The sequence below is a fragment of the Budorcas taxicolor genome, chromosome 21 (assembly GCF_023091745.1).
Source record: "Budorcas taxicolor isolate Tak-1 chromosome 21, Takin1.1, whole genome shotgun sequence".
Classification (NCBI taxonomy): Eukaryota; Metazoa; Chordata; class Mammalia; order Artiodactyla; family Bovidae; genus Budorcas; species Budorcas taxicolor.
The window spans coordinates 71,413,360-71,474,263 of record NC_068930.1 but is presented as its reverse complement, the minus strand read 5'-3'; the positions used below and the strand labels follow the sequence as shown (position 1 = coordinate 71,474,263).

The 60,904-nt window shown below is 58.2% G+C and overlaps 2 protein-coding genes across 2 annotated transcripts; both read right to left on the bottom strand.

The window, feature by feature from the left end:
• Positions 1-15,402: 15,402 nt before the first annotated feature.
• LOC128066514 (tumor necrosis factor alpha-induced protein 2-like) lies at positions 15,403-27,652 on the bottom strand. Its single transcript, XM_052659547.1, has 12 exons — positions 27,477-27,652; positions 24,886-25,268; positions 23,980-24,613; positions 21,277-21,391; positions 21,026-21,148; positions 20,766-20,866; positions 20,064-20,162; positions 19,247-19,370; positions 18,263-18,385; positions 17,950-18,105; positions 17,645-17,766; positions 15,403-16,020 (listed from the first exon to the last, which is right to left on the bottom strand). The coding sequence occupies exons 1-12, from the start codon at positions 27,650-27,652 to the stop codon at positions 15,612-15,614; spliced, it is 2,565 nt and encodes an 854-aa protein (XP_052515507.1). The 3' UTR covers positions 15,403-15,611.
• A 2,740-nt stretch (positions 27,653-30,392) lies between these two features.
• On the bottom strand, positions 30,393-39,239 carry EXOC3L4 (exocyst complex component 3 like 4). The gene is made up of 11 exons (XM_052660148.1): positions 38,834-39,239; positions 37,310-37,961; positions 36,255-36,366; positions 35,894-36,016; positions 35,442-35,542; positions 35,160-35,240; positions 33,525-33,639; positions 32,607-32,726; positions 32,379-32,531; positions 31,623-31,744; positions 30,393-30,585 (listed from the first exon to the last, which is right to left on the bottom strand). The coding sequence occupies exons 1-11, from the start codon at positions 39,237-39,239 to the stop codon at positions 30,393-30,395; spliced, it is 2,178 nt and encodes a 725-aa protein (XP_052516108.1).
• Between the last annotated feature and the right edge of the window lie 21,665 nt (positions 39,240-60,904).

Genomic DNA, 60,904 nt, shown 5'->3' with positions numbered 1-60,904 from the left:
GGTCATGCCCTGCTGAACCTGCTGACCTTCAACACCCCCTGAAGGCGTTCAGGGTGCAGAGTGGAAATGTGCGCCCTCTGCTGGGGTGGGGGGAACTGCCAGGACAGGTCTTCACATAGATACTTTCCGGAGCCGATTTTACGAGCCCAGTTCTTGTATCTCCCCGTATCCAGAAAAGCACTAAAGTCCCCCATGGTGACCCCTGTTCCATGTGACACACAAGGCTTCACGAGACCAGTGGAGACTTTCAGGAAAATACGTGCTCCCTGGCGTGTATCCCCTTCACCAGAATCACATGGATCCTGACCGTCCCCCTTTCTCTTTGGAGCAGTCCCTCAGAGCTCTCTGAGGGGCTGGCTCCCAGGCTGAAGCCCTCATTTTGCCCCAGATAAAACTTCACTGGCAACTTTCAAGCTGTGTGTTTCTTAGTGACAAGCCCTAAGGGCTGCTACTGCTCTGGTCACGATGGGCCCAGGGCAAGTGTATGTCCGGCACCGGGGAAATGGCCCGTCAGCCTCTCAGGAGCGGGTGCAGGCCCGTGCTCCAGAGCCCCCTGGAGCTGGCATTGTGGTGGCATTTCCTCCAGAACTGAGCAGCAGGACAAGCTCTGGACGCCCCGTCCTCAAAGTCAGGACCTGCCCCCTCCCCCAGCCCTTAGGAGGACTGCTCACCGTATACGCTGGGCAGGGAGCCCCAGGTGCCCTTGCTCAAAGGCCGCGGATATGCGTCTACCTGCCACCTTTGGACCTGAGAACTGTCCTACATCCGGAGCTTGCGAGGGACCATGATTTTTCCACAGACAAGCCAGTTAGCATCAGCCTTCTGCTTGCCGGCTCCGGAAGTTGTTACTGTCCAAAATGCCACCTCATCGCACACACGACCCTCTCCTGGCCATCACTCCGGGCCCCACCGCGCCCTGACTGCTGCCGCGGCCGGCTCTTCATCTCAGCAATCATGTCCATCCTGGCTCCGACGGTGAACCCGGGGCAGCCTCTCCTGCCAAGCGCGGTCTGCAGACGACAGCCGTCCCCAGGCTCTAACAGGTGCCGAAGCCCGTCAAGTTCACTGCCTGACACAGAGCCTTCTCCAGGACACCGGGGCTGGTGGAAGCTCTCCAGCCTCACCTTGCAGCCCATGCCACAGGGCCTTCAGCTCCCCTCCCTCAGTCCTCTGCCAAGGAGGCCCCGGCGTCTCCACCTCCTTACTGAAGGCCGCTGTCACAGGCTTCAAGCCGCCGTCCCAGCGGTGAATGTTGCCTGCGTCCTTGCCAGGCACTGAACTGGAGTCCCGGTTCAGTGACTCCGTGTGAGTCACTCATTTCTATCCATCTGTAAATGTCCCCTGCCCCACCCCTGACAGTCTCATTACCCTCAAGCTCCGTTCCCAGAGTCCTCTTCCTGCAGTTCGGGTGCCTCGGCCCCTTTGGTCAGGAAGCAATTTGCTCCCAGAGACGACGTTTCCCTGCTGGGCTGCTTTCAGAGCTGACCCTGTTTATCTGGGCTTCCCTGGTGGCTCAGACGGTAAAGAACCTGCCTCCAGTGCAGGAGACACAGGTTCGATCCCTGGGTCAGGAAGATCCCCTGGAGAAGGGCATGGTGACCTGCTCCAGTGTTCTTGCCTGGAGGATTCTGTGGGCAGAGGAGCCTGGCGGGCTACAGCACATGGGGTCGCACAGAGTGGGACACGACTGCACGTGGGTGCACACATACACTAGGTTTGTCCGGTTGATCCGCTTGGAGGTAACAAGGCATGACAGGGAGAGGCCTGTGACCTTCTTTTCCTTAGAGTATTTGCTCTAGAAGTCTTGTCATTGTACACACTTTCTCTGCCCCTTGAAATGTCTGAAGCTTAGTCATGTTGAGGAAGACGCTCAGGTTATCTCGGCCACCGGGTGCCAGGGCAGGGGGTGGGCGGCCATCCAGGCTTGGCTCCCGGGGACCAGGGAGCCACCTGTGCAGGGTCGAGCCACCACCAGTGGGGCCCGCAAACTTCGCATTGGCCAAGACTCTGTTCCGCCACAATTTCACCTACTGGTTTTACCGTTCTTCACATCTTTGGTAGACCATTGTACTCAGGGCTGTCCCCAGGGGACTGTCAGTGGTGAGGTGAAGTTCTCCCAGCAGGGCTGGAGGGGCGAGGGAGAGGTCTGCGGTAAGGATATGCTGATTCCTGGGCTGTGGTGAATGGCTGGCTGTTGGTCTGGGATAAGAAAGGGGTGAGACGGGAAGACTAGTGATGAGGAGGTCTGGGGAAGAGGCATAGGTCCCACGTTTAGGTCCCACTACATTGTTATCCAGGGGATGAAGTCTTGCCCCAGGAAGAGTGTTCCTCTGAACTTAAACCTGTGAACCCCATTTGGTCACGTTGAGCTCTGTATTCTGATGGACCGGCAAACAAAGGACTCACTTTCCTGGTGGGGGTAGATGGCCCTGGTTATCCTGAGAAGTGACGGTGCTGCTATTCAGTGACGACAGAGAGGAACATATCCGAACCCAGGGCATTCTCTGGGGCGTCTCTGGGTGCTTATATCCTAAGGGAAAATGGAGAATGGCTAACTGTAGCAACCATCTTTTGACAAGAGAAAGGCGACTCCAACTCCTCAAATCTAACAGTCCTGGTCACCCTACCAAGCGAGCGACCTGAACCAATAGAAATGAACGTTGAGGGAGAGGAAAATCCCGCGAGAGGCGGAGGAGGAAGACGACTCTCAGCTGCATCTCTAGTCCAGTTGCTCCAGTGACTCGGCCTCACCCCTGATTTTTGTGCAGTTAGGCCCTTCTGGAGATTGAAAGAAACTGAAGAAACAGACTTCAAATGTGCCGTGAGAGGGTCTGAGTGGTGCAAGAGGCGGACCGTACGTAGCTCACACCTCGGATGCCCTGTGTCCCACACCATCAGCCCCCTCTGTCTTCAGCTGGAAGTGTAACAGGCAGTTCCATGCAACCTCGGGTTGATAGCATCCCAAGTCAAGTGGGCACCATGCAACTTATCCACTTCTTAAAGCAAGGCTGGGCGTGCTAAGTCGCCTCAGTCATATCCGATTCTCTGCAACCCCCTGGAATGTAGCCCTCCAGGCTCCTCTGTCCATGGGATTCTCCAGGTAAGACTATGGAGTGGGTTGCCATGCCCTTCTCCAGGGCATCTTCCCGACCCAGGGATAGAACCCGCGTCTCCTGTGGCTCCTGCCTTGTAGGCGGATTCTTTACTACTGAGCTAGAGAGGAAGTCTTTTTTTAAAGTACTTTATTTTTGGCCATGCCCTGCGGCATGTGTGGTCTTAGTTCCCCAACCAGGGATCAAACCTGTGCCCCCTGCACTGGAAGTGCAGAGTCCCAACCACCTGGGGCACCAGGAAGTCCTGTAGGGGTTGCTGTTGAGTTTTTTTTTTTTTTTTAATGACCTCAAAGTCTTTCATGCTCCTCTTTTCAAAAGTGGCATCTCTCTGTTCCTTGTTTTCAGGTTTGGACATGTGACTTGCTTTGGCCAAGGTAATGTTAGCCAACATATCACCAATAGAGGCTTGAAAACTCCTTGTTTGTTGTGATTTATCTTTTCAATAATTTTGTAACCTATGGTGTATAGGTTGCTGAAGCTGAAACTCCAATACTTTGGCCCCTGATGTGAAGAACGAACTCAAGGGAAAAGACCCTGATGCTGGGAAAGATTGAAGGCAGGAGGAGAAGGGGACGAGAGGATGAGATGGTTGGATGGCATCACTGGCTCGATGGATGTGAGTTTGAGTAACCTCCGGGAGTTGGTGATGAACAGGGAAGCCTGGAGTGCTGCTATCCATGGGGTCGCAAAGAGTTGGACACGACTGAGCGACTGAACTGATGGTTTATAGTCCAATATGGTGGGAAGAGTCAAATAAAAGCATCATCACCAAAAACTTAAAAGGTGCGTGGATAGTGGTCTCTCCAAAACATTCATTTGATTCACCTGTCTGGCATGTACAGGACACGTAGCCTAGATGAATCACGGCCGATGTTGATGGGCTAATGTGAACTTAGGTGTAGTTCCAATTGTAGCTGACGTGCTGGGCATGGTTAGTTTTTAGCTGAAGCAGACTGACCAGCCCTCTGGAATGTGATATACAGCTGTTGATTCAGTGAGTAGTTTAGTCTCAATACTTGAGAAGACAAAGAAGCAAAAGCAACTCAACTCTATGCACCAAGGAGAGCAATACCCCTCCTCATCTCGCCTCAGCTCCGAGTTATTAATAACTCTGCTGCCCTCTGTCCATGGTCAGGAGAGCTCTAATCCTCTTGATATTGTGCATGATGGCATGCTAGTTCCAGGAGAAGGAAATGGCAACCCACTCCAGTATTCTTGCCTGGAAAATCCCATGGACAGAGGAGCCTGGCAGGCTACAGTCCATGGGGTCACAAAGAGTGGGACACAACTCAGCAACTGAGCGTGCACGCATATGCTAATTCACTAGTACGTTGATGACACCGTGCTAATGGGATCTGTTAAACAGGAAGACGCAGGTACTTTTGATATTCTAGTGGGTCTTCTATGTGCCAGATAAGGGAAAGTAAAGATTACTCCATGGACTGGCACAGCAGCAAGTTGGTCAGGTCCAGGGGTCTGAGCATGCCGAAACGCCCTCTAAGGGGAGAGAAGGCGCAGAAAGAATGCTGCCTCTTGTGTCTCCACCGCTGAGGAAGAGGTGCAGCTGGGTCAGGGGCTCTTGGTATATTGGAGGCTGCAGATAGTGGTGTCACAAAACTACATCATTAAACGTTGTTGTGTCTGTCCCAGGCTGTTAACAGGGGTGCTCTTGGCCAGGAGTATCAGAGGCACTGGCTGTGCGCTGTTACAGTAAACACCACAGGCCTTCTGCCACCAGGACCAGTGCTGTGACTGGGCTGGCCTTGTGTTTCTTGTTATGATTGCAGAACACACGTTAGCAAAAACCCCTCAGGGAACTTTGAGGAACGAGCTTTATTACTCACAGGTCCTGGAGAGTGCACAGCACACTGAGGACCACACAGGTTGTGGGAGAGAAAGAGAGAGACAGAGAACGTGGGGGCTTGCCCTTGTCGTGGTCCAAGGATGGAGTCTGGGGTTGCATGGGTCACTCGTCATTGAAGCACGACAGCAGGAGTTAGGGTTTAGTTTTCCTCCACGTTGTCAGTTTTCTAGGTTTCCCACAGTGTTCCAAAAGGGGAGCTTCTTGAGTGTGGGAGGCCTAGTTCCTTAACTTGCTGTTTTGATAGTAGCTGTTTCATACAGCTGGTAATATGTTTATTTAAAATGGATGTCTTCTGAAACAGATGCCTCAGCACTTACATTGCAATCAAAAGTTTAATGTTATGTACTTATATTAAACATGTCTTCCCCAAAATATAAGCCATTAATTCTTTTAAGTGCATTATCCTCCTAAATTTCATGGAAAACAAGATTTGGAGTTCCAAACCAAAGTTACAGTAATATTAGCTTTGCACTAGAAACTGTTTTTTGGTTTTTTTTTTTAGTGTATCCATCACTTCATTCGGTAGAAAACAAGCAAAGGTACAGGTACCAGCCACTCTTACAATAACACTAGCTTTTATAATTGCTCATGTATTTACCTTTACTGGGATCTAAACTTCTCCATGTGGCTTCAGGTTACCGTCTAATGCCCTTTCACTTCACCTTGGATGACTCCTTTGGGCATCTCGTGCAGGTCAGGTCTAGTGGTCATGGAGTCTCTCAGTTTTGTTTATTAGGGAGTATGATCATTCCTGGTCTTCCCAGGTGGTGCTAGTGGTAAGAATCTGCCTGCCAATGCAGGAGACATAAAAGAAGCAGCTTTGATCACTGGGTCAGGAAGATCTCTTGGAGGAGGCCATGACAACCCACTCCAGCATTCTTGCCTGAAAAAGCCCGTGGACAGGGGAGTCTGCTGAGCTACAGTCCATGAAGTCACAAAGAGTCAGACACAGCTAAAGCCACTTAGCACACACGCACATGTTCATTTCTCTCTCACTTTTGAAGGACAGTTTTGCTGGATATACGACTCTTGGTTGACAGGTTTTTACATTTTAGCGTTTGCATATATCGGCCCACTGTCTTCTGGCTTACAAAATTTTATATATATATCTGGCTGTGCCAGGCCTTAGCTGCAGCATGTAGGATCTTTAGTGGTGGCATGTGGGATCTAGTTCCCTGACTACAGATGGAACCCGAGCCCCCTGCATTGGGAACGCAGTCTTAGTCACATGGCCACCAGGGAAGTCCCATGGCCTCCAAATCTTCTGGTGAGAAATCTGGTGATGGTCTTATTGAAAATCCCTTGTATGTGATGATGTGATGATTCACTTCTCTCTTGCTGTTTTCAGGAGAGTGAAAAAGCTGGCTTGAAACTCAACATTAAAAAAAAAAAAAGATCATGGCATCTGGTCCCATCACTTCATGGCTAATAGAAGGGGAAACAGTGGAAACAGTAACAGATTTTCTTTTCTTGGGCTCCAAAATCCCTGCAGAGAGTGACTGCAGCCATGAAATTAAAAGACACTTGCTCCTTGGAAGGAAAGCTATGCAAACCTAGACAGTGTATTAAAAACCAGAGACATCACTGTGTAGACAAAGGTCTGTATAGTTAAGCTATGGTTTTTTCAATAGTCATGTACAGATGTGAGAAGTGGACCATAAAAAAGGCTGAGTGCCAAAGAATTGATGTTTTTAAATTGTGATGCTAGAGAAGACTCTTGAGAGTGCCTTGGACAGCAAGGTCAAACCAGTCACTCCTAAGGAATCAACCCTGAATATTCATTGGAAGGACTGATGCTGAAGCTGAAGCTCCAATACTTCGACCACTCGATGTGAAGAGCCAACTCACTGGCAAAGACCCTGCTGCTGGGAAAGACTGAAGGCAGGAGGAGCAGGGAACGACAGGATGAGATGGTTGGATGGCATCACTGACTCATTGGACATGAATTTGAGCAAACTCTGGGAGATAGTGAAGGACAGGGAAGCCTGGCCTGTTGTAGTCCACGGGGTTGCAAAGAGCTGGACCTGACTTAGCAGCTGAACAACAACAAATTGTACTTTTCAGCTCCAGAATTTTGGGGAGGAGGGAGTTCTTTTTAGGTTTTCTCTTTACTGATATTTTCATTTTGTTCCCGCATTGTTTCCTTGACTTTCTTAGCATCTTCCTGTCTTTGAGCTTCTTTAAGATAATTGTTTTAAAGTCTTGGTCGAGTTTATCTGCCATCAGGTCTTTTACAGAAATAGTTTCTGTTGGTTACTTTTCTCCTGTGAATGGGCCGTATGTTCCTGTTTCTTTCTATGTCTTGCGATTTTTTGGTTGTACAGTGGGCATTTCCAATCATAATGTAGTAACTCTGGAAATCAGATTTTCCTCCTTCCCCAGGGTTTTCTGGGTTTTGTTATTGTTTTTCCTTTTATTGTTGCAGGCTGTCTCTGTGCAGAGGATTAGCCTGAGGTGTGAATATAATATCTTTGTGAGTCTTTCCTGGGTATGTTCTGTCACTTCCGAATTTCCCCCAACTATGCAGTTCAGGCTCCTAAAAATGGAAAAAGCAAAAAATGAAGGTGGGAAGGGCGATGGCTCTTTGAGTCCTCCGCGAGCCGCTTCAGCTAGCAGGGGCGGGTCCTAGCGGGGGCGGGTCTTGCAGCTGGAGAGGGAAGCGTGCAGCTACAATGGCTGCCACCTCTTTGTGCACCTCTGTGATCAGACACAGCACCAGTGATGAGAGCACAGGTGCCCAGTGTGTGGAAGGCAGAGTCCTTTTTGCCCACCTAAGCTCCCACATGCTATGTGCAGGGTGCTCCAAGAACATGTAAATAGCTAGCTGCCAAACGCCTGGGAGATGAGGATGGGTAGCCGCTACTGTGCTAAGAGCTGAAATTGCCCAAAACTAATCACCAACCAAAATTTATCATCCAAATATTCCAGAACTTGCAAAGAACTTGCAAGCCTTCAACAGACTCCAGAGTTCCAAAATAATTGCATCAGAAACTCCATCCATGTGATTGTTGTCTAGGTGGGGAGACAGAGTTCTTGCTCTTCTTCTATCATCTTCCCAGAATCTTCTCCAAGGTGTATTTTGTACAGAGATTATGCAATGCACATATACATGTATGATGTCCCCAAATGGCAGGATTGTTCACTCAGAAAATCAAAGAAACTGAAAGCCCTTTAGAACAAATGATACAATCTGATAAACTCACTGATTAGAAAACAAATGTCTGTACAAAACTCCTTAGATTAACACTTTTTGCTAAGGATCTTATAAGATAATTTTTTATAGGAAAAGGTCTGATTCACAATATTGGCTAAAACCATGAAAAGCCTAGTAATAAGTTTGAAAAAAGTTGTTTAAGACCTATATGACAGCAACTCAGTAGAGAATGCTTAAAACTAAAAATCAAGGAGGAGGACCAGAAATCACAGGTAGAGTGAAAGAGGCTGCCTGTGGCGAAGGGTGGGGGGGGGGGGCGGGGGGGGCGGGGGGGGGGAGCCGCACGGCACGTAGCAGGGGACAGAGAATTGACTTGAGCTTAGAACTGTTATTTGACTTTTGAACGATAGTTGCCTTGCTGACCTGGTAAAAATATAAATTGAAACTTAAAAATTTCACAGGACAGAACAAATTTGGTGAGGAAGTTACAAGATAATTTTGAAACCATGGAATTACATTTTTAAAAATAAATATTGAAATGTCCTTGAGAAATTTTGTGCTAAGTTACAGTCACACCAATGGTGGGTGCACGTCTTAATTCCCAACACTTTTCTCATGTAACCCTGGGAGTGAGTGTCATCTAAGGAGTGAGGCACGTAGGGCACCAGTTTTATGTGCGGGCTTGGTATTTGCGTGATCCTGAGACGAGCACCTCTTTAAATTTTGTGTCCTGGTGCTTCACTGTTTGATCCTGGTCCTACCCCTGATTGTGTCCCTGGGCGACTGCAAAGATTACTGCCACCATGAAGACTTGAAAGAAGCAGGAATGGGAATGCCTATTACGTTCCCACACACCTGACTAGCCAGCTTAGCCTGTGCAGATGTTGGATGGATCTGGGAGAAGGACTCTGAACTGTGAGAAATGGAATCAGGCGGTGACTCCACTTGTATCTGCTGTCCCAGATGTAGCAGGTTTACTGGGGCAAATCACAACGGCCCTGGCACTAGGCATGTGACTATTAGACTCGTCACTGTCTTCTTCTCTGTACTGATTATCAGGGACCGTCAGAAACAGTTTGCTTTTACCTGGCAGGACCAGCAGTATACCTTAACAATCTTGCCTCTTAACTATGTAAATTCTCCTGCTCTCTGCCACAGTATATTCCACAGAGATCTCTACTATCTTTCTTATTATTTGTAACGGGTGCTTTTTTAAAGGCTGAGGAAAACTTTTAATTTGCATGTGAGTCACCTAGGAATTCTTTCTTTATGAATTCTAATCCAGAAAGTCTAAGGCAGGCATTCTGCATTTCTACAAATGTCCAGGGGAATGCCATGTTGCCAATCTTTTGGCCACTCTGATAGTATCAAGGTCTTAACACACTGACTTTTTAAAATACACTCACACAAAAACACAAAAATTTTCTGTTTTAATCTATGCTTAGCTTACTTTTTGCAGAAAGAAATTCTTTTTTACATTGTGGTAATGTATGCATAACATAAAATGTCCCATTTTAACTAATTTTACGTATACTGTTTAGTAGCACTGAATACATTTATGCTGTTATGCAACCATCACCACCAACTATCTTGAGAATTTTTTTCCTCTTGCAAAACTGAAACTCAGTTCCCATTAAATAATAACTCCCCATTCCCTCCTCATCCTAGCCCCTCACAACCACCATTGTATTTTTCATCTCTATGAATTGATCTAATTCAACTGAACATTACAACTGGTTGACCCATTGATGACATCATGCTGATTAGATCTGATAAACAGGAAATAGGAAGTACTTCAGATCCGTTAATAAGATACATGTGAACTATAGGATGCGGGAAAACCCCTCCCCCACCAACAAAATTTAGGGGCCTGTGATTTTAAATTTCTGGGAATTATTTGGTATGGAGAATTTTAATTCATCCCCTCTAAGATGAAAGGGAAATTGCTGCATGTTTTACCAGCTACCGTGAAAAAAGGGCTTCCCTTGTGGCTCAGCTAGTAAAGAATCTGCCTGCAATATGGAGCCCTGGGCTTGATCCCTGGGTTGGGAAGATCCCCTGGAGAAGGGAAAGGCCATCCACTCCAGTATTCTGGCCTGGGGAATTCCAAGACTGTATAGTCCATGGGGTCACAAAGAGTTGGGCATGACTGAATGACTTTCACTTTCATGAAAAAAAAAAAGGCAAATTCTTGGTAGGTCTTTTTAGACTTTGGAAGCAACACATCTTGGTGTGCCGTGAGATGACCCATCTGCAGAGTTCCCTGTTGGTAGCCAGTTTCAAGAAGAGACCAGAGCAAGGGAAGGCTCTGCAGGTGGAGGCCACTCTTCCACACAAGCCACTGTACCTGTTGTGTAGATTAACACCTATAATCCAGCAGATCCAGTGATGCTCAAAATACCCATGACAGCATCCTTAGGAAAAACACAGCCAGATCTCTGGAGCAACCCTCCGCTCTCTTCTTCAGCTGACTATTTTCCTTCTGAGAAACTGCTGGTGTGCATTTGGATTCAGTGGAGAGTGAATCCCCATCCATGGACATCCAGTGACCACTCAGCATGAATTTCCCATCATGAGCTAAGTGTTGTTTGACCCACTAAGCCAGAAGGTTTGGCTTCAGTAGCTTTTCCATCATCGCATGGTCTGAATGAAAGACTCAAGCTCAGGCAGGCCCAGGAGGCACAAGCATTGGATTGGCCAAAAAGTTCGTTGGGTTTTCCTAGAAGATGTTACAAATGAACTTTTTGGCCAACCCAGTAATAAGAGTAGAAAGTGACTCCAACACCAATTCCAGTTGCATCACCTCGCCTCCCTTCTCTCAGCCTATGCCTGAGGCCTCTTGGGCTGTTGAGTAAGAAACACTCAAGCCTGATTGTCTGCGGGTCTGTCGATATGCTGGTTCTCCCTGGAAGTGCACTGCGGCCCCACTCAGCAGTGACCCTGAAGGGTGCTGGTGAAGGAGCCTCCACCCAGGCTGCAGAGCTCGGAGCAACGTGCTTGGCTGTCGACTGTGTATAGAGGGAGAGATGGCCAGAGAGATGGATTTACTCTAATTTAGACAGTGGCTAACACTTTGGCTGGAGGACACCAAACAGAATTGGGAGTTTCTGACAAGAAAGCCTGGGGAAGAAGTGAGTAGATGGACCACCTCTCAAAGTGGGTGCAGACAGAGATCTGTCCCCCGTGTGAAAGCTTATCAAAGGGCATCCGCTTCGGAAGCGATTCGTTAATCAGGTGAGAGGACTAAGGTCTGTGTACTTGTCATCAACCTCTGTCATAGTTTGCTCCAGCTTCCTTAAGAAAGTGCCACAAACTGGGTGAACAACAGAAGTATGTGTCTCACAGTTCTGGAAGCCAGAAGTCCAGGACTGAGTTGCTGGGAGGGTGCTCCTTCTGAGTGCTCGTGCTTCTCGCCTCGCTTCTGGAGGCTCCCTGGGGGCCTTTGGTATTCCCGGGCTTGCAGGAGCATCGCCCCAATCTCTGCTCTCATCTTCACATGGCATTCTCCGTGTATGTGTGTATGTTCCCAGCTCTCTTAAAATGCACATATTGATGTACTTTTGGCTGTGCTGGGTCTCAGTTGCAGCATGCAGGTTCTTTAGTTGCACTGTGTAGGGCTTAGTTGCTCCACAGCATGTGGGATCCTAGTTCCCGGTCCAGGGATTGAACCCACGTCCCCTGCATCGGAAGGCATATTCTCAACCACTGGACCATGAGAAAAGTCCCTCACCTTTCTACTGATATAAGATCAGCAGTCATATTGGACTAGGACCCATCCTAATGACCTTATTTTAGCTGATTACCTCTGTAAAGATGGTGTCTCCAAATGAGGTCACTTTCTCGGGTACTGGGCATCGGGACTTCAATATGAAGTGGGGGGGAGGGGGACACTGATCTTGCTGAGTGGCCTCCGGGAGGGGCTGTGGCATCCCACTCCCAGAGTAGCTGTGAGGGGGCTCCTGGTGACTGTCAGCCTCACCAGACACTGTCGTCACCCACACACTTGGGATTTGGCAGTCTATTCTTTTTAAATATTTTTAATTTTTTGACCATGCCGAGTGGTCAAAAAATGACCAGGGACCAAACCCGTGACCCAAGGGACCCCAAACCCATGATCCCACAGCGGAAGCTCTGAGTCTTCGCCACTGGACCACCAGGGAAGATCCGGGAGATCGGGGCAGCCTAATGAGCCACCCTCCCTTCCTGCGCATCTTTCAAACCAGAAACCCCAGCCTTCCCCCCCAGGACTCCCCTGGCTGCCAGGAGGCCCCGCGGTCCCTGTCGGGATGGGAATGAGGCTTCCCCTGCCTCCCTGCCCTGGGCCAGCCTCACCTCCCCGTCTCAACTCTCACAGACCAGGCCTCTCCCTGGGCACCCTGGCACTCCTCGAGGGCGCCCTGGCCTCCCTGCGGCACCCCCGCTCTGCCTACAGCAGCCAGAGAGTTCTTTCCGAGTCACAATCACAGCAAACGGCCTCTCCAAAGTCCCTAGTGCTCCCCCCTTTACAGTGAGTGAGTGGAGTGAGTGGACCCCAAGGCCCAGCCCCAACCAAGGCCCCCTCGGCGCCAGCCTGCCGCTTCGGGGGGGCTTGCTTGACTCCCCACTCCCGGCCAACCCTGCCTTGAGCTCTTTCTTTCCCTAAAACCCGAGCCCCTCCCCGGTCCTAGGCTGTTTCCCTTCGGGCACTGCCCCTCCCCGCTCTGCGCACATGCGTGTGCCCCCTCCAAAAGCCCCCGCCCCCCAGTGAGTACCGCCGTGGCCACAGCGGGACTGCCCCACCCCCATAACCGCTGCATCACCCCAGGCCATCTGCCCCGCACTTGAACCTGGACTGTTTATTAACTTGCTCCCTGTTCCTTCCGGGCCTCCCAGGGATGTGAGCCCTTCAGGGAGAGCCCGGGCCACCCTCCCCACTGCCCCCCTGCAGGGACAGGGTGGGGTTGGAGGGTCCCATCCACGCTTGTCCCACCGCCGACTGTGGCCTCCCTGCCAGTTCACAGGAGCCTGGATGGGGCCGGGGCGACCTGCCCTCTGTCCCCTCTGCCCAGCGACCCACTCCTCGCCTCTGGGGAGAATCCTTCCCTTAAAGGAATTTTCCTTCTGTGACCAGGAAGTTACTGATGCAGAGCCCTTGGTGGAGGGGCCCGAGCTGGTGACCCCGCGGGACCTTAGCGGCTCTCCCCCTCCTACAGGGACAGCATGGATGGCACTCCCCACAGCGCCAGCATGGAGTCCACCTGGCCCGCTCCCCGACCCCAGGGCCCCGTCTCTGACCGCATCTGTTCTCCTTGGACCCTGGCCCACCCTGCTGCAGGGAGGCTGGGGGGGTGCATCTCAGCACCCTATGCATTTTGGGGCCCAAATCCATTCTCTTTGGTCCATGAATATCTGCCTGGATCAGAAAATTTCCCCCTGGTCCTCAGCTTCCATGAGCTCTCCCCTCCCCCTGCCCTCTCCTCCCATGCTCCACAGGGAGAACTCGGCGGCCATACCCCTACCCCGAGGCTCCAACCTGCCCAGGGCCCACACTTGGAGCTCAGCCGGGGGTGGCCTGTCCCTCACCCTCCCCTGGGTGCTCCCCACGATCAGTGGGTCCATCCTACCCGAATCTCATCCCAAACGGCCTTCCCTCAGGCTCCAGCCGCTGATGTCCAGGCCTTTCCAGCTGGACCCCAGACTCCGCCCACCGTCGGCATAGTCATCCCTCCCCCGCCCCCACCCCAACAAGCCTCCAGCTCTCTGGAATGAGTTCACCAAGGTTCCCCTTTGCCTCCCAGGGACTCTGCCCTTCTCTAAATCCTGGGCCAGGATGCGGGTGTGGAGGAGAGCTGGGGCCAGCTGTGATCACAGCTGGGCCCTTCGAGGTCAGTTCTAGGAATACAAGAGCCAGTTCCCACTGGGCCCGATGCATGGAGCTGAAATGTCGCCGTCCCCCTCTTCTGTAAAGGACTGTGGGGGAAGTCAGACAGATTCGTGATCACCACCTCCAGGTGAGGACACTGAAGGGTGGAGTGAGGGGCCTTGGCCCACAGCAGACCCTCCCAAAGGTCACGCTCACAGGTGAGAGGTGGGCAGGAGGCGATGGAGGACAGAGTCTGCAGACACTAAGAGGCTGAGAAAACCTCTCCCAAGAGAAATCACTCCACAGCCACTTTTGAAATCAGCTTTATATTAAGCTATGAAAACCAAGAGTTTGTTCTTAAAAAAACATACAAAAGCATACTATCATAAAATAATAACATCAAACCTGCAAACTTCTACAAACGTACAAAGGCCTTCGTGAACCATTTACACGGGCCAATTTCTGGCCACAGTACCTGGAAAGAGGGGGACAAGTCCAAGAGAGCCGGCTACAAACCCAGTCACAGAGGGGCGTTCCCGCAGGCACAGGCGGGGTGGGTCACGCCTGCGTCTCAACTGCCCCAGGCCGAGGAGGGTGAGTGAACCTTTGCTTTCCTGGGGAGGATAAGGCACGCTACAGGGCAGGGGATGGGTGAAGGCTGTGGTGGGCAAAATAATGTCCACCCCATAAAGATGTCACATCCGAACCCCTGGGCCGCTGACTATGTTAGTTTCCACAGCAGAGGATTTAAGGTTGTCAGGTGGAATTAATAATCAGCTGACCTTAACATCAGAAGAGGATCCTGGAGTGCCTGGGCCGGTCAAAGGTCATTGGTGGGTTAAAGGTCACCACCAGGGGCGAGTAGGAGGGCAGTGCTGAGATGCAAAAGGGATTTGACAGGCCGTTGCTGGTTTTGGAAATGGAAGGGGCCCACGAGCCAAGAAACTTGGGAGGCTGGCCTCTAAAAACTGGAAAAAGCAAGGCACTTCCCCGCCAGAGTTTCCAGAGGAACCGCCTGCCTCAGCCCACCACACCCACGTCAGACTGCTGACCTCCAGAACTGAAAACAAGTTCTCGTTTTAGGCTCCCAAACTGTGGAAGTTTGTTAGATTGGCAACAGGGAACTGACCCAGAGGCCAAGGGGTCAGAGGTCAAGATATTCCTGCCCCGACCTCAGCCTGACTTCCAGGGAGGACCCACAGAGGCATCCCTGGGTCGGCCCCTTGTCAGGGGAGGCAGAGCCGGAGAAAACCCAGCAGGTCCTGGCCATCCCAGGCCCATCCTCAGGGGACACCGAGGGGAATGAGAGGGGTCGGGGGCTCGGACACTGGCTTTGCCCCACTTGCCCTGTCCTCCCAGAGGCCGTTTTCCAGTCCCCCCCGACCTTCCCAGACAGGAGCTCATCTTTCCCTTTCTCCTCCAGCTCTTCCTTCTGCTCCATTCACAGGCTGAGGCCGGCTCAACGCAGCCCTGGACCAGAGCAGGCAGGAGGGGTGAGGCTCGGGCCTGCTCAGGAGCTGGGGAGGCCGGAGACCCAGCCTGAGCAGGGCGGTCCTCAGGCAGGTGGGGCAGGATCTCGTGGACAGGCGGTGATCCCGGAGCTGGGTCCCCGAGCCACACACCCTCCTGACCCCTCCTTCAGGGCATGCAAGCTCCACTCTCATCCACAGAGCTTCCCTCAACGGCTCCTGCCCCACAGGAGGGGTCATCAGGACACAGCTGTTCCAGTTCCAGCGGCTCAGGGGCCCACTCCTCAGCCAGGCCTGGGCAGCAGCAGTAGCAGAAGGCAGGACACCCGGAGGGGCCGCATGGGGCTGTGACGCTGGTGCTGGTCTGACAGCCCCTAAACAGAGTGGTGTCCCATGCTCGGCAGGTGCTCCTAAGGAGGTTAGGACACGGGAAAAGATAACCAACCTTTATAAGCGAAAATAGAGCCTTGGAGGGCTCGTGTGCCCCCGTCTTGCTGTCCAGAACGCTCCCGATGCTCTTGGTGTCACTGCTGGACAGGTTCCCCTTGATGGCCAGGATGGCACTCAGGTGGTCTTTGCTGGCAAAGAGAGGGTCCCATCACTCCGGCCTGCTCACCAACACCCCTGTTCACACCCCTTCCCAGCTCCCCAGACTCCTGGGCTTCATGGGCAGCCAACACCCCAGCCCATGAGCATGCCCCGCTCTGCTTAACCCACTGCGCTCCAGCGGCACAGGCCACAGTGGCGCCAGAGGGTGCCAAGCTCCTGCCCAGTCCGGCCTTTGCACTGGCTGTTCCTCCCAGAATGCTCGTCCCCAGGCCCTTGAGATAACCAGCTCCTTCTCACCCCTTAGCACTTGGCTAACATGTCACCTCCCATCAAGAAGCCATCTGCCAGTACAGGAGACATGGATTCCACCCCTGATCTGGGAAGATCCCAAATACCACCAAGCAGCTAAGCCCATGGACCACAGCTACTGAGCCTGTGCTCACGAGCCCTCAAGCCCTAAAGCCCGCGCTCTGCAATAAGAGAAGTTACTACCATGAGAAGCCCGGGCACTGCAACTCGAGAGCAGTCCCCACTCGCTGCATCTAGAGAAAAGCTCACGCAGCAGCAAACACCCAGCACAGCCAAAAGTAAACAGTAAAATTTAGAACAAGTCACCTCCCCAGAGAAGATTTTCCAGCTCTAAAGTCAGCACCTCCCGCCACTCACAACCTTGGTTAAACAAGCTTTAAAACCTGCACATAGTACTCCTTCGCCAGATGACCTCATCATTGCTAACCCTCATCTGACTGTCTGTCTGTCAGAAGGCCTGGTGTGCCTTGTACCTCCTTGCATCCTGGTGCCTAAACAGAGCCGGTAGCTAGTAGGAGACCACTTGATAACTGCTGGCGGCCTGGGTGGACACAAGGATCCGTGAATGGATAGATGATAGGGGGGCAGGTGGATGACTAGATGGGTGGATGGATGGATAGATGGAAGGACGGACAGATGGGTAGATGAGTGCGTGACCAGATGGCTGGATAGCTAGATGGGCGTCCAGATGGGTAAGCAGGGGCCTGTATGATGGGTAGATGGACGGGTGAGTCTGTAACTGGATGGGCGGCTGAACAGGTGGACCAGATCAGCCAGCAGCTGGACCAGGCTATGCTGGGACAGGCCGACCACACCAGAGGACTCAACCCACAGAGACTGCTGCCCTGGCTCACCAGATCCTCAGGCAGTCAGGGATTGAGCCTCCACTCTAGAACAGAGGCCCCAGGACACAGGTCAAGCCTCGGAGGACCCCTAGGCTGACCGGCGGACCGCAGCTTCACTACGGACGTGCCACGGCCTCCAGCAGCTCCCTGGTCCCTCTGGTCTCGGATCCCCCTCTGAAGGAAAGGCTCATGCGGTGTGGAGCCGGATGCCTGGCTTTGTTGTCTCGGCTCTACGACTGACCAGCCACGTTACCCTGGACATATTCCTCACACCGCCCAGGTCCCATCTGGACGACGGAGACGAAGAATGTCAGCCCCAGCAGGTGGCAGCGAGGACCGAGTGAACAGCCGCTATAAAGATCTGGGCACAGTGGCCAGTATCTATCTGCGCTCTGCCCATCCTCAGGGAGTCACTCTGCACACCCCAAAGGTTCCGACTGCAGCGGGGAACCACACGGCCACGCTGCCTTCCCCGGGTCCTGGAGGCCCCGGCTCTCACCTGAAGTCAGGGTACAAGATGGCGTACATGGCCACCTTGATCGTGATGGCACTGGGGTCTTGCAGGCGAATGATCTCGGCAAGCGTGGGGAGGGCGTGGTGCAGCCAGGTGGCCCGGGAGCCCTGCGGGCACAGGCTTGTTGAGAGAGGCTGGCCCTGCCCGGAAGCGCGCCCGGGGGCCCAGAGAGGCTCGGGTCGGACCTCATCAGGTTTGGAGAGGCCCAGAGGGGCTATCCTACCCGTGAAGAGCTTGGAGCAGGAGGGCAGCCCACCGCAATGGGAGGGTGGGGGGTGGGCGGGGCTTACGTTCTGGGCGCAGAACTGCTGGATGTGCTGGGCGTTGGCCTGGACGAGCCCCGCCAGCTGCTGCTGCTGCTCCGCCGTCTTGAGGACCAGGCGCCGCTTGCAGAGGCGGGTGATGTACTCCTTCACCAGGTGCAGGTGGACCGCCTCCAGCAGCTCCTGAGTGGGCGAGCGGGCAGGTCCATGGGAACCCACCACCTCCCTGAAGGCCAGGGTCCAGGGAGGGGCGGATGCCAGAGTGAAAAAGCGCATCCGGGTGTGCCCACACACACGCCTGCCTGCGTGTCCCCCCACCGGCAGCCCAGCACCCCCTCACCTCCTGGAAGCAGTCCTGCAGCTCTGAGAACTCAGGCATCCTCTCGGCCACGGCGGAGATGATTTCCTCCAGGATCTGCTGGGGGGCATCCCAGTGGGTCTGCGTGAACCTCTTGAACAGCGGCTACAAGAGAGGGTCAGGCTGTGTGGCCACACCCGGCAGAGGAAGGGCCTGCCCAGTAGACACGCATGCACAGACACACACGGGGCCGGGACAGGGGTTGGGTTATATTAAGGACTCCTCGGGCGCTCCAGCAGGAAGTGGAGGCCAGGTTTGCATCCCCTTCTCCAAGGCTGACCAGCCAGCACTGCCATCTGCCTGCCCTGAGGCCTTCTCCACCATCCTCCTCCTTAAATAAATAAATTTCTGCATAAACAAAGCCTGGTGTTTGGCTGGGCCTATGATGATGATGACCCTGCCGAGTCATCCAGAGTCGTCCAGGGTCACCGCCTGGCTACCCTGAGCCGCGGGGCACTGGGGTGAAGGGGGCTCCCCCGGATGGCAGGCAGGAGTGCCCCTTCTTCCTCCCTTAGGACCCCGCCTCATCCTGCGGTACAGGCACTAAGGGTTTCTGGGGATGCCCTGGCCCCTGCAGAAGTGGCGGGAGCCGCCAGAGGCTCTAAGCGTCCCGGCTGGGAGGCAGGGTCTGGCACAAGGGCCTGGGGACATCAGGGGAAACTACAGGCAAACTTAGGACTAGGTGGAGTCCAAACAGGGAGGGGAGCTGAGGCTTCTCGTCTGCAGCCCAGGGCCCTAAATGGCCCTCTGAGGCCAAGCCCAAGGCTGCAGTAGGGGGTGACGTCAAGGGCGGGCCATGGCCCCATCACAGGGGCCACCAGCCTCCCTGCAGCTGCCCCATGCTGCACCTCCTCAAGCCAGGTCTTCGCTTCTGCCGCCCACCCCCTCATCCCACCCTCCCAGGCCCTCCCACAGGCCCCCCAGCACTAGACTCAGCACGTGCCACGGGGCGGGAGGCTGGACTACCTTCAGGTCCCCAAACAGGCTCTGGAGCAGGGTATCAAAGCCACGGCTCTGGAGCGCATTCAGGGTCCTCAGCAGGGAGCTCCGGAGGTCTGGCCTTGTCTGCCACTGCTGCTCCACGGACGTCCTGGAAGCACAGGAGGCAGGGAGGTCACGCCAGCCTGCAGCCCTAAATCCAGACAGCCCGGGAGCCCCAGGCGAATCTCCCTAAACCGTCGCTCTAGAACCCTCCCTGGCTCCCCTGTCCCAGTGGGAGCAAGACCAAGGCACTCCATCCAGGCTCCCTAGGCGGGACCCAGCCTTCCCACCTAACACCTGCCTAACACCACATCCTGTTCTAACTGAGGACAAGTGGCTCAGCCTCTCCATAGTCAGGGTGCTCATGGTTCAATGGACACAGTCACTGTATCTGCTTAACAAGGTTGCTAACAGCATAAATGAAACCCTGTGCGTGAGCGCCTGACCCACCAGCACTAGACAAATGCTTGCTGTTGCCCCTGTAAGCCCGGGCATTTCCTCTCCACCCTGCTCATTTTAATTCAACATCGCTGCTTAGGCTGCTCCTCCGCCTCCCCCATCCCAGGCACCTCCCCCCGGCCCGCCCCTCTGCACCCCCACCCCCTCCCGCCCTCCCCACCACCCGCCGGCTTCCCGGCCCCGCCCCGCCCCGCCCCCCGCCCCCCGCCCCGCCCCGCCCCGCCCCGCCCCCCGCCCCCCGCCCCCCGCCCCCCGCCCCGCCCCGCCCCCGCCCCCCGCCCCCGCCCCCGACCAACGCAGGCAGGCAGCCTCAGTGACTCCCCCCACTGCCCAGCGCCCTTACCGGAAAGGGAGGCAGTTGTTGATGGTAGCGATGACATTGGCCCTGTAATTTCGCAGCTGTCTGCATCGCTCCAGAAAGTCATCAAAGGCGCGCTGGTAGCTGGTGGAAGGGAAAGGGCACACGTAGGCGCAGCACAAACACTGGGACAAGGGCAGCCTCGCAGCCGCCCGGCCAGCCTCCCGCTCCACACGCGGGCCCCCGCGGCACACGGCGGGCGCAGTAGGCATCCCGGAACTGGCTTCACAGGCTCAGCCCGGCGCGGCCAGGGCCCCTGCAGAGCTCCTGGAGAGGGCGCTGCAGAGCCCCAGGCCCCTCTAGAGCTGCAGGCAGAAGGGGGAAGGCGGGCAGCCAAGAGAACTCGGCGCGCGGACCGGGGGCAACACCGAAGGGGGGCCAGGGCCTCAGTCCCTTGGGGGGGCATCTTTGCAGTTGGAGGCTGCTCTTCCCGGGGCTTTGCTGAGCGGGGTTGGTGGGGGGCGGGTGGGGGTCAGATGACCTGAGGCTCTCAGCGCCCAGGTGGGTGGTGCAGGGGGACAAGGACTCCTGCTCATAATAACAGACACCCTAGTGGCCGGGAGGGGGCGCTGGTCTAGCTAAGACCCCCACCTGGGGCCCAAGGGAGGGGCTGGGGCTCTGAGAGAGGGGGCGGCAGGGACCCCTCAGCCCCCAGCCCCGCTACAGGCATGCATGCCCATCACCTACCTCCTGAGGAACCTGGCCAGCTCTTCCAACAAGAAGGGCTTTATCTGCGTGCCCAGGTCCAGGGTGATGCTCTTGGTATTCTCATGGACCTGGGAGATGAGCTGTAGGGGTAGGGGGTGAAACTGAGCAGAAGCCCGCCTGCTCTAGGGCTGGGGCAGGGGTGGGCGCTGGTAAGACATGGAGCAAGGGGGTGTGTGCTCAGTGGCAGGCGCGTCTGCCCACAGGGATGAGGCCAGTGCAGGCAGGGCAGCGGGCGCTACCTGGATGATGTCGATGGCCAGCTCACTGTGGCAGCGGCCGTCCAGCCTCTGTGGGGCCTCATCCTTGGTCCAGCGCTCTGACTCCAGCTCCAGAGCTCGGGCCATCCACTTCCTCACGATGGCCTGGGGAGGAGGAGGGGCCCGCTCTGGGTAGCTTGAAACCCAGGTGGGCGACACTGTCAAGCTCCCTGACCGCCCATCCTGTCTGCCCGGCCCCCCTCAGCCCCTCCCAGAACTGGCCCTGGACTCACCACCTCGTTGGAGAGGAACGAGGCCTCCAAAAGCGAGATCTGGGTCAGGGGCAGGAGGGTCCCCAGTCTGACTCCCTGCAGCTCGGGCGACAGCTTGGGGCTGCTAAGGATGTCGCTGTGGGCAAAGCGGCTGGCGTGAGGAAAACCAGAGCTGTCCCCCCGTCCTGGCCAGAGCCCCGCACAGCTCAGTTGCCTTCCCTCCAGTGCCTCCCACCCCTGCCTCTCCATCTTGTTTCCATCCAGGCCCCGAACCCCAGAATCACCCTGCCTCCGTTCACTCTCTCCCCGCGTCCACTCTTACTCCAGGTTATGCTCCCGAAACCCATCAGCCTTGAGCAACCCATCAGCCTTGAGCCACGCGGCCAGAGGCACCCCACGGCTCAGCCCCCATCTCCCACCTGGCACACCGAAGGACCCTCCTCCCGGGCTCGCTGCCGCCTCCAGCAATCCTCCCTCCCCTCCCCCTGCTGCGGCAGAACCACATTTCTGGTCTGATCGCCCTGCTCCGAGGGCTCCCCCTCCCCTTCTCACCCTCTGTCTCCTTCCCACCATCCCCCACCGTGCTCCCACTGCATCCCACCAGCCCTGCCCTGCCTTCCCCCACGCCCCCCACCGGCTCTGCCGCCCCCAGAGGGCTAGTCCCAGCAGGAGGGGCTGTCTGCCCCTCCCCAACCTCATCCTGGATGGAGGCATATCCACCCATCCTTGTGGAGCTTCCAATGGGTCCCAGAGCCCCCTGGGGACTGCCCAGCCCTGGCACTTCCTTAGGGCCTTTGTCTGCCCTGAGGCTCAAGAATAGCCCTTTCTGCTGCCAGCACCCCTGCCCCACCAGCCTGGATGCGCTGTGTCCCTTTGCTCCCCAGACTTCTGGCCACACGAGCCTCCTCGGAGCCACCCTGGTCTCCCCCTCTCAGGGCTCAGCGTCCCGCTGCACTGACCTCAGGGGGGCCCAGGTTAAAGCCCCAAGAGGGCACCGGGACAGGAAGGTGGAGAGGAAGAGGGGAAAGGCCCAGCACTTCCTGGTGAGTTAGGACCAACAAGAAGGAACCGGCCTGCCCGGCAGGACTCTCCGGCATCCCCTGCCCTGGGCCAGCTTCCCTGCCCTCCTTGACTCCTCACCCACCACCCTCACCTGGTCCTTCCTGGGCCCCTGCTAGAGGCTGACCAACCAGCACCAACCGAGACCACTGACATCCCTGAGAGCCTCAGACATCGCTCACAGGGTCTATGTCTCCAGGCTTCCTGCAGGCTTTATGCTACAGGCCAGGGCCAGCCCCTACCAGAATCCCTGAATCGATCCACACTGCAGGTTAAGTCTCTCCCCACCCAGGTTGATCAAATGAGGGGCATGCTTGTTGCAGTAAAATAAGGGAAAAAAGAAGAAAAAAGAGGTGTCGTGCTGTTTTTTCCCTCCAGTTCTTGACCTGTTCCTGATCTGCCGTCTGTAACTAAGTTTCTTTATCAAAAGATTAAACCTGATTTGAGGATTCCATGCTGCACCTAAGGGCCCCTCGAAACATTCTGCACGCGGGGCCCAGCGTCACAGCGCCCTCTCTGCAAACCACCCATTCGAGTTTTTCTCTCCTCTGCATTATAGAAAGAACGTCTCAGTACAGTCCACAAAAGACAACGGACCCAACAGCTGGGCCAGCAGACTGCCAGCCCCAAATGACCGGGCTACCCAACGCCAGCCTGATGACTATTTTTGAAACAGCGTGAGAAGCATGCAGGATCCTTACGCCTCTGTTCATCTCCAACCACACACTGCGAGCCCCCAGCTATAGGATCCCCTAGGTTCCTCATGGAGCCAGGGACACAGTTCTGGAGGCAGGAGCCTGCTGTGTTCTTGCCTCTGTCTCCGGATTTTCTTATCCAGCTTCGGTGGGCAGAGAAAGCCAAGATACTGGCAGCAACATGCTCAGGGATGCATGGGGTCTGGGTGTATCAGGGGATGCCCGGATCTGAATCCAGTTGGTACCGGAGATTCTCCATGGCAGCACCAGGCCCTCCCAAACTGAGAGCTCCAGGCCTCGGTGGCCAGAACTCAGCTCTGCCACTGGGGGACACCCTGCACAGTGGGGATTTCCCCAACAGGCGCAGTGCCCCCCATCCCACCTGGGAGTGCTCCCTCGGCCTGCTGGGTATTGAACCACACTGCTCCCAGAAGGCCTCCCAGCTCAGCCTTGGGCCATGCAGGGCTGCTCGCTTTGCTGGGAACACCAGCCCGCCTCTCCCTCTCCCGGCCTGTCCTCGCTCCCCCCTGCCTCACTCCCTTACTTCTGTTAGACTGTCAGTGGCCCCAGAGCAGGGCCAATGCCTTCTGTGGCAGGTAGAATCCTGCACCTCCTCCTCCGAGCTGGCTTCCTGGGCTGACCCAGGCCAGGTCAGGGCCCCTGCTCCTGGCCACAGCCCTTCCTGACTCTTGATCACAGGCAGCTTCACCCCCTAACCCAGACTGGAAACTCAGGAATGAAAGATGAGGTCCTTGCCCCCACTCCCTGTGCCTCAGTTTCCCCAACTGTGGGATGCAGCTAAGGCCAGAGAGACTAAGGATTCCCGGGGCAAAGCAGGCCCAGCAGAGGCCCTGCCCCTTTGATTCCAGGCCCGCCTGGGCCGTTTTCCCAGCGGACTCCCTGCACTTGGTGACACCCAGGCCCTGCCTGCCCGGGGAACGCCCGCCCGGCACCCCGCGCCCGAGCTCACTTGGGGTAGAGGTTCTGCACCCAGAGCAGCAGCATGGAGGTGTCTCGCGGGCACAGCTCCAACTGCGTCAGGGCCGCCAGCTGGGCCGCGAATTCCGCGTGGTAGCTCTCGGCGTAGGCGGCCACCACGTGGAAGTCGGCGGGGAAGAGCGGCTTGAGGCGCTCCACCACGGCCTCCAGGTCCTCCTTCATGGTGCGGCCCATGTGCAGGAAGGCGCGCTCGGCCTCCGTGCGGCCCTCGGCGTCCGCGGGCGGCCGCCGGCTCAGGCGCTCCGCGGCCGCCTGCGCCACGCCGTCCCGCCACAGCTGCAGCCAGCCTCGGGGCCGCGTGGCCGCCAGCCCCGGGCACCCCGGGGGCCCCGCCGCCGCCGCCGCGCGGTCCTGGCGCTCCTGCTCGGCCAGCACGGCCAGCGCCTGGCGCAGCCGCTCGGGCGCCGCTTCCAGCGGCCGGCGCAGCAGCCCTAGCACCTGGTCACGCAGCAGCGCATACAGCGCCTCCACCTTGCTCTGGCGCCGCACCAGCTCCTCCTCGCTCGCGAGGCCCGCCGCGGCCTCCTGCAGCTCCAGCTCCAGCGCCAGCAGCGGCCCCGCCGCCTCCAGCCGCCCGCGCTCCAGGTCGGCCTTGAGCTCCTCCACTGCGGCCAGAACACGGCGTCAGCGCGGCCCGGGGTTCCGAGACCCGCTCCCCGCCCCGGTCACCTCCCAGGGGCCGAGACCCCCAAAACATGCGGGGTGTCCCAGCCCGGGCAGGGGACACCAGGCTCAGATCCTGAGATCAGGGGGCAGCAGATGAAAGCAGGGAGGGGAGGCCCTTCGACGCCCACGTGCCCTGCCCGCTCTGTCCCGGCCAAGCGGGGCCTCCATCCTGCCCAGACCCTGCCTGCCTGGGGAGGGGGCTCCCGCCTACCTGTGGGCAGCTGGGCAGGCGGCCGCGGACTGGGCTCAGGCTCGCCCTCAGTCTCTGCTAAGCTGGGCTGACCCTTCTTCTTCCTCCCTTTGGTGAAGAAGCCATGCTGGGTGGCCAGGACATTCGACTTCTTCATGCCGGCCTCTTCTTGGTCCCTGTCTGGGGCCACCTCCCCCGGGACCCTGGGGGAGGGGCCAGAGCTCGGCTGCTGGCCCATTGCACAGAGTGAGAACCGAGGTCCAGAACAGTCACAGGGCGCTAGGGGCTGGGCTGAGGCAGGAATCCGGCCGCAGCCCCATCCTCCGTTCTGCTGGGTTCTCCTCTTGACTCGTGTGGCTTGGGGTCCCAGAAAAACGTGGTGAGCAGAAACAGGGCTGCTCCCGCTGGGACCACGAGGCAGGCAGGGCCAGACACCGATTATGACCTTGGGGGGCTCAGGTCTACAGAAACCACAGTGCCCTCTCAAGCCCTTTCCCAGGTTGGAGGGACAAGCGGCCCAAGGAGGCGCAGGCCTGTCTGAGGTCACACAGCAGCTCAGACAGGAAACTCCAGCTTCACAGCTCCACTGCACCCACACCCTTCCTGCTCCCCAACTGGGGTGAGGAAACCACCACAGAAGCTTCCATTTCCTGAGCCCTTCCTGAGTGCCCATCCCATCACTCCCCACTGCCTTCCAGGAGGGGTGCTCTTTTCCTCATCTCACGTAACTAGCTCACAGAGGCTTAAAACGCCCCCATGGTCAACAGCCTGGAACTCCGCTCACCAGGCACTGGCCACCGCCACCATCCAGAGAGGCAGCACCCGCCCCGGCGCCTTGACCATGGGGGAAGCCAGGACCGGTGGAGGAGAACGCAGCTGACACTAAGGAAGGGAGCAGGGCAGGGCTGGGAAAGGGGAGCAGAGGGGAAGGGGCCTCCTTGGTAACTGCGGTGACCCATAACAGGGCCTGCCCCACCACCCAAGAGTAAATACACCAAGTCGTGACTCATACAGCATGGCTTCAACTCGCCCCTGCAGCAGCCCTGCGAGGCACACAGGGTGATCCACCCCTGCAGAAAGGGGAACTGAGGCAGCAGGAGGTGGGGGTTGCTGGGATTAGGCCTGTCAGACTTTCCACAGCAGTTTTTGGCAGCAGTTTCTGGCAGCAGTTTTTGGTGGTGATGCAAGATGAACTGCTTCAGACCCGGGACTTTCCCGACCTGGAAACCCAGGCTCTTCTCCTCCACAACACAGTTTCTGGGAAAAAGCCTGGTTCCACATACAGTCCCATCAGGGACAGAGCGGGTCATGTGGCAAGAATTGTGGGAATTCCAGTGCTGCGCAGGGCCAGCCAAGGCCGAGGACAGAGGGAACCTGCCCCAAACCACCACCGGGCCTTCCCCTTCCTCTAGTCCGATGCTGGAACACCTCCTCATCCAGGGAGCTCTGCCCTCTGCACTTTGGAGAAGGAGGGCACGATGGTGGGGGCTCGGGCACGGAGACCACTTGGGCCCTGGGGCATCCCACCACCTCCATCTATGGTTCCTGATTTTGGCTGAACTGAGCAGCTTGTGCGGGCTCAGTTCCCCTGAGCAGGGATGGAACCCGAGCCCTTGGAAGTGAAAGTGCAGAATCCTAACCACTTGACCGCCAGGAAGTCCCCCATCTGGGGCTTTAGACACATTGCTTCACCCCTTTGGCCTCAATCCTTTCTAGAAACAGAGCAGACACTCACTTAGGGGGCTGCCAGACAGGGCTTCAAGGAGCGGGTGCATCTAAATAGCAATAACTGCCATCCTGAGGGAGTGCAGACAGGCAGGCTGGGCCTCGTCCTGCACATTTGCACTTTCTCCCGTAATGCTCCCCACGTTATACCAGGAGCTGGGGCCCAGAGAGGTGGAGTAAGCTGCCCAACGTCACACAGCTAGCAAGGTGCAGAGCTGGGCTCCCAGCCCAGAGGTGTCTGAATCCAGAGCCTAATCCTTTTTTAAAAAAATTTAAATACAGTTGATTTACAATTGATCTGCAATCAACTAATCTATATTAATTTTGATCGCCCTGCCCAGTACCAGGGCACAGACCGGCCACCCAGCGCTCCACAGTGGGAGATGGCTGGGGAAGCACCATCTAGCCCAAGGCGGCCCAGTCCCAGCTCCTCCCCCCGGGCCAATGGACGGTGGGCAGACATTGACCTCGGTGGGAGGGGGACCCTCTGACCTGCTGGAGGTCCCTAAAGGACTCTGAGGTAGTAAAGGAGGAGGTGAGAGAGGGGACAGTGTGGCCCTGGGGACCCTGCAGCCCCCTCTCCCCTGGGGCAGCTATGGGGGCTCTGTGAGGACTGCATCCCAGCCGCCGAGGGGGCCGCCCACGTGTCCAGGGGCCCCATGAAGTCCAGGAAGGAAGGGGCCAGGGTCAGCAGACGAGGGAGGAGGAGGGAGAGGATGCGCGGGCACGGAGGTGGCAGGCTGGCTGCCCCTCCCGGCGCCCCACCTGCAGGGTCTCTGGCCGATCCCACCTACCCCTGAGCTCTGCTCCTGCTGGGCACAGCCTCCCAGCATCTCCTGTGTCACAGAGGAGGGGACCCAGCCTCAGAGAGGACCGGGCCAGCTCACCTGCTGCAGGAGACAGCAGCTGAGACCCGAACACCCTTGAGCAGGGTTGGCCCCAGGCTGGGCGGAGGGCCACAGAGGGAAACGCCCAGGTGGAGTGAGGGGAACACCAGGTCCCTCCTGTCGCCCAGGCTGCCTTGGGTCAGCAGATTGGGTTTCCTGTCCTTGAAGCTGAGCATCCTGCCTTGGGCAGGCTGGCCCCCGCACCCTCTCACCCCCAGCCTCAACAAGAAGCCACAGGCTCAGGGCCAGAGACGACCCTCCATCCACAAAGGAGCCCCAGGAAATGTGGGCAATGGTAAAGCCAAGCTGAGCCCAAGGGGGAAGAGCAGGGGGCCACGCAGGGGGAAGGGGGTGGCCAGGCTAGGTGGGGCCTGGGACCCGCGCTCTGGGGGCACTCAGGATGTCCTGCTGCACAGAGGAACAGACACTGGGCAAGGCACCCGCCCCCCCCATCCCTGGGCGCTGACAAGGGCTGGCACATTCCAGGAACACACACATACATGAATACACACACACACGCACACACGCTTCCTTATCAGCCAGACAACCTGGTCCTCAAGTCCGGAAACGGCTCAGAGAGCCAGCCCTCTCCCTCCCAGTGCTTGGCCCGGACAATAGAATGGCCAGGGAAACATTTGGTTCTTCGTGATGCCTCCTGCGACCTGGTGGTGGGCAGGGTCCTGAGCACAGCCTCCCAGCCCGGAACAGGATGGCCAATGGCCAGGGCCCTGGACCCGAGCCAGTCGGGGTGCCATGGACTCAGGCCTCCCTGCAGTCCCCGGCCTCCCTGGCTGCACCCCTCATAGGAGCTGCCGTCTAGCCTCCTATTCACCCCAACTCAGCCCTGGGAAGCTGACCCCAGCCCCTCACGCTCTGCTGGGCTCACAGGAACACAGCCGGGGCACACAGAGCCACCTGGGCATGGAGGGTCCTGCCAGGAAAACCCTGCCTTTCTGGCTCTGGGCCTGGGTCTCTGCCTACAGCCTTCCCGCTGCCGCTCACAGGCTGCTTAGCCCCCGCTTCCCCCGCCTCCCCTGGGGGTGTTCCCCACTCACGGCCCCGCCCACCTCAGGACTCACTGACAGAGCCCCCTAGCCCTGCACCCAGGGTCTTTTCTGCTTCTTCGTGCCAGGCCCATGGGAACATGGGCTCACGGGGCCCAAACCTGGCTTTATGGCAGGCCCTTGCTTCACTCCTCCTGGCCTGGGAGGCACAGGCAGCACCCCCATTTCGCAGCTGGAAAAAAACAGGTGCAGAGAGGTGACAAAACCTGCCTACAGCCTCTGACTGGAAAGCAAGTGGTAGAACAAGGACTACGCCTGGCTCAGAAACCAGCCCGGGACCCTCTGCCTGCAGCCCAGGGGCTCAGGCAGCGCCAGGCCCGTCGGTCAGGGCCGGGGCCTGGGCTGCAGGAGGGGTCTCCTTGAGGGGCCGGGAACGCAAAGCTGTCGGGGGTCGCAGGGGCTCCCCGTGGAGAAGCTGGCCAGGACCAGACCAGGGCAAGGCTTCCTGTAGCATGCCTCCTACCCGAATTCTGCCGGCCACCGGGCTGACTCGTGGGGTCAGGCTGGCTTGTCAGTCCCCTGCTGCTCCTGAGGGAAAGAGGTGCCCCTTGGACACTTGCCCGCCCCCCCCCCCCCTCCGCTGGCTGTAGGACCTCAGGCCACCCATGCTGGGGCCTGGTGTGAGGCAGTGCAGACCCCCATCCTGTGCTGGCCTCAGTTTCCCCAATGAGACTAGGGCTGCCTGCCAGCGTCAGCACTCACACGCTCCTCCCCCCCAACCCTTGTTCGTGGGGCCGGAACCCCAACCTCTCCTCTTCCTCGTTCTGGCCCTGCTCCTGGCCAGGCTGTGCCTGGCACTTGCTCCTGACACGCCAGCATCCCAGCAGGGGGGAGGGTGGGGGAGAGGCAGCTGGTGGGGCCTCCATCAGTGCCTCCCTGTCAATCTCCCATCTCAGCACCCCCTTTCTTGGAGAGCCCCAGGTTGCCAATGCAAACGGGGTTTCCTAGCAGCCTTGCTTGCAGGCTGGAGCCAAATTTCAGTGCCATGTGTTCGAGAGAGAAAGATGAAGAGGGAGGTTTGCAGGGGTCAGGCCGGAGTAAGCTCCTTGCAGCCTCACGTCCAGAGCCAGGACCGGCAGGGTCCACCCCTCCACACACTCACTCCAGGCTGACACTTGCCCTACGGCAGCACACAACTTTCACTGCTGGGAAGTCCCTCGCACATCTAACCCAAATACCTCAAGCTGTAGAACAAGCTTTGGCCTTTCCTTATCTGCCAGGGTGCAGGCTTGCTTAGAACAGGACAGAGCAGTGCCCACGCCTGTGGGACAAGGCTCACTTGGCACGTGAGGCCAGCGGCCCCGGGAAACCAGGGTTGAAGTTTGTTTTGCTCTGTAACCACAGTGGTGGGCTTTCCCAGTTCAGACTTGCCTCAGTCTCCCTATTGGTACAGTGGGCAGGAAAAGGCAGTCAGCACAGAACCTCTGGCCAGCCCCTGGGTGCGTGGGGAGACAGACCTTCTGTCTGCAGTCAACTTGGCCCCACGTCTCCTTAGACAGATACCATTTTAATTCATGTTTAGTTTAAAAATAAATACTCTGTTCTTCATTTTCACATTGGGGTGGTGCAGGACAGTTAGACAGGGAGGCCTTCCCAGGTAGGCAGTACCAAAGGGAACTTCTGCACCAAACCCTCCTCCAAATGCCTGGAATGCCTCTCAGGCTTGCTGGCATGCCTGGCATGACCTCCCCTGGCCATCAGGAGGAGGAGGATGGAAGGTCCCCCACGGGCGGGCTTCAGGCCTGGGGCTGCGCTGGGGCTGCCTCCCGGGTCCCCGGCTTGGGGCTCGGTCCCTAGGGGCAGGTGGCCGCCCCTCCGTCCCCCGGGGCCGTCCCCTCTCAGGCCAGCAGCGCTAGATGCAGGTGACCAGCACGTCCACGCAGGTGCCCAACTCGATCTCCTCGAAGAGCACGTGGCCCCCGGCGGCCCCGGAGCCCCCGGCCTTGGCGGCAGCCTTCAGCATGGCCTGGGCGTGGCGCAAGAAGTTCTGGTTCCGACGGCGGCCCAGTCGGCGCAGTGCCAGGATGGCCAGCACGTGGTCCCGCCTGCAGAGACACGCAGGCCCCCGCTGCAGACTCGACAGCTCCAGTGACACCCCGGACCCCAGGGCGAGGGGGACCCCACGGCTCGCACTGGAAGCGCTAGGGCACCCAGCATTCCTGGGGGTGCCTGGGTCTTGAAGGGTGCAAAGCCCGGTGGAGACGGGAAGAGGCAAGCCTGATGGGAACGGCCTCTGAGCCCCAGGCAGAGGTTCCGGAAACCTAGTGGACCTAGGGAGGCAGCAGGGCGCCGCGATGCCGCGATGCCAGGAGCAGGGCAGGCAGGGGAGTCAGAGCCTCTTCCCCTGAGAACCGTGCTGGGGAGCCCCGGCCCAGCGGCAAGCAGAGAGGCACGTGGGGTGGGAGGCTTGGCCCAGTGTGCCGCCCCTCCCGTCCGGAGCACCCCAAAGAGCTGGAAGCACTGTCTCCCGCAGCCAGGGAGGGCCGGCCAGCCTGCGCAGGAAAACCCCGAGGGGCCAAAAGGGGAACCTTCTGCCTATGCGCAGTTACTCTGAATCAAGGCCAAACAGATGCAGCGGGCTGGGATCAGAGGATTCTCCGATGGGGCGGGGTGGGCAGGGGCCCAGGAAGGGGCTAGGCCTGGGCTTTCTGTAGCCTCCCCATCCTGGAATCTCCAAGGCCATGGAGAGATTCAGCTGGGATTTCCACGTGCATGATGACTCAGCACCCCCCCCAACACACCCCCTAGGATCAAAGCCTTCTTCCTGCTGGCAGGTCTCTGGGCTTCCAGAAAGGGCTTTCTCCCGGAGCTGGGGGCTGGTGCCTCCCCCTAAGACTCACTGGAGGAAGGGCTCTGGCTCCCTTCAGACTCCAGGGACCACAAGACTGAATGAGGACGGTGAGATTAGAACAGCGGGGAAAGGCAGCGCAGCGACGATCCCACCAGGGCCCCCATAGCCTGAGGGTCCGGGGCCCTCAGGTCGCGCTGCTGGCACCTGTGCACGGAGGCCGGTGCTAGTCCGAGCCCCGCCCCGAGGCCCCCTCCCCATCTCCCGTCCCAGAACCAGCTCCGGGGTAGGAACCTGATGTCGGGGTAGCTTCTGATGAGCGTCTCCAGGTGCCGCCTGATGTCGTCTTTGTGAGTCTCGCCCAGTATGTCAGCCACGCATGGGATAGCTTGGCCCAGCCACGTGGCCTGGGAGCCCTGCGGAGACGCGGCACGGTGGGCCACCCCCGCCCCCGCCTGCAGCCCCTCGGTGAGTGCCCGGTTTAGCCCTCCTGCAGCCACCACTGCGGCCCCACTGGGACTGCCTCCTGCCCCGCGGAAGGGGATACGCCCCGGCTCAGGGTTCCTCTTCACTCCCCACCACAGGGCGCAGAGGAGGCTTTCTGCGTCTGCTCAGGCGGGTGAGCCCAGGCCCCGCGGGGAAGGCCTGCCTGGCATCAGACGGGGAGTTGGGGACCAGCGGCCCAGATGAGGGGTGTCTGTGTGGGCAGGACATGCCTGAGCTCGCTCTGCTGGGGGTGGGGTGGAGGAGACATCCCACACAGTCCCCGCCCCTCAGACGGGGCTGCGACCCTCATCCCTCCCCTACATCCCCCACAAAGTACATGCAAATCAACGCAAATATATGCTACGTGTCCTCCCCACCTGGCCCTGCCCCTGCACGTGGAGAGTGCCACGAATCATTCGCCAAAGCCTGCCCACGGGGGGGGGGGGCGGGTCTCTTATAGGGGGCGAGCTGAAATCAGACTGAGGGTTGCGCTTTTGGAGGGTCCGTGGGCTGGAGAACCCCCAAGAAGGCCAGCACCCCGGGGCATTCGGGTGATGCTCCTACCAAGCCCTGGAAGGTATTGCCGATGGCCTGCGCCTCGAGGCCCATCTTCTGGGAGCCGCTCCGGCGGTCCACACCCCGGAGCCGCTCACGGGGTCGCAGCGCCTGCGCCAGGTACTCGCGGACAACGTAGCGGTGCACCTGCTGCAGAGTCTCCTGGGGGTAGAGGTCAGGGTCACCGGGAGGAGCCCAGGGCATGTCCCCACCAGCGCCCGCCCCCGCCCCGGATACCTGGGCCAGGGGTGGGGCCATGTGCTCAAGGAGGCCCGAGAAGGCCACCACCTTGTCCATGAGGGGCTGCAGCAGGTCCTGGGTCAGCCAGGCCTTGGTGCACAGGGCCCTGAAGAGCGGCTGGGGGCAGAGCGGTGGGCAGTTTGCCGAGGGCTGACCCCCAGCACCCACTAGACCTCCCCTGGGCACCCAGGGCATGGCTCCGGACAGGGGCGATTCAGGACAAAGGGCGAGCTGGCATCAGGAAGAAAGTCTGGGGAGCTGAACCCCTTTCTACAGTATCTTAGGGACAGCCCCTCTCCTTGCTCTAGACCTTCTCTGATGAGAAAATTCTGAGACTGCCTCCTTCAGGCCGGCTGGCCCCATGGGCATGGTTGGAGTTTGAGCCTCTAGCCAGGCCTTGCCTCGGGAGTCCTGGGGGCGCCTTGAGGGGCTGGATGAGGCGCCATGCCCTGGATGCACCCGCTCTGTGGAGAGGGTCCTCAGAGAGTCTCAGAGTTCATCTCTGAGAGGAGAGTGAAACCGTTAGTCACTTAGTCGTGTCCGACTCTTTGTGACCGCATGGACTGTACCTCCGTCCATGGGATTCTCCAGGCAAGTATACTAGACCGGGTTGCCATTCCCTTCTCCAGGGGATCCTCCTCACCCAGGGGTGGAACCTGGGTGTCCTGCAATTATAGGTGATTCTTCACCAGCTGAGCCACCAGAGAAGGCCAAGGAGCGTGAAGGAAGAAGGGAATTGTTCCCAACTGTTCTTGCTCAGCTGGGAACCTGTCTGGGTTCCCTGCCTGCCCTCAAAACACCACCCCAACACGCCCCTACGGTAAATGAGTGCTGTGACTTGGGCCCCCGGGCTCCAGGACACAGGGCGCACCTGCTGGGCAAGGAAAGTGGGGAGAGAAGGGCCCGCCCCCTCACCTGCACAGCGCCCTGCAAGCCCTGGAGCAGCTGCTTCTGAAAGGCACGGGTGGCAGCCCCCAGGGCTTTCTCCAGCTCTCCAAAGCTTTCTGGGAACTTGGCCAGAAGGTGAGTCCTGGGGAGGGAGAGGGGCCAGGATTGGGGAAAGTGGGCAAGGGCTCACGGCCTGGCATACAGCTGTGAAGGCTGGGTGCCACCCCCGCTCCGATCACTCAGACTATAGTGTGAAGGGCAGCCCCCTGGGGCGGCACAGTGGAGAAGCCCTGGGAACGGTCATGTGAGGGGGCAGAAGTGCGCCCGGGAGCCGAGCACGGAGGGGTGGGCCAGGGGAGTGTCGAGGTCCCACCGCATGGCAGGGCCCCTGTGGCAGGGCTGAGCCAGACCTCATCCCTCCTGGTGACAGAACAGTGCAGCACAGCCCCTCCTGGCACAGAGGCCCTCCTCAGACGCTCGGGATAGTTGCTCAGTCGAGTCCGACTCTGTGACCCCATGGGCGGTAGCCCGCCAGGCTCCTCTGTCCATGGGATTCTCCAGGCCAGAATACTGGAGTGGGTTTCCATTCCCTTCTCCAGAGGATCTTCCCAACCCGGGGACTGAACCCAGGTCTTCTACATTGCAGGTGGATTCTTTATCCTCTGAGCTCCCAGGGAAGCCCTTTGAGCCTCATAACTGCCTCTCCAAATATCACAATGTCCCCATTTCATCACTGAGGAGACAGGGCTAGGCTCTCCCAGTTTGCAGCCCAGGGACACAGAAAGTGAAGTCTCTCAGTCGAGTCCAACTCTTTGTGACCCCATGGACTGTAGCTCGCCAGGCTCCTCCATCCATGGGATTTTCCTGGCCAGAGTACTGGAATGGGTTGCCATTTCCTTCTCCAGAAAGGCAGGGACACAGAAAGACAGGCTAAATTTCTACCAGGGCTTGACCAGAGATGGCCTACACCAGAGTCCCCTGTGCCCAGCACCAGACTGGCACAGTCTAGGGACAGAAGAGTGTTAGTGAGCCAGTGCCTTATCACGGTCATGCTTTGGGTTCCCAGATCCAACAAGTACTGCCTGCGTGACTGGACCATTGGCGATGCCTTTCTGAGCCCCCACACTGCATTCCGTCTGTCCATGGGGACATCACACCATCAGCAGTAGCTGATGCTTCTTCAGCTGGGGACACTATGGCTTGGCCTGGGGCTGAAGGCTCTGGCAGCCCGCAGGGGAGGGCCACTGCCCCCTGGAGGTAGAGGAACCCAGGCCCCAGCACCAGCAAGGCCCTGAGGGTTGGGGTCGGGAGGGAGGCAGGCTTCCAAGAAGAGACAGGGTCCCTAAAAGTAAGAAGGCTGAGTGGGATGAGGGAGGAGAAATGGAGCCCTGGGTGGCAGGGATGAGCTGGGCAAGGTGGCTGGAACCTCGGCCTCTGCTCAGCCTTGAAGTTCCCTGCGTCCCTGCCAGGGCCTCAGCTCTGCGGGGCCAAGAGAGGACCCCATGGCGGGGACAGAGGCGGGGCCGAGCACGGAGAGGGGGTCCCCTTCAGAAGGCCTCTGGGGATGGCCGCTTTGGGGCCGCAGGGCCAGCGTCTGCGTTGCGGTTCCAAGGGCTCGCGCGCCCCCTGCCGGTCGCGCCTGGCACCGCGGGACAAACCCACCTGAGCTCCTCGCAGGCATTGATGCTGGCGCACAGGTTAGGCTCGGTCACCGCCCTGGACTCCAGAAAAGCCTTTTCGAACCTGGGGGGCGGGGTACGCAGGGGCCTTGAAGACTCTCCCTGGCTGCTAAGACCCCGAGTCCGCCCTCCAGGTTTCTCCCTCCCAGTTGTCCGGAATCTCGAATTCCGAGGTAAGGGGATGAATGGGTCCCCCCCAGGGACAACCAGCGTCCACACCCTGGCCACCCCGCCCACCACATCCCGGCCCAGGATTCGCCCGCACCTGTGCAGGAAGAGCCCCAGCGCCCGCGCGCAGATCCCCAACGTGGTGGCCTCCAGTTTTGCGGAGATGGCGCCGGCCGCCTTCACGTGCTCCGCCACGAGCTGCGAGCGAGCACGTCTGAGCCCTCTGTCCCGATGGCCCCAGCGCCCAATCGTGGCGCAGGGACGTCTCCACCCTCCCCGCTCTGCTTCCCAGTCTCGGCTCCGACTTCCAGGGGCCCCGATTTCCAGGGGGTCAGCCGTCCCAGCTCCGCACATCCACGGGGTCCCCCCCGCTCAGCTGGGAGCTGTGGCCTCGCTCTCCTAGCCTGGTCATGAGACCCGAGGACTTCTGCCCGCGCCCCACGTGGGGCCTCAGGCTCCTGTTCGATGGGGAGAGGCGGTTGTGACTGTGTCTTATAAGAGAGTCTCCACCGCCAGAGGCCCAAACCCACGTCCTTCCCTCCGGCGCACCATGCAGACGTCGAAGGACAGCGGCGTGTGGTAGAGGCCCCGCAGCTCTTCGGGGGCCTCCGCAGCCGCCCAGCGACTCTGCTCCAGCTGCAGGATGCCATCGAAGCAGCTCTCGATCTTGGTCTGTGCGGGCCAGGGAAGGGGCCGCGGTGAGACCCTCCCAGGAGGGAGACGCCCCCACCTCCAAGCCCTAGAGCGCGCCCTTGGCGACAAGGGCACCCCTGCCGGGACACAGGCCCACGCCCGAGGCCGCAGAGCGGAGAGGCTCGGACCCTGGGCACTGCGCCTCCCTACCCCGCTGGCATTGACCACCCTCTACCCGGACCCCGCCCGCTTCGGCCCGGCCCCGCCCCGGTCTCGCCTCCAGGAAGCTGGTGTAGTCGTCTTCCAGTCGGGCCCAGACGTCCGGTGCCAGGAGCGGGGGCAGCGGCTCCGAGGGCAGAGCCTGGTCCTGGGAGCCCAGGAAATCAGGACTGGAAGGCAGGGCGGGGCCTGAAGGTCTGGGCGGGACTCTGATGCGGCCGCGGCTGCACCCACTGCCCTCTGCCTTGGCTCAAAGCCTAATGCCATCGCTGTGAGGCCCGGAATCTGGGCTTCCGTTCACACGCCCCGCACCCCACCCCGCCCTCCAGGTTTCCGTGCCAAGCGCCCCTCCGCCGGGCTTCCCACCTCAGGATTTCCTGGCTAAGCAGTCGGCGGAGCGGGCCCCGAAAGCATAAAGAAGGCAGTCCGGATGGACCTCGACCAGCTTGCTTCGGGAGTGACCTCCACCCTCTCGCTCGGGGTTCACCCAAATTGAGCTCTAAACGCCCCCGGGACCTTGCAGTTCAGGGTCCAGCTAGGATCCAGCCCACACCGGGGCGGGCGCCTGTCTGCAGCCACGCAGAATATTAAGGAGCCCAGCACTTTGGCGCCCCTCCAACTGCCCGCCTGCCTGGGGAGCTGGGGAGCGCTCAGGGGCACGCGGGACCCACCCCATCACGTTCTGCAGAGCCCTGAACCGAGGTGTCCATCCAAAGCAAGACTGGGGGTGAAAGCCAGCCCTCAAGAGCGCGGTGAGCCGTGGTTGTGTCCAGCCTGGAGGGGGCGCCCGTGGCCAGTTCACTCAAAGGCCCCGCGTGGACTAGGGGGGACTCACTGGGCTCGCCGCCTCGGAAGCAACCCCGCCCATAGCGCTTTCCAGCTTTGGGAACCCGAAAGGGAGAGCACCAGGGTCTGGGAGGGGGAGGAGAGAATGTCAAAGGGCTCCCGGATCTCGGATCTTGGGTGCCTAACAGCCAGCACTCTCCCGGGGAGGAAAAGGAGGAGAAAGGTGCCCTGTGCCCTTCAGGGCAGGTTCCGGAAGGCCTCGCGGGCGGGCAGTGCCAGCCCCTCCTCGCCCTCGCCCCACCCCCCGGCCGCCGGCCCGGGCCTCACCTGCTGTAGACGTTGGCGGCCCAGTCCAGCAGCACGTAGAGCTGCTCGCAGCCGCGGGCGTCGTGCGCGAGCTCCTGGAGGCGCCCGGCCACCGCGCCGTGGAAGGCACGCAGGTAGGCCTCCCACGCCGGGAAGCCGGCGGCCGCGTAAGCGGGGTGCACCTCCCGCTGCACCTTCTGCAGGTCGCGGCGAACCAAAGCGCCGAGCTCGGCCAGGAGCCGCGCCAAGTCGGGGGCAGCGTCGGCCGCCCCCGGGGCCTCCCCCGCGCCCGCCTGCCGCACGCGCTCCTCTGCGCTCCGCCGCACGGCGTCCTCCCAGTACTGGCGCCAGCGGCGCGGCGTGCGCAGAAAGTCGCCGTCTGCGGGGGGCTCCGGGTGGGCCTCTTCTTCCGCGCGCACCACTCGGGCCAGCTCCGCGAGCGCGGCCGCGTCCACGCCATCCGGGCGCAGCGTCTCGCGCACGATGGCGCCGATCTCCGCGGCCAGCCCGTCGTAGTGCAGGCACACGTCCATGGCGCGCCGCGCAAAGCCCGTGGGGTCTTGCTGGAAGGTGCACGAGGCTTTCTCGGTCACTAGCCCCGTCTCCAGGTGCCGCAGCCGCTCGAAGGCGGCTAGGAGTTGCCGCTCGGAGATGAGGTCTGCCACGGACGTGCCTTTTGCAAGGTCGGGCGAGAAGAGGGCCAGTGAAGGGGGCGCTCTAGGTAAGCTGGTCGGCCCTGACCCTACACCCCGGGCTGGGCTGCCTGGCCCCAGAGCGCTACGGAAGGCCTGCACCAGGAGCAAGGGACCCGACTGCTCTATGTCCTTCGGAATTGCCTATGAAGAGGCAGATCCCAGGTCCCAAGCCTGGTTCAGATCATGCCTGGGATGGGTCCTGCCTCCCCTTGCCTTCAGCCCCTACTTCGGCCGCTGCTCCCTGCATGGAGCTGGACCTGGTGGCCTCCAGTGCAGTCCTGACTCAGGTCCAGTGGGGCCAGAGCTCAGTCTGGGCGTGCCCTTGGATGCCCAGGTTCCTGCCCGCGGTGTCCAGCTTCAGCCTTTCTTGTTCCCCGCTGTTCCCCGCTCTGGGCCAGCCTCCACCCCCAGGAGCCCTCCACTTTCTCCTGCACGCCCTCTTCAGGGCTCATCTCCTGGGTGGCCCCCTAATCTCGCCTCCAGGTGGTCTTGGCTCCCGGGCACCCTCCGTGATCCTGTGATCTGACTGGGCCAGTGCCTTGTCCACCAGTCCGGTTTGGCCAGGAGCCAGGCTGTGGAAGCCCGTGGAGTTCTGGGGCCCTGCAGATCTGGGTTCAAATCTCATTTTTCCACTTCCCACCTGTGAGACGTGAGGCAAGTCACTTAACCTCTCTGAGCCTCACTTTTCTCGGCTGCCCTTGTTGAAACGCTGGAAGAAATTTACCGTGCAGTTGTGCTGGGGCACGGGTTTGGGGTGGCTGAGGAGGGTAACCCATCAAGAAACCTGGGCCCCGACCCCCCTCTGGCCTTTGTTTCCTCCCCTGCTCAGTGGGGGAGGGGCAGCCCTCACCTTTGGCTTCCTCAGGCCCCGCCCCCGTGGACAACCGCCGGCCAACATCTTCCTTGGCCTTGGAGGACACCTTCCTGCCGCAGGCTGGCCCTGGCTCCGAGGTCACCCCGGTCTGGTCCACGGCAGGGCAGTTGTCTGGAGTGTGCCGCAAAGACCCGAACAGGAAGCGGCCGCTGAGCCTGAGCAGCCCTGCGTCTCCCCGGGAGGCTCGAACCGAGGCCCGCTGGCTCGCCCTCGAGAGGGCCCGCCGCAAGGTGCCCAGGCCAGGCCTCAAGCCCTCATGCTGGGCGCTGGGCGTGTCCTCGCTGCTCGCCCGCCGGGCGCCCTGGGCTGGGGTGTGCGGCTCCACCGGCTCCTGGGGGCGATGCAGCTCCAGCCCAGAGGCCTGTGTCTGTGGCAACGGCATCTTGGCAGCAGCGGAGCTGGGGGTGAAAGGGAAGCTCAGGAACTCGGGGTGGGGTGGTGGTGGGGCGACCAGTCCCCGGGAGCAGACACCAAAACCCCATGAGATCCGCAGGGGGCGTGTGGGGGCCCAGGTGCTGGTCAGGGAAGCTTCCCACCACCACCAGAGGTGACCCCAAAGCTGTCAAAAGGAACTGTCGCCAGGCAGCTCCCGTGGCCTGAGCCGTCCTTATGCCAGGATGCAGCTGATTCTGCAGACACGGACAGCTACTTCTATAAGGAAGCCTCCCCTGACACCATTTTCCACGACGGTCTCCCCTGAGTACCCACCCACGCTGGGTCTGCCAAGCCAGACCCTCCCACCAGAGCTGGAGAGGGAAACGAAGGTGCAGATCCCAGGGCTTAGCCCAGCCCGCAGCCCACAGTCCCCAGAGTGGGCTCAGCAACCACGGCCAGAGCTTCCTGAACCTCGAGTCCTGAGGCCTAGCGTGTCTACCCCCTCCACAGCGCCTTCACTGCCCCCTCACCCCTCAGCTCACCCCCTTTCAGCCATCACACTCACTGCTTCTGCTTAAAGCGGAGCTCAACAGCCCCCTGTGGAAGACGTCCACCCCTTTCCCTGGATGTCCCAGCACTGGACGGGGGTGGGGTCAGGTTGGAGGGGGCTGGCCCAGGCCACCCAGGGCTTATCGAGGCCTTGCAGCCTGCAGGGAAGGCTGTGGGAGGGGCCTTGGTTCTATATTTAACCAGGGGCTGAAGGCTTCTAACTCTGATTCTCACCCATGATCTCCTCCCCGCTGCACCCCCGTAGAGGACGGGGAGGGGGTCTCCAGGGCGTGGGGGCCTGAGCACAGGGCCCTCACCACCTCCAGGCTCCCCCAGTCTCTGCTCATCCCCACCCCCTTTCAGCCTCGCCTGGCTGTTGGGGAGAAAGAAGAGAAACTTCTTGGCCTGCTGGGACCTCCCACCCACCCCACTGTGTAAAGACAATTTGAAGTTGGTGGGGGCCAGCAAGTTTTCACTTCAGCCCCAAGGAACTAGGGCCCAAAAGAGGGCAGGACCTGCTGAAGTCACTGACCAACCAGAGGCTGAGCTACCCCCCATCCCCCGGCAACCCCCCACCACAGGGACAAAGGCCAGGTTGGAGCCAGCACCTGACCCTTGGGTGATATTGGGCCGGAGCGGCCTCTCTGCAGGCCTCAGTGTGCCTGGGGTGATTGACACCAGGATGGGCAGGGCCCAGCCCCTAACCCACCCCCTTCCCCGCACCTGCCTGCAAGATGTCCCTCCAGGGGACAGACATGCAGGGGGTTGCTGAGGCCTACCTTCCTCTCCCAGAGGCGGCTGAGCAGCTGGAAGGAGGCTGTCCCGAGGGAGGGGCCGGCCCAGCTGCTTCAAGCGAGCCTTATCAGCCCTGCCCTGGCCACAGGTCATGGTTCCCCCAGGTGCCAGGACTCAGGGACCATGCCCTCAGGTCAGCCCCGACACAGCAGGGAGCATTGTGCCAGCGGCCCTCTGACCCCGCCGCCCCCCACCTCCCACAGTGCCCCACAGCGACCAGCAGAGGCAGGAGTGGTGATGAAGGAGCCATTTCAGCGGGGCCCAGCCTGCCCTGCTCTGGGCTCTGTCTCCAGGAAGTGTGGGGGCAGGACAAGCCAGCCTACCTTGGTTGGCAAGAGCTCACATTTAGTAAGCACCTACTGTATGCTCGGTCCATGCCTGGCACTGTCAGATCCCCATGACAACAAAGTGACAGGGTGACATTCTCCCCACTTGATAGATAAGGAAACAGGCTCAGAGAGGGGCAGGGTCTTGCCTTAAGCCACACAGCTCAGGGGCGGGGAGTCAGGACCAGCCCAGGTCTGGCTAGGAACCTGGGAGCAGAGGCTGAACCCTGTCTCCCAGTAACAGCAGCCCGGCGTTGCTGCCCAGGGAACCCTTTCTTCTGGCAGAGGGTCCGAAAGTGGGAAAGCTGCCAGATGCCAGGAGTAGCTTCAGACTTGAAGTTCTCCAGGAAGCCTAGGGGAAAAATCTGGGGGAAAAGGGGCAGCTGGCGGCTGGGTCTCACGGGAGGTAACAGAGGCAGACGCTTGAAACCCAGCCACCCTGCCTGACCACCTCGTCCCAAAGCCCATCGAGGCCCCCTGGTGTTCCCTCTGCCCGCTGCTCCCTGAATCCTGCTTCAGCAGCTTCCCAAGTCATTCTTGACCTTCAGGAGGCACCAGTCAATCAGGTCACTCTCCTGCTTTAAACCCTTCCGTGGCTCCCCACAGCCTGGCATTTGAAGCCGCCCTCTCCCCCCATCATGGTCTGAACTTCCTCCAGCCTCATGCCCGGGCCTCCTGGGCCTGCACCCAGCCCGGCTCCCGGCTTCTGCTCAGGCAGCTCCTCCTCCCAGCCTCTCCCTCTGCTCCCCAGCGCTGACCTGGATTTCAGAAGCTGGGGTGCAGTCGCCTCCACCTCCCAGCCGTCCGTGGGCTGCGCTGTGCCGCCAGCCTGCTCATCAGGCCCCGGACTGGCTCCCTGGAGATGGGGCCGCCTCACTGGCCTGGGGACCTCTGTCCATCCACCCCTCCTTACTGCCCAGAGGCAGCCTGCGGGGGCAGTGAGCCTTCAGTGTGAGGATCACCCCTGCCTGTGCGGCCCCTCTTGGGTATCAGGCTGGTGTCTTCTGGGCTGCAGAGTCCCTGCTGACTCTGCCGTGGCCCCGTCCGGGGCCTGCCTCCCCAGCCATGGGGCCTCTTCCTGACTCTCTCTCTCTGTCTGTTGCCCTGAGTGTTCAGAGGCCCTGGCCCCTGCACCTTGGCATCAGCTGAGCTTCAGGAGCCAGGAGATGCAGGCCTGGGCTGTGCCCTGAGGCCCATGTTCTCCAGGTCAGGGTATTGCGCCCACTGCAGGGCCAGTAACAGAGGTGGGAACACCACCCAGAAGCCATGCTTACCGGAAGCTCCCACCTGAGGCCACCCTATCTGTGACCAAGTCACGTCTGGACTCCCCTCACCACTGGGTATCTCCACCCTAGCTTCTACCCGCTTTTCCCAGGCCTGCCCTCCTATAGCAGCTCTTCCCACGTATCCCATCTCAGTCCCAATCTTTCCACCTCCCCAGGGCCTGGGCCATCACCCCATCCTTCAAAGCTCCAAAGTAGCCACCTGGGGCAGAGGACTGCATCTCCCTCGTACCTCCCACCCGTCATCCCCCCATCACCTGGTCATAGGTCCTAACTGTACTCCTTCCTAGACCCCCTGGATTTCATCCTTAGAGGGGTCGGGGGTCTTGCCAAAATATAAACCTCCCTTAAAGCCCTTCTCTGCGGGTAAGATTCTTCTGAAATAAGGAAGAAGAAGCATGTGTGCTCTCAGCATTCAACATTTGCCTAGAAGATCTAATTAAGTCAATAAGGCAAGAAAAATGAATAAGAGGTATAAATATTGGGAAGGACCTGATAAAAATGTCATTATTTGGAAGTGATGGATTACCTGCTTAGAAATAGCTTTCTTAAACTCCAGAAAAGCCTATTTTTAAAAGGTTCTTAACCGGACATGGAACAATGGGCTGATTCAAAATTGGGAAAGGAGTACGTCAAGGCTGTATACTGTCATCCTGCTTATTTAATGTCTAAGCAGAGTCCATCGTGTGAAATGCTGGGCTGGATGAAGCACAACTGGAATCAAGACTGTCGGGAGAAATATCGATAAACTCAGCTACGCAGATGACACCACCCTTATGGCAGAAGGTGAAGAGGAACTAAAGAGTGTCTTGATGAAGGTGAAAGAGAGTGGAAATACTGGCTTAAAATTCAGCATTCAAAAAACGAAGGTCATGCCACCCCGTTCCATCCACGGCAGACAGACGGGGAGAATGGAAACAGCAACAGACTATTATCTCGGGCTCCAGAATCACTGCAGATGGTGACTGTAGCTGTGCAATTAAAAGACGCTTGGTCCTTGAAGGAAAGCTATGACAAAGCTAGACAGCATATTCAAAAGCAGAGACATTATTTGCTGACAAATGTCTGTAGACTCAAACCTATGACTTTCCCAGTAGTCGTGTATGGATGTGAGAGTTGGACCACAAAAAAGGCTGAGTGGCGAAGAATCGATGCTTTTGAACTGTGGTGTTGGAGAAGACTCTTGAGTCCCTTGGACTGTAAGGAGATCAAAATCAGTCAATCCTAAAGGAAATCAATCCTGAATAACTATTGGAAGGATTGATGGTGAAGGTGAAGCGCCAATACTTTGGCCACCTGATGCAAAGAGTTAGAAAAGACCCTGGTGCTGGGAAAGACTGAAGGCAGGAGGAGAAGGGCACGACAGAGGATGAGATAGTTGGATGGCATTGCCGACTCAACGGACATAAATCTGAGCAAACCCCGGGCGATGGTGAAGGACGGGGAGGCCTGGCGCGCTGCATCCATGGGGTCGCAGAGTCGGACACGACTGAGCGACTGAACAACAACAACAAAGAGGCGCTTAAAGCCTCCCTTCTTGAGCCTTCCTGGTGGCTCAGTGGGAAAGAATCCACCTGCCAATGCAAGAGAGGTGGGTTCGATCCCTGACCTGGCAAGATCCCATCTGCTGTGGGGCAACTAAGCCCTTGCACTCCAACTATTGAGCCTGTGCTCCAGAGCCCTGAACTGCAGCTACTGAAGCCCGCGTGCCTAGACCCTGTGCTCCACAGCAAAAGAAACCACTGAAATGAGAGCGGCCTGCCCTCCACAACAGAGCGCAGCCCCCGCTGGCCAGAGCTAGAGAAAAGCCCCGCAGCAATGAAGACCCAGCATAGCCAAAAATAAATAAATAAGTACCAATTTAAAAAAGGCTTCCCTTAATACAGCAACAAAATATAACCCTTGTCCCCACCCCGCGCTGCCGTCACCCTCAGGAGAAGCACACCCTCCTGCTCAGCTCGGCATTCAAGGAAGCACCTGGCCCCTGCAGGTTCCTCTCCTACCCTCTCTCTCACTCACTCGCTCACCCACTCTGGTCACTCGGATGCACTCACGTGTCCTCCACACCTTTGTACAGACTGTTCTCTCTGCCAACAGTGACCTCACCCTCACCTTCTCCAGCTGCTTCACGGCTCCTTCACGGCTCAGCACAGGCGGCTCCTCCTGCAAGAAGCCTTCCCTGACCACCTGAGCCCCAGACCACAGTCAAGACCTCCTGCTCCACGCCTGGTTCCTGACCTGTGCATGACTTCTCCCATGACTGAGGGGCACTTCCAGGGTCTGGGGTATCTTCCCCTTGACCAGGAGCCCCCCAAGCAGGGAGTGGGCCTGACCCAGCGTCCGACCATGGCAGGCGCCAAGGAAAACAGATAAGCAGTTTCATGTAGGCGCATCAGCCCATGGGTGTGCAACCACTTTTGTGACTGTGGTGTCCCCTGGTGTGTGTGTGCCTCAGAGGGTCTGTGAGTGGCTCTGTCCGTGAGTCTCCATCTGTCTGCATGTCTTCATGTCCCTGTCGGTCTGCTTCCTATCTGTGTGTGTGTGTGTGTTCATTGTGACTTGAGCTGGCATACTGCTCTGGGCTCTAAGCTGAAGCCGATAGCCTGGAAGGCCACTGGCAGAACCGGAATTGTCCTCAAGCCCTCGAATCCCCGCCTCCTGCCCACAACACCCCAGAGGCCCTCCTCCTCTACCTGCGTGGACATACCTGCCGGGTGAGTAGACGCTGGGCCCCAGGCAGAGCAGGGCCACCAGGGGAAGCCGGCGGGGCCGGGCCCTCAGAGCAGGACCCGGGCGATGGGGCCCCTGAAGCAGCCAGAGGGATTGACCCACGGCTGGGGCTTTCCAGCTGCAGTTACGCAGGCCGGCCCCAGCCCCACCCCAAGCCCCACCCTCCAACAGGAGCCCTGCTTTCACTTTGAGATGTCCTCCCCCCACCCCCCGCCCTGCTCAGAGGCAATCATGCCAACCTTTGATTCCTGCAGCAGTGTGGAGCCCAGCCCAGGCTCAGGTCAGGGGCCTTGGTGGCTGTCGGCTTAAAAAATACTCACAGCCTAAAAGTTGAGAGTTGCATTCCATTTGGTGGGAAGTTTTAGGACTTCAAGCCTGGGAAGCAGCACCTCAAGTACTCTGAGAGAACTGCTCGGAGAAGGGGAGCAGGGGACTGGTTATATTGAAGTTTTACAATGAAAGGTAGTCTTGTTAAAGAAAACCAGATATCCCAAGTCACGAACTTCGGCACTTTTCTGTGTGGGAAGACACAAGAGTCTGTCACTGAAATCATTGCTTTCATTGGACCTCAGCTGGCAGGGCCGGTCATCTGCTCTTCACATCCTGAGCTTCCTTCCTTTTCTCAGGCCTCACTGTCGGGGGTGGCTGTAGTCTAATGGTTGCTAGATAGCAGGTATTCTTGTGTCCCCTTAGGGCTCACAGGTTCACACTGGAGGGCTGCAATTGCAGTCAACTGTGATACCCTTGTTTACTGATACGACAGGAAATATTCCATTGCTCCTTCCCAGGTGGCTCAGTGGTAAAGTTGCCAATGCAGGTGACCCGGGTTCGATCTCTGGGTCAGAAAGATCCCCTGGAGAAGGAAATGGCAACTCGCTCCAGCATTCTTGCCTGGGAAACCCCATGGACAGAGGAGGCTGGCAGGCTATAGTCCCTGGGGTTGCAAAAGGGTTGGACACAGCTTAGCGACTAAACAACAACAACAATTTCTCAGGGTGAAGGAGAGGATGAGGGGGTAGCACTCTGGGGTCTGTAGGGAGCTGACCTTGCTGGGGACGGCTGGGACAGCCCGTCCCTCGTGGTCAGACTGAGGCTCAAAGGAGCAGGAGCCAACCGGCTGGAAGTGGGCACCCAGCCCACGGTGTCCAAGCCCAGAAGGACCCTTCCCTCCAGGGCGGAGTTGCCAGCACCAGCCCTGTGCCCTGCCAAGCTCATCGTGAGAGCCTCTGTGCCCTGCCTGGTGCTAAGAGCCCCGAGGGCAGACATGGGGGACCGAGAGCAGGGAGGGACACGGAGACAACACAAGGAACATTGTAAGCCACTCTTCAGCAGCTGGGAGGAGGACAGATCAGCTCGCACTCAGGGACAGGGATGGATGGCAGGGGTCAGCCCATGAGGGACGGCGCAGAGGTGGGCCTGAGACTGATCAGCCACGAGCATGCAGCCTACTTCCCCACGGTGACTCCAGTTAAAGACATTTAGTGGGAAGGGTCACTGAAACTTCCCAGAAGAAGCAGGCCCCACACCTTCCTGGGGGGATTCCGCTGCTGGCGTCCTAGGGAAAAAAAACTTAGGGAAAATCCAGGGAGGACAGATCCAGGCCTGTTCACTCGGGCTGGAGCCACAGGGCCATGGTGCAGAGCAGCGGAGGTGCTCCAGCTAGCATCCTGGAGAGAGCAGACACAAGCCTGTGGACCATCCCAAGGCTGCCAACGCAGACATTCATTTTCTCGAAGTTCTTGGGGCTGCAAGGTTCCAGATCAAGGTGCTGGCAGGGTGGCTTCTCCCAAGGCCTCTCTCCTGGGCTGCGGACGGCCGTCTTCTCCCTGTGTCTTCACATGGTTATCATCTGTGGGTCTGTGTCCTGACTGCCCCTTCCCATAAGGCCATGTTGGACTAGGACCCACTAAAATGGGCTCGTTTTAACTTGTTGTGGTTGTTCAGTCCCTAAGTCGGGTCTGACTCTCTGGGACCCCGTGGCTCTTTAAAGACCCATCTCCAAATGCAAACCCACTCTGAGGTCCTGGGAGTTAAGACTTCAACAGAAGGAAGTTTGGAGGACAAAGTCCAGCCCACAGCAGACTGGAAGGCACCCACGGTGCTGCGGCGCCTTGCTGTCGTCTGCAGACAGACCATGCTGTACCTGGAGCAGCCAGCACCTCCTCCAGGAAGCCCTCTAGTTTCCTCTTGAGTCATTAGATCCTAGAGCCCTGGGTTCCCCTCTGTGAGGTAATCAGAGTCCCAGCTCAAGCCTGTGAGGCACTGGCTACTTGGGTGAGCCGTCCGCCAGGCTCAGGCTAGCCTGCCTGCCGGCTTCCTGTCCCATGCATCTCTCCAACGGTCAGAAGCTAACAGATCAGAGGGCCAAGCACAACTCTTGACAGAAGGAGGGGTCCTCGAGGAGACCAACCAGGGCTCTTTGGTGGGAGCCCTGGGACTTTGTGGGGTAGCTGGTCCCCACCCATGTTGCACTGGGTCACCAGCTCAGAAAGGCACAGGAACCTGCTACATGGCAGGCAAGTCCAGGTCTCTGCCTCTGAAGACTGGGTCTTCCCATGGGGCCACGCGTGGGCACTGGAAGGTCCTCAGCCCACCCCTCCTGTTCTCCAGCTCAACGAGGCTCATCTGGGTGCTGGAACCTCCCGTTGTGGGTCACCTCCACTTCAGAGCCCAGGATGGGGGAGTTTCTCCCAGAGCTCCCAGCTCCCAGCTGCACCCCACCCCTGCCCAAACCTGTGCCCACTTTTCAGCATGAGGCTGGGATGTTTCTTTTGTCCTATTTCTTGGTGGTTTTCCCCAACTTTCTCAGTAAAATCCCGTCAGCAAAGTCCCAGCCTTGTCTCAGAGGAGCCCTGGGCACAGGGCTGGTCTGGCCTGAGTCAGGAGAAGGCTGGGCCGAGGGGCAGTTGGAAAGCGGCCCGCCGCTGGGGACCCAACGAGGAGAGCAGGCCCTGCTGCCTCATGCTGGACCGCACCGCCTGCAGAGACGCAGCCCTGCGTCTGCCTCAGGCAGTTGTCGCTGTTCAGTCGCTAAGCCCTTTCTGACTCTTTTGCGACCGACCCCATGGACTGGAGCCCACCAGACTCCTCTGTCCACGGGGATTCTCCAGGCAAGAATACTGGAGTCGGTTGCCACGCCTTCTCCCAGGGGATCTTCCTAATACAGGGACGAACCCAGGTCTCCCGCATGGCAGGCTGACTCTTTACCGGCTGGGCCACCAGGGAAGCCCAAGAATACTGGAGCGGGTGGCCTATCCCTTCTCCAGAGGATCTTCCCCACCCAGGACTCGAACTGGGGTCTCCTGCATTGCAGGCGGATTCACCAGCTGAGCTACCAGGGAAGCACCCAGCCTCAGGTTATTTCTCCATAAAACGAGGTTGCTGTTGGGATCCAGTAGGTTCACCTCGGCAGAGCACCTGGCGCCCAGAACTGGAAGGGGAGGGACAAGGACCACACCACCAGAGGCCTGCCCGCGCCCTAGAGGCTCCTGGGGAGGAGCCAGGCTACCGCACGCACGCTGAATATAGGGGCCCAAAGTTCCTGAATTCCAGCTTCACTGCTGCGGGGCCCAGGACAGAGCTTTGCCTGGGAACAGGACACCGAGGCTCCGGTCTCTGCCCCTCACCGGCTATTGGCCTGCACGAGGGACAGTGTCTGTCTCCAAGCCTGGATCTCTCAAGCCGGACGCTGCGTTGCTTAGGTGTCCCTGGCCCGGCCTGCCGGTGGGCGGGGCCGTGGAGACGGGGCGGGGCCGCCTGTGGGCGGGGCATACGTCTGGCACCGCCCCCTGCACCTATCACGGCTTCTCGCGGGTCGGTCGCCTTGCGTGTGGACTCAGCCCGCTCTGGTCGCTACAGGGCAGGCCCATAGGGTAAGGCTACTCTGCCCCGCCCCACCGGGCTTCCTCCCTGGGGCTGACTCCCCCGTTTCCCTGCTCCCGGGGCACGACGGGGTCCCGAGACCCCCAGTTGAGGCGGCGTCTCTTCCCCAGATCTGCCTTGATCGGTGGTGAGCTCGAGGGTGGCGTTGTGGGCACTCTGGGGCTTAGGTCCCAGGCGCACCGCACCGGGCATTCTGCCTCAGCCCGGCTCTTTATCAGCCGTGGGACCTCTAGAAAGTCGCTGTGACACCCTGCCCAGGAGGGGCGAGAATGAAATCTCAGCACCATCCCCCGCCACACACACACATTCCGCACCCGGAAACCCCTGCCTGGGAAGGACTCCCGGCTTGCTCGAGCCCTGGACCTAAATCCCCCGTGTCCGCAAGCCCTGGCAAGGCTTTCTGCGAAATGTCTGTCCCCTGCCCCCTTGTGGAGGCGACAGGAAGGGCCGGAGGAGGACGGGAGGGACCTTGAAGGACAGCCCAATCCCCCCAATCCCCCACCCTAAGAGGAGCCAGCCTGGGCCCTGTATACTGGCCACAGGTTTAAAATTAAAGCTGGCTGCCAGGCAAACTTCTGCACCTCCGCCTCCCACCTCTCCTGCATTTGGGGGGTGGGCTATTTTTAGAAGGCAGGCGGGTTGGAAAGTGCTTTATTCATCCTGGAGGTTAGCGAGGCCTGCAGGAGAGAACAGAGGGGCCTGTGTCTCCCTCTGCCTCCTCCATGCTGACTCTGACCTTGCACCACCCACTGGGCCTGTGGATTTACTGAGCTAACATTTACTCAGGGCTCCCCTTGCCGGGCCCTGAGCTTCCTCAGGCGTGGATCAGGCCTGGGGTGATGGGAGAGAGGGTGGCACACCTGGACAGTGAACCCAGGCAGTGATCAGGTTTCCGCGCCCCAGGTCCACCCTGACCAGTCAGCAGAGCCAAGAAGCCATGTCGCTGGACCCCTCGGAGGGATAGGCCCCTCACGTGGCTCAGGAAGAGGTGCTACCCAGTCTCCCGCATGGACTGTCTGTCTGGCTGGGTGGTGGCTTCCCAACTTCAGGAGTCCCGTGCTAGTTGAGGCCAGCACTAGCCTCGGGCACCTCAGTTTCCCCATCTGTACAATGGGACTATGCAAGATTCAAGCTGGGACAGGGCACCCCACCCAGGTACCATTCCTGTGTCCTACTGCACTCAGAGTGGGTAAGGGGTGACAGGAGGAGTCCTGCCCTCAGGGGCCAGCCAGGACTGGAGGCCCCAAGCAGAGGTGGGGAGGCCACCTGAAGGACGCTGGTCTCAGCCTCAGCTGAAGTGGGGCGGAGGGTCTCGGCAGGGCGCCACAGGAGCGGACACGACAGCTGCACCAGCCACCCCCACGTCCAGTGTGGGACAGCCAGTGGTCACTCTGGTCTGGCAGCCTGAGCTCTGAGCAGAAACCCTCGCCTGGAAGGTCACTGGCAGGACCCAAATTGTCCTCAGCCCCTGGAGTCCCCACCCAGTGTGCCCAGTGACCACCAGGAAGAGCCTTTATTTGTGCTTCCCTCCAGAGAAGTAGGAGGGGTGTGATCCAAACCCTGGGCTGCGGCTGGGAGGGGGCAGGGGAGGGCGGTACTGGTGGACCTGGTGAGGCAGGAGGGGTGGTGGTCAGCTGTGCCCACTGGGTGCCCGGGCAGGCCCAGGCCTCTCAAAGCGTCAGCCCAGCCCCTCTGAGGCAGAGGCCCCCTCTCAGCTGTCAGAGCCCGGGGACGGCAGGATCCGGCCGGTCCTTGTCCTACGGCCGGGAGCAGGGGGCCTGGCCCGTGGAGCTGGCACGCTTGCCGTCAGGAGCCTCCCCCGGTGATTCTCCTGGCGGACGTGGTAAGGGGGCTGAGGAAACACGCAGGCCTCTGTGTCGGCGGGACACGCATTTCTGACAGGTCTGCCAGGAGAGGTGTGAGGGTGGGCAGGCCACAAGCTCCCCGCCGGTGAGGGGGCGGGGGGTCACTGGGTGCACGGTTCCCGGCGCAGGGGGAGGGCAAGGCCAGGCTCCAGGAGCAGGAGAACCTTGGCCCCCGGCAAGGCCACCAGTTCGAGGGTGGCCGACTGGGCGGAGATCCAGGGTCCTCCCCAGAGCCCAGGTCTCAGTGGTTACCCAAGGGGCAGGCCCCGGGCAGACCTGTCGGAGGTTGAGGGGACTTTCGGGAGAGGTGGCAGTTAAGGTGCAGACAAGCTCCTCTGGGCCCAAGCTCTGGGAGCGGCGGACCACAGGGACTGCAGGGCTGGGCCAGGAGGAGAAGAGGGCAGGCAGGGAGGAGCAGCCCCATCTGAGGGCAAATCCCCCAGGACTGACCCCTCGGGGGCTCAGGGGACAAAGCCGCCCAGGGCACGGCTCACCCCTCGAGCACCCTTCCCGGGGGCCCGGCCAGCTGTTTCTCCTATGCGGCAGACTGGCTCCTGGCTGATCCCTCTCCTGCCCACACATCCTCCTCCTAGAAACTTCCCTGGCCCTGGCAGCCCTTCGGCCTTTAACCAGGGCACCCACACCAGGACAGAAGCCTGCCACCAGCTTCTGCACCCCCACCCACCCTGCCTTGCACCCATACCCTTACCCCTTCCAGGCCTTAGTGGGCAATGCACACTTGTCCCAAAGGTGATGAATCGTGAGAGCAAGGGGAGAGGGGCCGGGACCGGGTGTTGAGAGGTGAGAGCAAGGATGTACCTGTGTGCCAGGCCTGGGGCCACATCTGGACGGGGGAATCGCCTGTGAAGATGGTGGGGAGGGTGGCAGGGAAGGCCAGGCCAGGCGGTGCCCAGGTGACAGAAGCTCACGGGGCGGGCAGATAGGTGGGGTGCAGGCTGGCTGGAGGGGTGGAGGACCAGGCATCTGACCTCTCCTGGGACCCCTTCAGGCCGCCCCTCACTCACCAGCAGCAGCCTGGCTCTGGGCAGACGCCCTCTGGGCGCCCTCTGGAGGCCAACGCAGCTCCCCGCTCTCCACCGCACCCAGCTCGCTGGGCTCCACCACGATCGAGGGCAGCCGCTGGCCTAGCCGAGGGCCCTTCTCCCGGGCACCCACCATAGCCTGCAAGGGGGGTGGGCAGGGGGTCAAAGCAATGGCAGGCCTGAGCTCCCCATGGCCTGCCACTCCTGTCCTGCATTGTCCATGGGGAGAACGGGCGTCCCTAACCTGCCCAGTCTCCAGGGCCAGGTGAGCTCTTGTGCGTGCATGCACATCCCCCAGAGGGTCGTGGCCCTCCCCCTCCCACCCCTGGAACTGGGGCACTCAGCGCCTGGGCCACACAGATCCCACCTGGGCTCGGCCCTCAGGCCCGTTTCACAGAAGGGCCTGTTATGCGAAAGGCCAAGGTCACGCAGTGAGCGAGCTCAGGGTGTTTGCGCCTCCCTGGCAGGCAGCCTCCCGCATCCCACCGGGCCGCTTCTTGGGATCTCTCTTATGGGCCCTTGGCCTCCTCCCAGCTCAGGAGAGCTGGGAAGCTGTTGCTATGGCAACCTGAGCAACTTCTCCGGGCTCATTGTTCAGTGCTCACAAGAGCCTGCGGGGGCTGCCTCCCCAAGCCCTCCTGGAGCCCTCAGCATCTCCGCCTCCCATTCAAGGCCTTCCAAGGTAGAGGCCCCAAGACACCCCGTGCTGTGCGCAGACCTGCAGCCCTAACTCTCCTGCACCAACCCACCTCCATGCCTTTGCTCCCGTTGGTTGGGCTTGTCCCCAACCTCTTACCCAGAAGGCTGGCTGCTTGTGCACTCTGCCTTCCCCAAAGACATGTCTAGGTGGGGAAGAGCAGGCACACGGCTGGCAGGACTTTGCTAAATGGCCCTCACACCTCCCCGCCCCCGCCCAGCGGAACCATCTGAACACGTGTTTCAGTGCACTGTCTGATCAGCCTTTGAACAAGGTACCGCAGATATCCTGAAGTGTGTCACTAGGCTGGGACTTCCATGGGATCAGAGGGACAAGACCAGTGACCCCACCATGGCCCAGTGACTGGATCTCCTGGGCCTCCCTGCTGGCCTTGCCTGTCCAGGGGCTCCTCCCTGCTCAACCCCCCTGAACCCCTCTCCCCCTCACCCTGCCAGTCTCCTTCCCGCCCTCCTCCCGGAAGCCCGGCTGGGCCCCACTCAGGGCCGCTCCTCTGCCCAGATTTTGCAGGAAGATCTGGGCCAGTCGAGTTTGGTGTCCAGCCTCTCCATCCGCCCCCCACCCCCTACCAGGAGGGCAACCCCAGGCTCCAGACTGGCCCTTGGGCTGGACACCCTCAGGGGCCCGCTGGCCCCGACAAGGAGAAGAGCCCAACTCCAGACTCAGAGCGGCAGGCCTGGGCCTCTTGGGCAAGAACCTCCCTTGTCAGCTCCATCAGCATCTCCTGCAGGAGCTGAGGCGGGAGCAGGAGGCCCTGGCACGGCCTCACCCAGCAGAGAGGAGACTGACCTGGGCGCAGGCCCTGGGCCCCCAGGGCTGGCTGGGGAGCTCCCTGAGTCAGGAGAGCTGGGCCTTCAGTGACTGTGCACATCATACTCCTGCGGAGGGGCAACCGCCTCCCCCACCCAGATGGGTAAACTGAGGCACGTGCTGCCACAGGCCAGGGCTTGAGAGCGGCAGACGGCCGGTCCCCAACCGCACACGTACCTCTGCCGGGCCTCGGGCCTCCTTGTCTGAGCCCAGCTTGGGCGCGGCAGTGGGCTGGGGGCCACTCATGCTGCAGCTGCTGTCCAGCTGCACAAAAACAAGGAGCAGAAGCGGGGTGCATGTTAGGGCCCAGCTGCAGTGCCCCGTCCACTCCTGGAAGCCCCACACTGCCCCAGCCCGCACCCACCCCACCCCAGGCCCGCAGCCACTGCCCAGGCTGGGCCTCCACCACTGTGGCCGCCCGCCCAAGCCACCATCAGGGAGGCGCTGGACAGGCCCCACGTTGGGGGCCCTAGGCTGTGGCAGGAGGGCCCACTCCTCCCTGAGAACAGACGCCCCACGCACACACCCGAGGCCCCGCCCTCAACCCCCACAGCTGAAGGGAGACTGACCCTCTGCCTGCCTGTGGCCACTTCCCCTCAGGCCAGCCCAAGCGCCAGGGAGTCTGGCTAGAGACCACACAGTGAGGGCGCTGGGAAGAGGGGCCCTGCCAGGACTGCTGGGCACCAGATTCAGACGCTCCACCTGCACCAGGCTGGGCTGGGTCTGGCAGGCAGGCAGCTAACTTGGGCACCGGCTGGCAGGCAGCAGGAGGCCTCTGACAAGGGGCAGGAGTGCTGGGAGGGTGCCGGGCAGAGGGAGGGCACTGGCCAGCTGGCTGCAAGGCTCCCAATGCCCTGCTGGTTGTGGGGGAGGGGTGCTGTGCACACCCAACAAGAGGTAGGGGGCAGCTATTCCAGGAAATGAGTTCCTTTGACTAAAACCCAGCTTGGGTCAGCTCAGGTCCCGCTGGGACCCAGGGATCCTGGGGGGTGGGGGGTGGGCCACGTGTATGCAGCATGGGGTCTCTGGGGAGGTGGGCAGCCAACATACCCACCCGAGCCTCCACCCAGGCACAGAGCACGCGAGAGCCCTCCGCCAGGCCCGAGGCTCCGGGTCACCCCTTCCTGGGATTCCACCCCAGGATCCCAGAAGCTCAACTGGAGCCCAGGGCAGCCAGGACCAATCCCAGGAAAGTGGACTCAGAGATCCAGACAGACGCCAGAAAGACCGGAGGGAGGTGCAGAAAGAACCACGCGGGCCACAGAGAGGACGCACGGATGACAAAACCAGAGATTCAGAGAGACGACAGAAAGAGGTGAGAGATGATGGAGACGCAGGAGGAGAGAGGGTGGCTGATGGAGACAGACGGTGGAGCCAAGGGGGCGGCGGGCGGCGGGCAGACGCCGGAGGGCTGCCTCCCCGCAGCCTGGCACCAGGGGCCCCTGCCAGTGGGGCATCCCCGCAGCGAAGGCTCGGCCACCCACACCTGCAGCGGCGGCCAGGTGTGGCGGGCCAGCCGGCAGAGACGCTGCTCGAGCCCAAAGCCAGGCGTCCGGCAGCCAAGGGCTGGCTGTGGTCCCCACACCTCCCCTTCTCCGGGGAGCGCCGACTCAAACCCACCCTTCGCCGCTTCCTGCTCTCCCAGACGCCGCGCACTGTGGGGCGCGGGCCGGACGAGGGTGGGGAGGGGGCACGCCCCGCGTCTCGCTCACACTCACCGCCGGCGGGTGCTCGCGCAGGGCCGGCACTGTCTGCTCCGCCGCTGCCAGTCCGCCCGCCCTGGCTGGCTCCCCGCCTTCCTCCCGCGCGCTCTCCGCCCACAAGCGCTCCCTCGCCCGGCCCCTCGTCCACACTCGCGCTCCCAGGTCCAGCTCCCAGGTAGCACTTGCCAAAACCGCAGCGCCGCAGCACCTGATCCTGGTCACTCGAGGCACGCAGCCTCAAGTTTGAGGTTCCGGAATTCAGCGGGGCGGAATTCAGGGCGACTAGATAGATCAGAGCGAGCACACGCTCCAGCTGGAAGGAGGAGTGAAGAGGACAAGGGGCACACCCGAGTGTGAGGGCCAGTGTGTGTGTGGCGGGAGAGCGTCACCACACCAGGCCCCTCTTCATCCCTGATTCCAGTCCCCCAAAGGGACAGTCTCATTCAGCCAGCGTGTAGACCTGACACCTGAGGCCAGGATGCACGCCTGTTGGTCCAGCCTTCCACCATCCGCACCTCACCTCACCACCATCATCTACCCAACATCCAACACCCAGCCCACACCCACAATCCACCATTCAGCATCCGCTACCCAGGCACTGTCATCTACTACGCCCATCTATTCATGTCTCTTCTACCATCCAATCATCATCCAACCACCAGCCAACCTCAGCCATCTGCCATGGGTCCCCCACCACCAATAAACCAACAATTGTCCCATACAACCCACCACCTAACTTCCACCGTCCAAGTTCCATCCACCATGCTTCCATCCACAGTTTGTTGTGATCCACACAATCAAAGGTTTTAGCATAGTCAGTGAAGCAGAATTGGATGCTTTCTGGAATTCTCTTGCTTTTTCTATAATCCAACAGATGTTGGCAATTTGATCTCTAGTTCCTCTGCCTTTTCTAAATCCAGCTTGAACATCTGGAATTTCTCAGTTCATGTACTGTTTAACTCTAGGTTGGAGAATTTTGACCATTACTTTGCTAGCATGTGAGATGAGTGCCTTTGTGCTGTAGTTTGAACATTCTTTGGCATTGCCTTTCTTTGGGGTTGGAGTGAAAACTGAGCTTTTCCAGTCCTGTGGCCACTGCTGAGTTTTCCACATTTGCTGGCATATTGAGTGAAGCACTTTCACGGCATCACCTTTTAGGATTTGAAATAGCACAACTGGAATTCCATCACTTCCACTAGCTTTGTTTGTAGTGATGCTTCCTAAGGCCCACTTAACTTCACACTCCAGGATGTTGGGCTCTAGGTGAGTGATCACACCATCGTGGTTATCTGGGTCGTGAAGACCTTTTTTGTACAGTTCTTCTGTGTATTCTTGCCACCTCTTCTTAATATCTTCTGCTTCTGTTGGATCTATACCGTTTCTGTCCTTTACTGTGCCCATCTTTGCATGAAATGTTCCCTTGGTGTCTCTAATTTTCTTGAAGAGATCTCTAGTCTTTCCTATTCTATTGTTTTCCTCTATTTCTTTGCACTGCTCACTCAGGAAGGCTTTCTTATCTCTCCTTGTTACTCTTTGAAACTCTCCGTTCAAATGGGTATATCTTTCCTTTTCTCCTTTGCCTTTCACTTCTCTTCTTTTCTCAGCTATTTGCAAGACCTTCTCAGACAGCCATTTTGCCTTTTTGCATTTCTTTTTCTTGGAGATAATTTTGATCCCTGCCTCCTGTATAATGTTATGAACCTCCGTCCATAGTTCTTCAGGCGCTCTAGCAGATCTCATCCCTTGAATCTATTTGTCACTTCCATTGTAAGGGATTTGATTGAGGTCATACCTGAATGACCTAGTGGTTTTCCCTACTTTCTTCAATTTGAGTCTGAATTTGGTAATAAGGAATTCATGATCTGGGCCACAGTCAGCTCCTGGTCTTGTTTTTGCTGACTGTATAGAGCTTCTCATGTTTGGCTGCAAAGAATATAATCAGTCTGATTTCGGTGTTGACCATCTGGTGATGTCCATGTGTAGAGTCTTCTCTTGTGTTGTTGGAAGAGGGTGTTTGTTATGACCAGTGCATTCTCTTGGAAAAACTCTGTTAGCCTTTGTCCTGCTTCATTTTGTACTCCAAGACCAAACTTGCCTGTTACTCCAGGTATCTCTTGACTTCCTACTTTTGCATTCCAGTCCCCTATGATGAAAATGACATCTTTTTTTTGGTGTTAGTTCTAGAAGGTCTTATAGATCTTCATGCTGCTGCTGCTAAGTTGCTTCAGTCATGTCCAACTCTGTATGACCCCATAGACGGCAGCCCACCAGGCTCCCCTGTCCCTGGGGTTCTCCAGGCAAGAACACTGGAGTGGGTTGCCATTTCCTTCTCCAATGCATGAAAGTGAAAAGTGAAAGGGAAGTCGCTCAGTCATGTCTGACTCTTCGCAACCCCATGGACTGCAGCCTACCAGGCTCCCCCGTTCATGGGATTTTCCAGGCAAGAGTACTGGAGTGGGGTGCCATTGCCTTCTCCGATAGGTCTTCATAGAACCATTCAACTTCAGCTTCTTTAGCATTAGTGGTTGATACATAGACTTGTATTGAATGGTTTGCCTTGGAAACGAAACAAGATCATTCTGTCATTTTTTGAGACTTCACTCAAGTACCCCATTTCAGACTCTTTTGTTGACTATGAGAGCTACTCCATTTCTTCTAAGGGATTCTTGCCCACAGTAGTAGATATAATGGTCATCTGAATTAAATTTGCCCATTCCAGTCCATTTTAGTTCAGACTGGTTCAAAATTGTGAAAGGAATACATCAAGGCTGTATATTGTCACCCTGCTTCTTTAACTTATATGCAGAGTACATCATGTGAAATGCTGGGCTGGATGAAGCACAAGCTGGAATCAAGATTGCCGGGAGAAATATCAATAACATCAGATATGCAGATGACGCCACTGTTATGGCAGAAAGCAAAGAGGAACTAAACAGTCTCTTGATGAAGGTGAAAGAGAGTGAAAAAGCTGGTTTAAAACTCAACATTCAAAAAACTAAGATCATGGATCCAGTCCCATCACTTCATGGCAAATAGATGGGGAAACAATGGAAACAGTGACAGACTTTATTTTCTTGGGTTCCAAAATCACTGCAGATGGTAACTGCAGCTGTGAAATTAAAAGGCACTTGCTCCGTGGAAGAGAAGCTATGTATATGAGAGCTGGACCATAAAAAAGGCTGAGTGCCGAAGAATTGATGCTTTTGAACTATAGTGTTGGAGAAGACTCTTGGGAGTCCCTTGGACAGCAAGGAGATCAAACCAGTCAATCCTAAATGAAATAAGTCCTGAATATTCACTGGAAGGACTGATGCTAAAGCTGAAACTCCAATACTTTAGCCACCTGATGGGAAGAACTGACTCAGTTGAAAAGACCCTGATGCTGGGAAAGATTAAAGGCAGGAGAAGGGGATGACAGAGGATGAGATAGTTGGATGGCATCACTGACTCAGTGGACATGAGTTTGAGCAAGCTCCCGGAGATGGTGAAGGACAGGGGAGCCTGGCGTGCTGCAGTCCATAGGATCACAGAGTCAACAACAACAAAATGCATCCGTCCATTCACCACCACCACCACCATTCACCAAGCATCAGTACACCATGAAAATACCCTTCAGTCCTAAATTAATTCAGCATCCATCTATCCACCATCATTGACTGTCTAACAGCTTTCCATCTATTTAACAACTGTCTGTCCATCTAGGGATGATTTATTCATTCACCACATATCTGGTTCTCAGTTACTAATCCAGCGCTACTGTCCATTTACCTGAATTTATCCCCCACTCACCCATTAGCCTCTAGCCAGTCAGTCACAGTTTGTTGTTGTTTAGTCACTAATCTTGTCTGACTTTTTTTGACCCCATGAACTATAGTCTGCTAGGCCCCTCTCTCCACGGGATTTCCCAGACAAGAATACTGGAGTGGGTTGCCATTTCCTTCTCGAGGGGATTGTCCCGACCCAGGGATCAAACTCATTGGCAGGCAGATTCTGTACCACTGAGTCACAATTCATCTATCCACAATTCAGTCACCAGTCACGCCCCATCCCTAACCCATTCATATGTCTATGGAGCCACCATCTACCATCCACCCACTTCTTATCTCTGTTCACCACCCATCTAGCCATTCATTGCCCGTCTCACAATGTCCTCCATCCATCAATACATCATCCAGCCATAATTCATTATTCATTCAAAACCCATTCGTGAATCATCCACCATCTACCCGTATCCATCCATTCTAGAAGAATTCATCGAGTGCCCTCTGTACACCAAGCATTAGTTTAGATGCTGGGGATAGAGCAGAGAGACAGCACTGAGATCCATCCACCATCACAGACCACCCAGTGATTATCTGTACATCATCCCCCATTCATTACTCACTACTCACTCGATATCATCTTCATCTATCATCCATTTGCCGTCTACCAATCTTCCTCCCTCTATACATTAAGCCGTTGATTTATAATATGCTGCTGACCATCTACCATCCGTCTGCAGTCTCTCCACCATCTTCCCATCCACCCCTCACCTTTCATGCATCTACATTCCAAGATGTATCTGTCATCTAGCCATCATTGATTCATCACCTAATTGACATCTCTCTATCCGCTATCCACCTTCCATCTACATGTCCACAGTACACAACGCATTATCTGTTGACCCAGCAACCATCTATTGATTTGCCATCCAGGCACCATTCAGCCACCATTTACTTCTCCACCATTCACGGTCCATCCATCAATCATGTATCCATTCACATGTATCTATTAATACCATCTAGCCATCCATTCTCTGTGGCTCAGAGCCTTCACAAGCATCCCCTATTTATCCTCCATCCATCCATAATCCCATGATTCAGTTATTGAACAAGCATCCACCACTCACCACTTATTGCCTATAATGCACTATCTGTAGATTATTTCAGTATCAATCAGTCCCAATTTAGTGTCCAAGTTCACCTGCCCTCCATCTACCAACCTATCCACTCATCGTCACTTAACTGCCATTATAGATGCATCCACCATCCGCCATCCTCTGACCATCAGCACCAGTATCTACCATGCTTCCAGCACCCAGCCAGCCACTATCTGCACACCAGCCTCCCATCCATACACACATTCTGCTTCCGTCATCCATCCCTTAGTTCACCTCCCCGTCCAGTCATTCATCCCCCACCAGCCACCTATCCACTGAGTGACTTACCCATCCATCATTCTGCCATGCATTCATCTATCATCCTTACATTATATTTGTGTTATCCATACACATAAATATGAGTAAATCTTTACTTCTGTTTTTCCACCACCCACCTCCACCCTTCACCAATCCACTCATCTCCTCAACAGTCTTCTGTCCATGCATTCATAAACTAAGTACTTATTTATTAATAACTGTTAACAGTAAACATAAATATTAAACCCTTATTACTCAGTGCTATTGCGGGATTCTAGAATCATCAAGATGAAATAGATCCCACCTATATTCAGTCTGATGAATTCAGTCTGATGGCTCAAAAAAGGGAAATGTTACAATAGCCAAGACATAGAAAGAACCTAAATGTCCATCAACAGATAAATGGATAAAGAAGATGTGCACACACACACACACGTGTGCACATGCTAAGTCGCTTCAGTCGTGTCCAACTCTGGGCAACCCTGTGCACTGTAGCCCGCCAGGCTCCTGTCATGGGATTCTCCAGGCAAGAGTACTGGAGTGGGCTGCCAAGCCCTCCTCCAGGGGCTCTTCCCATCTCAGGGATCAAACTCGTGTCTCTTACATCTCCTGCACTGACAGGCAGTTTCTTTACCACGAGCACCACCTTGGAAGAATATATATATATACTGTGGAGTACTACTCAGCCATCAGAAAGAATGAAATAATGAAATAATTTGCAGCAACATGGATGGACCTAGAAATTATATACTAAGGGAAGTAAATCAGACAGGGAATGGGAACGTCATACGACAT

Coding starts and splice junctions, on each gene's coding strand:
- LOC128066514 (XM_052659547.1), bottom strand. CDS start 27,652: ATGCTCAGCTTCAAGGACAGGAAACCCAATCTGCTGACCCAAGGCAGC. Junction 24,614..24,885: donor GCCTGCCCAGCTGCCCACAG/GTAGGCGGGAGC, acceptor TTCTGGCCGCAG/TGGAGGAGCTCAAGGCCGAC. Junction 18,386..19,246: donor GCCTGTTTGGGGACCTGAAG/GTAGTCCAGCCT, acceptor CCTCTCTTGTAG/CCGCTGTTCAAGAGGTTCAC.
- EXOC3L4 (XM_052660148.1), bottom strand. CDS start 39,239: ATGCCGTTGCCACAGACACAGGCCTCTGGGCTGGAGCTGCATCGCCCC. Junction 36,367..37,309: donor GCCGCCAACGTCTACAGCAG/GTGAGGCCCGGG, acceptor CCTGCCTTCCAG/TCCTGATTTCCTGGGCTCCC. Junction 33,640..35,159: donor AATGCCTGCGAGGAGCTCAG/GTGGGTTTGTCC, acceptor CTCCCTCCCCAG/GACTCACCTTCTGGCCAAGT.